Below are 72,089 nucleotides of genomic sequence, written 5' to 3'. Positions count from 1 at the left end.
GTAAACAAACATGGCGCGCCCGGTTCCCGGCTGCGTCCGTATCTGTTAAGACCCCGAAGTATTCCGGTAAGGCGGATTGGGAAGCTTTTCATGCTCAGTTTGAACTGTTAGCTCATTTTAGGGGGTGGTCAAATGAAGATAGGGCACTGCAGTTGGCTTTATGCCTCACGAATGATGCTCTGGCCTGTTTGATATTGAATAGCCCCGAGGACAGACGTGATTATGGTGCTTTAGTGGGAGCACTGAGGAGGCACTATGGACAGTGTGTACAGCCCGGGCTACTGCGCTCCGAACTGAGTAATAGACGCAGGCAGCCTGGAGATTCTCTACGGGTGCTAGCTAATGACATTGAGAGCCTCTCTCGGCGGGCATATGCTCACATGCCCCCCTCCGTGCAGAGCGAGCTAGCACGGGACCAGTTCATACAGGCGCTCTCTCCTACGGAGCTGCGCATACAGACCCAGCTGGCTCATCCTGAGTCATTGCAGATAGCCTTGGAGATGGCTTTGGAGAGGGAGCTGGTGTGGGCTGGGACTTCAGCTGGGACTTTGGTGGGGGTGCAGGGAGACAAACCCTCCGTGCGAGCTGGGGGGCAGAGCAGCCCGGAGCCGTAAAAGCCTGCATGGGTGGCTGAAATGACAAAACTCATTCGTGCTGTGTCGCTACAGGTGGCACGAAACACACGCCCTGGTCCCAGGGTCTGCTGAGGTTGTGGCCAGCCAGGCCATCTGCGCCGAGGTTGCCCCATGTCCCCCAGAGCTCAGGGAAACGGCTCGGGGTCGCATAGTGTTAGGGTTGCGTCAATTCAATCTGGTATAAGGACAAGTATGACAATGAGTCACTAATTGTATGCTATGTACTTTTTATTAACTAAGTAATAATTGGCAAATGCAACTTCCGTATATACGGGCTCACTGTATCACCACGCAGGGCATACAGAGAAACTGGGCAACACCCCAAAGCCCCTCCCTTATATACTCTAACAGTTGTTAGTTCCTGCTTCAGAGCAGGCCTGTCAGAGTAGAGACTGGGCGTGGTTTAGACTCACCCAGCCTATCGCCGGCGTTCAGGCTAGTCCCAGCCTCTTTGCGCTCTTTGGTGTCCCGGCGCTGTTGCTGTGTAGATTACGCTCCCTCACCCCAAAGGCTGAGGTCAGACAGCTCTGCAACATTGTCTGCGCTATTTGCACCTGCATACAAAAGCACACTGTTCTCGCTCAAGGCTAACCACAGCTTCCCAGCACACTTATCTGGGGCTACCTGTTACTTCCAGCACACACACAGACACCCAGGCGCCCAGGCCAACAGTTGGTAATATTCAATCACAATGAATATTCAATCACAATCACATATAGTATTGGGTTGTAGTGCATAACTCAGAACCTCACAATAGACCAGGTAGTGCGGACCCCTGGCTTTCTATCCCAAACACCATCTTCTTCCGGAGGAGCCCACCGGCACAGACGGGGAAGCAAGCCTCCACTTCCCCCAGAAGCAGACGAGGGCAAGCGGATGGAGCCTGTTGTTGTGGTGGGCCGGACCTGTGTTGGGGACTTTTGTCATGTCCCTGTCACTGTGGAGGGGATGCCCTGCTCCGCCCTGGTGGACACTGGGTCCACAGTAACCCTGGTGAGGCCAGATATTGTGCCAGGTCGGACTCAGTGTGAGCCCACAACTGTGCAGCTCCGCACAGTCACAGGTGAGCTGGCACCCATGAAAAGGAAGGGAATAATGACCCTGACAGTAGGGGGCAGGACTGTGCGTCATCCTGTGTGGGTGGCGGCTGTGCAGGACCCTTGTATCCTGGGGTTGGACTTTCTCAGGAGCACAGGCTGCCAGTTAGACCTAAATGGGGGCACACTGAGCTTCCAGGGCGGCAGTCACCATGGCCCCCCCTAATGTTACATTCACTCAACCCAACAAACCCTTTACTCCAACAGTTAAAGCAGCAGAGACTCATGGCTGCCCCCCCTCCCCCACAGCTGTGTGTGACTTTTCCCCAGCCCCCCTGTCACCTACGGCGGTGTGTTACATTCCCCCAGCTACCTCCACAACGCAGCCCTCTGTGAGCCCGGGCCGCGCCCCCCCAGCCCAGCTACCCCAGATGGGAGAGGAGAGGACACTGTCTGCAGTGAGGGAGATATGGGGGAGGAACTGTGTTGGTCTTGACCCCGAGCAGCAGGAACGGTTGTGGCAGTTGCTGTTTGAATTCAGAGACAGCTTTGCGCTGATTGAGGAAGAGGTGGGTCAGAATCATCTGGTGCAGCATGAGATCGACACAGGTGATGCTCGACCCATCAAGATGTGTCCCCGCCGTATCCCGCTGGCACGCCAGGTGGCGGCAGACAAGGCTTTGTTGGAGATGCAGCGGGCAGACTTCATTGAGACCTCAGACAGCCCCTGGACGGCACCAGTCGTCATGGTTCCGAGGAAGGGGGGCAAGCTGAGGTTCTGTGCAGACTACAGGCGGCTGAATGAGGTAACCAGGAAGGACTCATACCCCATACCATGTATCGAGTCGCTGGACCTGGTTAGGGGGGTCCTCCTGGTTGTCCTCACTAGACCTCCGCAGTGGCTACTGGCAGGTGCCCCTCTCCCCAGAGGCCAGAGCCAAAACTGCATTCGCCACTAACAGAGGACACTGGCAGTTCAAAGTCCTGTGCTTTGGCCTGTGCAATGCTCCAGCTACTTTTGAGCGTTTGATGGACAGGGTGCTGGATGGCATCCCCCGACAGCAGTGTCTGGTATACCTCGATGACATCCTGGCCCATGGCAGCTCCTTCCAGTCAGCCCTGGGGGCGCTACGGCGTGTGCTGGAGAGGGTGGCTGCCACAGGTCTGAAGCTCCACCCCGAGAAGTGCCACTTCATGAGGAGAGAGGTGTCCTTCTTGGGCCACCGAGTGGGGAAGGAGGGGATCAGCACCATGGAGGACAAGGTAGGGGCTGTCAGAGACTGGCCCACCCCCACCGACCAGCGTCAGCTGAAGAGCTTCCTGCGCCTGGCCTCGTACTACAGGAGGTTTGTACGGGGCTTCTCAAGCGTCGCTGCTCCCCTGAACCGCCTGCTGCCGGAGGACAAGGCTCTCACTTGGACAGTGGAGTGTGAGGAGGCATTCAACACCCTCAAACGTGCACTGATCGAGGCCCCCGTGCTCGCCCCCCCTGACCTCACCTTGCCCTTTATGGGATGGGGATGTTCAGCAGGTTTGGAGCTGCAGAGTCCATCCACAGCGACCAAGGCAGAAACTTTGAGTCCCGTGTGTTCGCCACCATGTGTGAGAGACTGGGTATGTACAAGACCCGCACTACTCCTCTCCATCTCTCCAAGTGATGGCCTTGTGGAGCGCTTCAACAAAATGCTTGGACAGCAGCTGGCCATCGTCTCTTCCAAACACCAGCGTGACTGGGACAAGCACCTGCCTATGGTCCTCATGGCATGCCGCTCCGCTGTCCAAGACTCCACCTCCTGCACGCCTGCCCTCCTCATGCTGGGGAGAGAGATCCGCACCCCTGCGGAGATGGCGTTTGGTCGGCCCCTGGATAGTCCTCATGTTCCCCCGGGGCCGGAGTATGCCCGGAGACTCCAGGACCGCCTGGAGACAGCCCACATCTTCGCCAGAGAGCAGCTGGTGAATGCAGGTGTGAGACAGAAGAGGAACTATGACGTGCACACCCGGGGAAGGCACTTTGTTGCTGGGGAGCTGGTCTGGGTCTACAGCCCCCTAAGGAAAAAAGGCAGATGCCCCAAGTTGGACAGTCACTGGGTGGGACCTTGCAGTGTCCTGGAGAGGGTAGGGGAGGTTGTTTACCGGGTGCAGCTTCCTCCCAGGGGGAGAAAGGTGACACTGCACCGGGACAGGTTAGCCCCATACAGAGGGGCCTCTTCTCCCCAAACCCCAGGGACCCCCACAATTCCCCTCTCTGGCAATGACATTCTCCAGGCACCCACCCTCAGGTGCCGCAGACAAGGCTCCAGACAGCCCACTCCCCCTGTCTCCCTCCCTGTGTCACCGCGTGGTTCCCAAGAGCCACGGACTGTAATACCCGTTCCCGCATCCTTGTCCCCCATATCCCTGCCTTCATCCCCTGGTTCCCAGAGGGGCACTCTGCGACCATCACGGCCACGCAGGCAAAGGAGACCTCCGGGTTGCTTCAGAGACTTTGTGGTGGGGGGGCTGTGTAGCGACCCGCACAGACAGCTGTGTGTTATGTGTTAGGCTAGTAGGTGGTTGTGTTGTACTTACCAGTACCCAGTGTTCGCGGGGTCCGACATGCCAATCAACCTGCTATCTGCCAATCACGGGAATGCCTGGAATGTTCTGATGCCGGGCATCCTGACGGTTGGCGGAGTGGCGTGGAGGGGGGTTGGGCAGGGGGATGGAGCATTGGAAGTTAAGACCAGGTTTAGCCATTGTTCTCTCTCTTACGTCTGGGCTTCACAAGAGAAGGTCACGGTTGGCTTGTGGTTATCTTTCATTTATTTGGCGTGGGCTACGGCCAAACAGTAGCCTGTGTAAAGTGGGGTTAATAAACCGTCAATTCGTAAACTCATTCCTCTGTCTGGACAATTGTTCCTTTATGATCTAGTAATAGCCGGGCAATGGCACACATTATAACAAACACATTTTGGGTCTAAATTAAAGGAGCTACAATTATAATTTTATTACATGTTTTAAATAAAATGTCCATAATATCTGCATTAATAGTGGAATGATCGTGTTTCACAATATTCCTTCACATTTTTATTATTTTGTGTCAAAATCTCTTTCTGTTTGACAGCAAAAGCCAGACTGGCTTCTGTTGTCAAGATGGGAAAACCCTCCCTCTCTGCCATCGGTGTCACTAAAAGCCTTCTCGATCACAACGAACAATGGCAGACTGGGGCAAGCAGCCAATGTAGAAATCTTCACTCTTCAAACAATATCAGTTTATGTGAGAAAACAACTACTGAATAGTGTAGGGAATCATTGTACCATCTAAATCGGTGTGAAATATATTTTCAATAAAAAAACTTTGAAGTTGGTGGACGAAACTGAAAGTAAAATAGTCTCCACTATAGTCCGTGCTATCCGGGATCCTTCAGACGTCCCTACCCCACTGACCTCTCCACCATGTTACAGGGAAGTGTGATGGGGGAGTTTGGAATGCGACCTAGTTGTTGCAGTTCACCATGTTACAGGGAAATGTGATGGGGGAGTTTGGAATGCGGCCTAGTTGTTGCAGTTCACCTTGTTACAGGGAAGTGTGATGGGGGAGTTTGGAATGCGACCTACCGGTAGTTGTTGCATTTCACCATGTTACAGGGAGGTGTGATGGGGGGAGTTTGGAATGCAGGCTAGTTGCTGCAGTTCACCTAAGTTCCACATGGGGGAGACATTGTACATGTAGCACCTTTAGTGCTGAATGAAATTGAGGTTCCAGGTACATTTACCACATATGAAACATATACTAGTTGGCTGCTGCTACAGGCTTCCTTGTGCTGATGGGAAATATCTTGATGGAATCTGTCAAATGTTGGATAAAGTATCTGATGAAAACAGGGAAATTTATTTTTGGTGTGATTTGAATTTTGACTAGTTTACCACCAACTGTCCACTGAGGAAAAAGCTTCTTTCTGTGGCCAATGGTTGTAACATTACCCAAGGTGACACTACCAACCAGAATGTTCACTAAGTCTGATACCACATCATCAATCTGTATTGATCATATTTTTACCAACATGGCTGAACATTACTCTAAAGCTGTAGCAGTGGTGATCAGAACTTGGTGACACTCAAGAGAAAAACACAAATACCAAAGACTGATCCTAAAGTAACCTACCCAAGGCCCTACAAGAGGTTCAGTCAGGACTCATGCCAAAGACTGATCCTAAAGTAACCTACCCAAGGCCCTACAGGAGGTTCAGCCAGGACTCATGCCAAAGACTGACCCTAAAGTAATCCAACCAAGGCCATACAAGAGGTTCAGTCAGGACTCATTTGTGGATGAGATTCAGAATGTGTGATGGCTGGAAGTGTGTAGTGAGGATGATCCTGAAAGGTGTAGGAGTACAATTACACACATGGATAACATAGAAATATAAAAGATAGCTGAACATTGGAGTAACGAGCCACATGTTGACATAGATCATGAGACCGTGGTAATGGAAATCTACTGGGGGACGTTCTGACCCTCTGACCCTTGTAGATTCTCCATTGTGTTGACAGATTGCCCAGACATGTTGATGCCAGGGTGCTTTGACACACTAGATTTATAGTCTATTCATTCCACTAAAGAAAAACATACATACCAGAGAAATATGCCTATAAGCAATTGGATACCCTAGGGATAGCGGGGACAGAACAAAGAGTGCATTGATTTAGTGGTGAGGGGAAGGACACAGAGTATGTTGACACTAAGATAGAGGGTCTGACCACTATTATAATTTAACTGAAAGCAGATGATGAGCGTTAGTATGTGTGAACAAGCAGGAAGCCTGAACTAAAAAGATAATGATGGCAGGAAGGATAGGGGAAGTATGTTTATTTGCATATGGGGTGGACTCATATGCTATTTGGGTATAAAGAGCGAACTAGTGCTCTGGGAGTGGGGGTGTTCGGTGGGACATTCGAGATGGTTATACTATTGTAAATAAAAGCATGTTTTGATTTCACAAGTTCTGATAAAGCGTTATATTTCTGAGATGATTTTCCACGACATATTTGGCGAGCTGAGCCAGGAGGGACAGGGACTGAGGAATGGCGTCCAGGGCTGGAGATAGTTTCTTTGGACAATCTTGCAAACACTATGGCCACAACTATAAAAAGGTAAGCTTGTTCTTACATAGTTGAAATGTTTGTATGGATTGCTTCAGAGATCCTGTCTCAGCGAGAGGGGCGCCATGTAAGTCTCTCTTTCAAATTTCCTAAAAAGAAACCAGTAAAAACGAAAGAACTTTTGAATTCAAATAAATGTGCATGTATGTGTAATTTGGGGAATTGTATTAAATATAAATGCATGTGCATGTATAGAGAATGAGTGAATAGGCGATGTGAACTTTGCTTGTGTTAGGTGTTTAGTGGAGCATGCGCTCGTTCTGATTAGACCGTTCGAAAGTGTAGCTTAAATGATGTGCTTGTTTGCGCCATCTGGCTGAGATGGCTGGCTATAATGTGGGACAGCTCATACGGTAAAAACAGATAATGTAGGTAGAAAATCCTGTGATACCTCTTCAATAAAATTAGTAGAAGGAATGCTTGGACAGGTTACTTATGAGTAATGGCTCTAAAGATAACAGAGAACTGCATAAATAAGTAGTTAGAAAGCCACCGCTCTTTAAAAAAGGAACATTTTTAAAGAGGTCTGATTGGGTGGATATTTAGTAAATAAATACTTCATGGATACCGCCCCATAACGGGGGACTGAACGGATGAATATTTAGAAGGCAGGAAAAACGTTAGCCCGATTGTGCGGCGTTCAACTGCAAAAGTAGCTTATAAATATTAGGTTGTAGGAAAAACGTTTGCCCGATTGTGCGGCGTTCAACTGCAAAAGTAGTTTATACGGTCGAAACATAAATCAGTAGTTAAATAAATATTTCATGGTTAACGCTCTGAAAGGAGGACTGTACGGATGAATATTTAGAACGTTTGCCCGATTGTGCGGCGTTCAAATGCAAAAGAAATCCTGCGAATAAAAAACCGCTCTGTCTAGCTAACACGGTTTTGTAATTCAGTAGGTCACGCCACAATACTACTCTAATAAAAGAAGAAAAGATCAGTATTGGGGGGTGGGTAGGATATGAAGACAAGCTGATCCGATTAGACAGTAGTCTCGCGTCATATCGTAGAAATCCTATTAGCCTAGGCTTATGTTGAACAAAGGGATTAAGTAAATAAAGAAAGAACTGAGTTGTTTTGAGGTAAAAACAAAGGGATTGAATGAACGGATGAAACATAAAAGGATGAATGATAATGTTGTAAGAAATGAGTAGATCTGTGTAGAGATAGAACATTAGGAAGAAAGAAAGGACAGGTTGGGTTGTGTGTGTGTCTGTGACCAACTGCTGGTAGGAAGAGGCATGCGCAAGCCTCTCTGATAGTTAACTGAGTGTAATTTGAGAAGGAGAGTGCAGTTAACTGCTATTAGGCAGATGGAATGAAATTAAGGAACATCGAAGTAAAATAAGTTATAATCAAGGATAAAAACACTGATGTGATAAAGTAAATAAGCGACCATAGTAGAATACTAAAAAAGGTGTTAAAATAAATAACCATAAAGATAATAAAAGAGGATTAAACCAAATAGTGTGTAACAAGACAGAAAGTAGAATCGTCGATAAATTGAAATTATACTATAAAGTTAAAAACGAATCTAGGTTAGTTAAGATAAATAGTGATAAATAGTGAAATTCAGGACAGATTAAGGATTCACGAACGGTGTAACAAAGGAAGAGGAAAAAAAAAAACAGGCCGTCGATCACTCTGTACCCACAGAGACTGCGGTCTAAAAATAGCCTGAAGGACAGAGACCAGAATATGAGAGGTTTGTTTCACTAAAACCGTGAATCGGGAATTAAACAGTAAAATGGGATAAAAGACAATGAAATATTAGGAATTTAGAGAAGAGGTAAGATAGTATAGACAAAATAAATTAATAAAGGTAAACGTAAGACGTTAGATAGAGATCTTAAAGGAGCGGGCAGTGGACTGGTGTGACTCAGTTGGTAGAGCATGGTGCTTGCAACGCCAGGGTTGAGGGTTAAATTCCCATGGGGGACCAGGATGAATATGTATGAACTTTCCAATTTGTAAGTCGCTCTGGATAAGAGCATTTGCTAAATGACTTAAATGTAATGTAAATGTAATCATAAAATTGATTAGAATTATAAAAGGAATAAATAATGATATCTGTAAAGGGGAAAACAGTGATATTTGAAGTATTGTACTAGAATAAGACATTAAGTCATCTGTAGTATTCAGAAATAATGTCTGTACTATATAGAGCGTGGTTTGAGAAGAGAAATTAAGTGATGTGACAAATGCATTTTTAATTGGAAAGGGGATTCGCTCTACCTTGGAAAAATAGTAAATAAAAGGTGTATAATACATGGGAGTATTTAGGAAAAATAAATAAATAATTAGTGGCATGACAACAAAATGACTGTTTCCATAGAATAGGGAGAGAAGGACACTATTACCTGATAAACAGGATAAATAGGACAAGGGAATTAAACAGTCACATGGGACCAAAATGTGAAGCTCGATTTGCAGGCGTTCTGATGTCAACATTATATGATCAGAAAATACATTGCGATGAGGTTGTGTGTGTGGTTCCTCTAGTCCTCGCAGACGTGCGGGTGATTGGCAGAACTATTGACAGATCTAAGAACCAATAAGAAAATAGCTCTCTGTTCTGGATATAGGTATATCGGGTATGGGAAAATTAGTGTAATGTGACATTAGAACTTAGTGCGGTAGCAGGAAATGCCGCTATACAAGAGTTTATATCCTTGTCAAAATAACAGACAACTAATTGGTTTGAGGTTAGTGAGAATGGAATTTTTTACTTGTCGGTGTATAGTTTCTGAGCGAACAATGAGTGTTTCATAGAGATTACAGTTTATATGTGGTCAAGAAGAAGTATTAGATCACGTTTGACTTGACATCTAGTAAGAGTAACGATGGAATTTTAATTGTTAGACATTCTATACCACAATTCTCTGGAACTGTTAAAGACGCTTTAGAATAAAATCTATGGATAAGTAAAATTATTGGTTTGCTGACATAAAGGTAACGTTGTGAATATTAACGATATGTACACTTTCTTTTCCAGAAAGAATAAGGGGGAAAAAAAAAAGGGGTTTTCAATCTTCTCTGGTCAACAATGTCATTGGAGACTAGTTAACTGCTTTCCACAGTAATGCAAAGTCAGCCGCTTTAAAAATAAAAATATCTGGATAAGGCTAAAACATGGAGTTCTGGATGAGTGAGTCCAGTTCGTTTGCTATTATTAGCTTATGGTTCACTAGTGAGTACACCATGTACTGGGAATGAATATGCATTAGTAGATATAGTGGAAGGGTTTTTTCCAATTCAGTTTCAAATTGGGTATGCAAAAGGATGAACATGTTTTTGAAAAATGTATTTAAGTTGCTCCTAAAGAAAGGGGGAGTGGAAACATATTAATGGTGTCAAAATGCCCTGAATCCTAGGAATTTCCTGTGAAAGACTGATCACCTTTTACTAAAAATTGTTGGAACAGGTGGGATTTACTTATAAAATGTTTAAGACACCAGACTCTATTCAAACTGTATAATTACTTTGAAAATCTATTATGTCTCTGGGAAAATTATGAAGAGTTGTACCCTTAAATTGAATAAGTTATTCGAATAGGTTTATTTTAATTTTAATTTTTGATATAACATGGGTTCATAGGTAAAACTATCAGTTCCTTGGGGTTATGGTCTTTGGGTAAATACACAAATGTGTTTTGTTCATTATGCATATAAAAAGTGTTGAAAGTTATTCCAACGGGTTTATTGGAGTGTGGGTTTGTGAGGGTTTTTGTTGATAAAAACATCATCTGTAATTCATCTGAGAGAACACTGGTGAAATAAGGGAGTTATCATAAGAAGGTGACGTCAGAATGCTTTAAGGCATGGGAGAGAATATTACCACAAGTGGGTGTGGAGATCAAACCCACCCTAACCGACTGAACAGTGAGGGACAACTGTGTCTGATGACCTGTGAACTGTATCTAAAAAAAAGACATGCTGAAATGATATGGGCCAGGGAGAGTAATGACTTAAAGGATTGGGGTACTGATCTTTTTATTATCAGGCCACAAATGAGAGAAAAACTGAGACAACGGGGCTATTGGAAAATAGATAATACTAGTATTTAAAGTGTTTAGTATAAATGTTAATTATTAAAGGGATGTTGTGTATTGAATAGATAAGGTCAAATTTGAGTTAAAGTAAACACTAAGGACTGTTATCCTGAATATTGGGTTGGAAAATGTATTTAAGAAATAACTGTTTAGTTATTTAGATATAGCTGTTTAAATTTAATAGGCCTAGGGAAGTTCTGGAAACTAATCCTGAGACAAGGTGGTTGACAAAACTTACAGAATATTAGATTAAAGTTATTTTTTTTTTTTTTTTTTTTTTTTTTTTTATAATGTCATTGGAATTGGAATGATAAAATCTAATGTTTAATTGAATAAAAAGATAGTATGTTGTGCGATGATACCCAAGAATGAAGAAGAAAGAGACCAATAATAACATGGGCATAGAATGAAACAGATGGACGTTTTCTCCAGGTTTAATTACATTACGAATAGTGGAAATTTATTGCAAATGTGTAATTATTATATATATATATATTTTTTTTTTTTTTTTTCTCTTTTTCTCGTTTGGTCATTTTATTTTTGTTTTGAGGAACATAAGGTTGTGTATATGTTCCTGAGGAGGGATTGATACTGATATCAATGATATATAAATTGACTTAAGGATGTTTTAAGTATGTATCAAACAATGGCTGTTATGGGTTAGAAAAAAACTGTGACTACATTGGCCATATGAGGGGGCTCATAAATGAAGGTAATGGTAGTGAAGGGGTGTTATTTCTAGAAACTATGTATAATAATAGAGATAATTCACAGAAAAGGAAAGACAGCTGACTGTGTAAAATATAGGGAAAATTCTAAAGTAAATAGAACAATTCACATATCTAAAGATATGGTAAAAAGAATAAGTGGTGGCATTTTGAACACTAGAGCAAAAGTTTAAGAAACTTATTACTTAGTTTTGATAGGATTGGATATTAATCCAACTGGAAGACATTTGACTGATTACATGTTAGTGTACAGCAGTTGATGTAGGGAACATCATTTGACTATCATTGAATATTTCTGTGGCAGGAGGCCAGGTATTTGAGGCAGAATGGTTACATAGGGCTGTTATTAAAAATTAAGATTTAGTGATCTTGCTAATGTTGTCAGGAAATAACCCATGTGTTAGTGTGTATGTCCTCAGGAAAAAAACAGCCAGAAATGGAAGGGCTTGGGCTGCATTCTGGAGACTGAGTGTACATCAAGATACACCAGGCTGGTGGTATACTTCTTACAACACTGCAGTGGTAAAGTTCTTCTTGTCTCTCTTTGGTGGGTGCATAAGTCTCACGAGAAGTAAGGTCCAGCTGAATAATGGGTGAGCTTGAAAACACCATGACAGAGGATGTGGAATCAGAGAGAGAAAGAGAGAGAGATTAGATTCCACTATAGACATACTGGGTTGAGTTTGGAGGCTACTTGTTTTATTTTTAATACATCATGTGAAAGAGAATGGATGATAGGATATTATACTCTAAACAAACATGTTAAATGGATTGATATGAAAGCATATACAGTGTTGAATTAATTCAAGAAGAGAGAATGTTAATTGTAGGTTATGCACATGATTATCAGTTGAAATGGAGTAGATGGGAAACTAAGTAAAAATGACATGATTTGGGAACACCTCTCAGAACCTGTGGCCGAAAGGGGAAGACTGGGTGGAAGCATGAGGAAGCTTTTTAGGGCTTTTATTTTTGTGGAGTCCAGCAGAAAAGTATCCTGGAGGCATAGAGTCAGGTAAAGAGAGAGTGGGAATTGTCATGGTCTCAGATTTCAGTTTGCATGAATATATTTATGCATAACACATAACATTGTCAATGCTGTTATGTTTTGTCTGTTGTTTTCCAAGTCTTATGTTTAGGAAACCAGAAGGAGAGGGGTTCGCCAGCTTCAGCTGGAATGTCTGTTTGTTGTGTGATGAGTAATGGAAGTAAGAGGATGTATGGTGCAATCATAGAACAGAGGCCATAAGTCTCTAAGTATGAATGCTTCACAGAAAGTAGGCAGAAACCTGAACCAGGATGAGAGGTTCTGCGTCTGATGATCCAAGGGGACCAGAAGGACCTCTCCCAGTGATACCAGGAGATCTAGTCCACGTTGGAGGGATCCGGAGGAAGTGGGATCAACCGAGGAGAGATGGACCCTATGAGGTGGCCAAAGCAACAAGAATGGCCGTCCAAGTGAAAAGAAGCCAGACGTGGTACCATCTGAACCACTGCAGCTGAGTCCCAACAGAGAGAAGGATACAACCACATAGAGATGAGGACACAGAGGATGCTGATTCACCAGGAGGGAGCCTGGAGGGAGCAGGAGCAGCAGAAACGATTGAGACGCCAGGGAGGAGCCAAGAAAACAGTAAATCAAGTGAAAGCCAAAATATGACACGTGCACCGACTAATGCACCCAGAAGAGGAGGAGAGGCCTCACAAGGAACAGAATAAGAACGTTTCTTCCCTAAAATTGAAACTCTTCCAGATGGAAGCTAAGTCCGGCCTGAGGAGGGAGCCTCAGGTGAAGAAAGAGGAGGAAAAGTCCCGCAAGCTGAAGAAAATGGGGATTACCCCACAATTGACTTTTAAACTTTTGAATGGCCTCTTTTACAGACAATTGATGTTAGAACAACAAAAGAATAATGACATTGACATAACAGAAGTAACAGTGAATGCTAGTATAGAAACAACAGACTAATGCACAATCAAGATGTATGGTGGGAGCAGGAAGAGAAGAATGGAATCAGCCGAACAATCCAAAAAGACTGACAAGGTTAGAATCTATGTTCCACCTCAATTTATAACAGAAGCAGGAGAACTGAAGTCTATCTCAATCATAAGGATCAAACCCTTATCGGAGATTGCACTCTGTGGATGGACATATCACCAAACAAAGGGACAAGTCGTTTGGGATCCGAAAGGATGTGACCTGACATTAATCAAAGAAAAAGACGAGAGGGTGCTCATCATGAATCAGATTGAACCAGTTGAAGGTGAAGAATTAATAGTTGAAATAACAAGAACAACAGTGACCGAAGGGAGTAGCACCACTGTCATTAAGATTGATCCTACCCCTGCATCTGAACAGGAAGAACCTGTGACAACAACAAGGGTGGCGGCTGCTGTGACGACCACAGTAGCTACCACTAGATGACATCGACTGCCCTTACCAAGCAGACCACCGTGCCAACAAAGCAACCTGAGACATCAGTGAGGAGAGTTTTTACTGATATTTGAAACTTTCTGATAAACTCTAATGATCTACCTCAAGATAAGAACATTGAAAAAGCAACAGAATTAGATATATCAGAATCAGAACCACTCAAGGACACTACATGAGAAGAAGTAGTGAAGAAGGAGTGATACGAATGGGCTAAGTATATGGCAAACAGACACAGAATGGACAATTGTATTTTGTGAAGAAAATCACCTTTGTCTGATCTTTTAATAGTTTCTGAACCAGCATCATTTAAAACCTGTGTAAGTTGGAAAAATGACTATTGTACCAATAGAAAGTATTCTATTCCCTTGTGTGACAAAATGTAGGATTGCTCTGGGTAAGCACTAGGGGTAAAACTATGTTGAATGAGACCATGATGGGAGACAATGATTGTGTTGCCTATAATATTAGAACTGAATTAAATGTACCTCAATTAGACAGAGGTACCGTGGTTAAATTAAAATATGAATGTATTTACAGACACCACACTGAAGGAATTGATGTAGGAAACACCACTGTAGAATGTGATACTATTTGGGTGTTAGAGAATGCGGGAGTTCGTAAAAGTAATGATAAAGGGTTGATTATGAATAGAAAAGGGTTGTGTAGTTACATAACTCAGGTTGCGCCATCTCTTACTATGTTGAAAAATCAAGACAGAGTTATTGCTGATAGTTTATGGATGTGTGGAAAACACTAACTGTTGAATGTATTGTCTGATGGATGGATTGGTCCTTGTGCCTTAGAGCAATTAAATAGGATACAATTATTAAATCACCCCATGATGACTATGTAAAACCTAGAGTTAAAAGGGCTTATGAGAAGGATCCTGAGGTATACCTTAATGCAATTGGACTGCTTAGAGGTCTACCTAGGGATTTCAAGGCCAGAGATGAGGTTAAATCAGGATTTGAATCTATATTTTTGTGGATAACACCAAATTAGAACTTAGAGTGGATTAATTTTATTGGCTATAACCAACAGGGATTCATTAACTATACTTAATTGGCTCTTAGTGGAGAAGGGTGGAGTTTGTGTCATGTTTGGGGATGACTGTTGCACCTTTATTCACAATATTGCTATGGCCAAACTCAAAGGATTATGAGCAGAAGTAAAGGCTAATGCTGATGAAAATGTAATGAAAATGTTTAGACTCTCATGTATGAATTTGGTTGGATCTAGCGTTAAGAAAGTGGGAAGTCCAGGCAATTATACCAATAAGTATGGAAAGCCTTGCAATGCGGTTGGAGGACCTCTTGACTGCCCCTTTGGTAACCATAACTGTCTCTATGAAGTGATTGGGGGTGGGGGAGGGGGGGTCATGCGTGTCATGGTTTCCATGTATATGTTCAATTACCCAGTTCAGATTAATGTTTACTCATACATGTCCACAAAAAGTGTAATTTGCGTCACAATTGCAAGTGGTGTACAAAAATTCATGAGGATGGTCATTATTATCACCTAGAACCTTTTTTCTGTGCCAAGTGTCAAAAAGGAGATTGTTTTATTTGTAAGGATGAGGACTGTGCTCCTAGATAATGGGGTTTAGCATTTTTATTTTGCATAATGCTTTGTGTTCTTTGTATGTTTCTTTGAATTTTTATATATATATCGATGAACATATATTTTTTCTTTTAATTAAAGTTAGTTTTGCCTTCTAAAAAAAGGATCATTTTACAAAAACATGTTAGGTGACAGAGGGTATTCCGGTTACAAGTGTCTATGGACCATGTATTAAATCATCTAACAAAGGTTGGTAGGTGTCTGCACGGGGGGATAATGTTGAAATGTTTTGTCTAGTTAGGTTTTTATTAATGTTTCTAATTGGATCTTTTACTCCTATTTTAGTTTTAATCATTTGGAGATGTTTGGTCTAGTTGGTTTATGTGCTTTATTCTGTTTTTGTATTTTCTTGTATATCGTAGGTATTCTCATTTACTATCCCAAAGTCATGTTTGTATAATTTATGTGGCTAATTAGCCCCAGAGGTGGGATTGTAGGAGTACAATTACACACATGGATAACATAGAAATATAAAAGATAGCTGAACATTGGAGTAACGAGCCACATGTTGACATAGATCATGAGACCGTGGTAATGGAAATCTACTGGGGGACGTTCTGACCCTCTGACCCTTGTAGATTCTCCATTGTGTTGACAGATTGCCCAGACATGTTGATGCCAGGGTGCTTTGACACACTAGATTTATAGTCTATTCATTCCACTAAAGAAAAACATACATACCAGAGAAATATGCCTATAAGCAATTGGATACCCTAGGGATAGCGGGGACAGAACAAAGAGTGCATTGATTTAGTGGTGAGGGGAAGGACACAGAGTATGTTGACACTAAGATAGAGGGTCTGACCACTATTATAATTTAACTGAAAGCAGATGATGAGCGTTAGTATGTGTGAACAAGCAGGAAGCCTGAACTAAAAAGATAATGATGGCAGGAAGGATAGGGGAAGTATGTTTATTTGCATATGGGGTGGACTCATATGCTATTTGGGTATAAAGAGCGAACTAGTGCTCTGGGAGTGGGGGTGTTCGGTGGGACATTCGAGATGGTTATACTATTGTAAATAAAAGCATGTTTTGATTTCACAAGTTCTGATAAAGCGTTATATTTCTGAGATGATTTTCCACGACAAAGGGCACTGAGTGTGTTTATGAAATGATTTATGAGTATTGTTGATAAGCATGGCCCCATTAAGAAAACAGACTAAGGTCAAACGATGCCCCAGGGATGGATGAGCTGAGAAATGTAACGGTTCAACGTAATGATACCAAAAAGGTAGTGGACAGATGTCCGATGAGCAAAGTTATTGTAAATGAATACATCTAGTGACCAAGCTAGACCAGTTATTGTAAATTAATATATCTAGTGACCAAGCTAGACCAGTTATTGTAAATGAATATATCTAGTGACCAAGCTAGAACAGTTATTGTAGATAAATACATCTAGTGACCAAGCTAGACCAGTTATTGTAAATGAATACATATAGTGAACAAGCTATACCAGTTATTGTAGATGAATACATCTAGTGACCATGCTAGACCAATTATTGTAGATGAATACATCTAGTGACCAAGCTAGACCAGTTATTGTAAATGAATACATCTAGTGACCGAGCTAGACCAGTTATTGTAAATGAATATATCTAGTGACCGAGCTAGACCAGTTATTGGAGATGAATACATCTAGTGACCAAGCTAGACCAGTTATTGTTGATGAATACATTTAGTGACCAAGCTAGACCAGTTATTGTTGATGAATACATCTAGTGACCAAGCTAGACCAGTTATTGTAAATGAATACATCTAGTGACCAAGCTAGACCAGTTATTGTAAATGAATACATCTAGTGACCAAGCTAGACAAGTTATTGTAGATGAATACATCTAGTGACCAAGCTAGACCAGTTATTGTAGATGAATACATCTAGTGACCAAGCTAGACCAGTTATTGTAGATGAATACATCTAGTGACCAAGCTAGACCAGTTATTGTAGATGAATACATCTAGTGACCAAGCTAGACAAGTTATTGTAGATGAATACATTTAGTGACCAAGCTAGACCAGTTATTGTAAATGAATACATATAGTGAACAAGCTATACCAGTTATTGTAGATGAATACATCTAGTGACCAAGCTAGACCAGTTATTGTAGATGAATACATCTAGTGACCAAGCTAGACCAGTTATTGTTGATGAATACATTTAGTGACCAAGCTAGACCAGTTATTGTTGATGAATACATCTAGTGACCAAGCTAGACCAGTTATTGTAAATGAATACATCTAGTGACCAAGCTAGACCAGTTATTGTAAATGAATACATCTAGTGACCAAGCTAGACAAGTTATTGTAGATGAATACATCTAGTGACCAAGCTAGACCAGTTATTGTAGATGAATACATCTAGTGACCAAGCTAGACCAGTTATTGTAGATGAATACATCTAGTGACCAAGCTAGACCAGTTATTGTAGATGAATACATCTAGTGACCAAGCTAGACAAGTTATTGTAGATGAATACATTTAGTGGCCAAGCTAGACCAGTTATTGTAAATGAATACATCTAGTGACCAAGCTAGACCATGTAACGGTCGTTCTCCTCCTCTTCGTCCGAAGATTGGACCAAGGCGCAGCGGGTTGTGAATACATAATGAATATTTATTAAAGTAAGACGAAACACGAAAACACTTTAACAGACTACAAAACAAATAAACGATGTAGACAGACCTGACTTGAGAACTTACAAACTACGAAGAACGCACGAACAGGAACAGACTACATACACGAACGACAAACGAAACAGTCCCGTGTAGTAGACATACAGACACGGAAGACAACCACCCCCAACAAACAATGTGAAACAACCTACCTATATATGGTTCTCAATCAGAGGAAAACGTAAACCACCTGCCTTTGATTGAGAGCCATACAAGGTCAATTAACACTGACACTTAACATAGAACAAACAACACAGACTGCCCACCCAGCTCACGTCCTGACCCACTAAACACAACTATACAAAAGGAAAACAAGGTCAGGAACGTGACATTACCCCCCCCCCCCCAAGATGCGGACTCCGGCCGCAAAACTCAACCTCAAGGGGAGGGTTTGGGTGGGCATCTGTCCACGGTGGCGGCTCCGGCTCCGGACGCTGTCCCCACACCACCATAGTCACTCCCTGCTTCCGTATCCCCCTCTCAATGACCACCCTCCAAATAAACCCACCTAAATTAAGGGGCATCACCGGGATAAGGAGCAGCACCGGGATAAGGGGCAGCTCCGGACTGAAGGACGGCAGCTCCGGACTAAGGGACGGCAGCTCCGGACTTAGGGACGGCAGCTCCGGACTGGATGGCGGATCCTGACTGGCTGGCTCTGGCGGATCCTGGCTGGCTGGCTATGGCGGATCCTGGCTGGCTGGCTCTGGCGGATCCTGGCTGGATGACGGCTCTGGCGGATCCTGGCTGGATGACGGCTCTGGCGGATCCTGGCTGGATGACGGCTCTGGCGGATCCTGGCTGGATGACGGCTCTGGCGGATCCTGGCTGGATGACGGCTCTGGCGGATCCTGGCTGGATGACGGCTCTGGCTGGTCATGGCTGGCTGGCGGCTCTGGCTGGTCATGGCTGGCTGACGGCTCTGGCTGGTCATGGCTGGCTGACGGCTCTGGCTGGTCATGGCTGGCTGAGGGCTCTGGATGGTCATGGCTGGCTGACGGCTCTGGCTGGTCATGGCTGGCTGACGGCTCTGGCTGGTCATGGCTGGCTGACGGCTCTGGCTGGTCATGGCAGGCGGACGGCTCTAGCTGATCCTGTCTGGCGGGAGGCTCTGGCTGATCCTGTCTGGCGTAAGGCTCTGGCTGATCCTGTCTGGCGGAAGGCTCTGGTTGATCCTGTCTGGCGTAAGGCTCTGGCTGATCCTGTCTGGCAGAAGGCTCTTGCTGATCCTGTCTGGCGGAAGGCTCTGGCTGCTCCTGTCTGGCGGACGGCTCTAGCGGCTCCTGTCTGGCGGACGGCTCTGAAGGCTCATGGCAGACGGGCGGCTTTGCAGGCTCAGTACAGACGGGCGGCTTTGAAGGCTCAGTACAGACGGGCAGTTCATGCGGCGCTTGGCAGACGGACAGTTCAGACGGCGTTGGGCAGACGGGCAGTTCAGGCGCCGTAGTTCAGGCGCCGTTGGGCAGACGGGCAGTTCAGGCGCCGTTGGGCAGACGGGCAGTTCAGGCGCCGCTGGGCAGACGGGCAGTTCAGGCGCCGCTGGGCAGACGGGCAGTTCAGGCGCCGCTGGGCAGACGGGCAGTTTAGGCGACGCTGGGCAGACGGCAGCCTCTGGCCGGCTGAGACGCACTGTAGGCCTGGTGCGTGGTGCCGGAACTGGAGGTACCGGGCTAAGGACACGCACCTTCAGGCTAGTGCGGGGAACAACAACAGGGCACACTGGACTCTCAAGGCGTACTATAGGCCTGGTGCGTGGTGCCGGAACTGGTGGTACCGGGCTGGGGACACGCATCTCAGGGCTAGTGCGGGGAGTAGCAACAGGACGCACAGGACTCTGGAGACGCACAGGAAGCTTGGTGCGTGGTGCCGGAACTGGTGGTACCGGGCTGAAGACACGCACCATAGGGCGAGTGGGTGGAGGAGGAACAGGGCTCTGGAGACACACTGGAAGCTTGGTGCGGGGTGCCGGTACTGGTGGTAATGGCCTGGAGACACGCACTATAGGGGTAGTGCGATGAGGAGGAACAGGGCTCTGGAGAAGCACAGGAAGCCTGGTGCGTGGTGTAGGCACTGGTGGTACTGGGCTGGGGCGGGGAGGTGGCGCCGGAAATACCGGACCGTGCAGGCGTACTGGCTCCCTTGAGCACTGAGCCTGCCCAACCTTACCTGGTTGTATGCTCGCCGTCGCCCGACCAGTGCGGGGAGGTGGAATAACCCGCATAGGGCTATGTAGGCGAACTGGGGACACCATGCGTAAGGCTGGTGCCATGTAAGCCGGCCCGAGGAGACGCACTGGTGGCCAGATGTGTAGAGCCGGCTTCATGGCACTTGGCTCAATCTGGCCCGGCCGATACGAGGAGCTGGTATGTACCGCACCGGGCTATGCACACGTACAGGAGACACCATGCGCTCTACTGCGTAACACGGTGTCTGCCCGTACTCTCGCGCTCCACGGTAAGTACAGGGAGTAGGCGCAGGTCTCCTACCTGACTTCGCCACACTCCCTTTATTTCGGGTTTCCAGCCACGTCTCCTTGCTGCCTCCTCATACCACCAATCCTGGGCTTTCGCTGACTCCATCGCCTCCCAAGAGCGGCGATTCTCTCCCACCTTAGCCCAGGGTCCTTCTCCGTTCAATATTTCCTCCCAAGTCCACGAGTCCTGTTTTTTTGGCCGCTGCTGCTGGTTCCTCTCACGCTGCTTCATCCTTGTGTGGTGGGTGGTTCTGTAACGGTCGTTCTCCTCCTCTTCGTCCGAAGAGGAGGAGTAGGGATTGGACCAAGGCGCAGCGGGTTATGAATACATAATGAATATTTATTAAAGTAAGACGAAACACGAAAACACTTTAACAGACTACAAAACAAATAAACGATGTAGACAGACCTGACTTGAGAACTTACAAACTACGAAGAACGCACGAACAGGAACAGACTACATACACGAACGACAAACGAAACAGTCCCGTGTAGTAGACATACAGACACGGAAGACAACCACCCCCAACAAACAATGTGAAACAACCTACCTATATATGGTTCTCAATCAGAGGAAAACGTAAACCACCTGCCTCTGATTGAGAGCCATACAAGGTCAATTAACACTGACACTTAACATAGAACAAACAACACAGACTGCCCACCCAGCTCACGTCCTGACCCACTAAACACAACTATACAAAAGGAAAACAAGGTCAGGAACGTGACAGACCAGTTATTGTAGATGAATAGATCTAGAGACCAAGCTAGACCAGTTATTGTAGATGAATACATCTAGAGACCTAGCTAGACCAGTTATTGTTGATGAATACATCTAGAGACGTAGCTAGACCAGTTATTGTAGATGAATACATCTAGTGACCAAGCTAGACCAGTTATTGTAAATGAATACATCTAGTGACCAAGCTAGACCAGTTATTGTAGAAGAATACATCTAGTGACCAAGCTAGACCAGTTATTGTAGATGAATACATCTAGTGACCAAGCTAGACCAGTTATTGTAGATGAATAGATCTAGAGACCAAGCTAGACCAGCTATTGTAGATGAATACATCTAGTGACCAAGCTAGACCAGTTATTGTAGATGAATACATCTAGAGACCTAGCTAAACCAGTTATTGTAGATGAATACATCTAGAGACGTAGCTAGACCAGTTATTGTAGATGAATACATCTAGTGACCAAGCTAGACCAGTTATTGTAAATGAATACATCTAGTGACCAAGCTAGACCAATTATTGTAGAATAATACATTTAGTGACCAAGCTAGACAAGTTATTGTAGATGAATACATCTAGTGACCAAGCTAGACCAAATATTGTAAATGAATACATCTAGTGATCAAGGTCAAAAGAAAGAATATTATCAGGACTAAAATCAAGGCTGATGGAAAACATCTATGGACAACTTTGATTCAACACAAGTGGCAGACATGTTTGAATTCCTACCCATTGTAACATTCATTACCAAAACCACCTGACATTGCAAATTACTTGAATTACTATTTGACGGGTCAGATGGACACATTGAGGAATGAGTCCAATTGACGGCTCCCTGAAGCGGACCACAGAGTCTAGGAAAAGCAGCCAACAAGTGCTCAGCATATGTGGGAACTCCTTCAAGACTGTTGGAAAAGCATTCCAGGTTAAGAGAATGCCAAGAGTGTGCAAAGCTGTCAATAAGGCAAAGCGTGGCTATTTGAAGAATCTCAAATATAAACATATATTTTGATTTAACACTTTTTTGGTTACTACAAGATTCCATATGTGTTATTTCATAGTTTTAATGTCTTCACTATTATTCTACAATTTAGAAACGAGTAAAATAAAGAAAAACCCTTGAATGAGTAAGTATTCTAAAACTTTTGACCAGTAGTGTATATTATGTTATATAATAAATATGTAATAACGCAAAATCATAACTGTTTGTGCTTATAGGTAACCAGATCTTCAATACAACTAGGTTACTAAGTCTTTAACCACACTGTGTTGTTACACTGGTAAGTAAAAACTCATGCTTCCAAAACTTTAACTTTTCGTCTGAAAATGTAAATATACATTTTACTCAACTGCGTTACCCACTCCAGTCAGCAAATGGAAGTGTGGGAATTTAAGGCAATGCTGCTAGTGTGACGTATAATCTAGTGGACGGGTCGCTTCTTTCAACAGCAGCAAGTTAGTCAGCCACCTCGGTAGCTTGCTAGCCCAAATAGCCGAACCAATAAATCTCTTTAGACCCTTTCGTGTTTACTAGCCACTGTGTTTTAAACCCACTTCGGTCGTCTAGTTTGTTATCCGATTTAATTAAATATTTACGGTGTTGTTGTTATTAGTCAGCTAGCGGACTGGTTAAGTTAGCATTAGCCTAGCTAGCTAACATCTCCGACCATGAGGTCACTTAACTAGGTTCCTCAACTGGGTTGCCCACTCCAGTCAGCAGATGGCGATGTGCGTATTTTAGGTCTAAGCGATGCTGCCAGTGTGACGTTTAATCTAGTGGACGGGACGCTTCTTCAACAACAACAGCTAGTCAGACACCTCCGTAGCTTTCTAGAAAACATAGCTACAACATTCACGATCTTTACACTGTTTTGGTGTATATTAGTCGCTGTGTATTAAGCACACTTCTGTCGTATTTACTTGTTGGCCCATTCAATTATATATTTACGTTGTTTGTCAGCTAGCTGGTTTGCTAAGTTAGCATTAGCCTAGCTAGCTAACATCCCCGACAATGAGCTCACTAAGCTACTCTCCTCCTGGTAAAGAAGAGGTCTGCTGGATGGAGAAAGAAGCTCTCGTGAAAGAGGAGACGGAAGAGGAGTCTGTTACAATAAAACAAGTAGAGGGTGAGACTGTTATAGTGAAAGAAGAAGAGAAAGAAGTTGCAGTGAAAGAAGAGGAAGACGCGTTCAGAGTGAAAGATGAGGGGGATGTTACAGTAAAAGAAGAGGAGGAAGAGGAGGATGCAGTTTTTGGAGAGAAAGAGGAGGAGGAGATGACTATCACATCCAGAAAGGAGGAGGAAACTGAATTTCTGGTACCGGTTTCCCAAATGAATCTTAAGGCATCTTATGGTTCTAAGCATGAACTTAGCCGTAATATGGTTTTGGGAAACAGGGCCCTGATTAACACTAGTAAGTACTGTCTTAAATACAGAGGCACCAACTCTGCAGTTGTTGAACTGATGTGTGGTGTTAAAGCAGAAATATGCAATTGCTACATCCATATTTGGACTTTTAAATTATTAATTTATAGCCATTGATTCTTGAAGAATATAACACATGCCTCATGAGCTTAGTTCAACTGTTGTACCCCATCAGATTTACTCTAATGTTTAGAAACAATGTAAACCAACACTGTATAGCCTCAACATGGTTAAAACTATAATGTTGATATCATGGATGGTCAGTCCTTGCCTCCATCGGTCTGTCGATTGATTTGAGAGTACTTACATTTCTCCAGCCCCATCCATCATCGTATTACCAAAACAGTGGTGGAATGACAGCTTTGTTATTGTTTGAACTGCAGATTGGTTAACCTGTGTGGCTTTTTTAAAGGGGCAACCTAGTTTTTAAACAGCAACAACATGGCTGCCCAGAGACTTATTTTGGTTAACAGCTGAAGGATGGGGGCTGGAGAAATGTAACTACTCTCAAATTCATAGAGAAAGCTATTGTAGCAACCGTAACCCAACACCCAGCTACCTCTTCAAGAAGTTCGGCCATCTTGGCGTAACAGTTATAAGGTGTTGGCTTGACAGTCGCTGGACCCAGGTTTGAGTTCAGCTCAGGGCTACCCCCTGAATTCACTACACTCTGAATACATCGACTGGCCATCCATGAGGTCATAATGATAGTTTAACCAGGTTTCTAGACTATATAGTATATTCTAGAATTAATCCATGATGTCATAATGATAGTTCAACCAGGTTTCTAGGCTATATAGTATTTTCTAGAATTCATCCATGATGTCATAATGATAGTTCAACCAGGTTTCTAGGCTATATAGTATTTTCTAGAATTCATCCATGATGTCATAATGATAGTTCAACCAGGTTTCTAGGCTATATAGTATTTTCTAGAATTCATCCATGATGTCATAATCGATAGTTTAACCAGGTTTCTAGGCTACATAGTATATTCTAGAACTGCCCGTGTAGATTTACATTTACATTTAAGTCATTTAGCAGACGCTCTTATCCAGAGCGACTTACAAATTGGTGCATTCACCTTATGATATCCAGTGGAACAATCACTTTACAATAGTGCATCTAAATCATTTAAGGGGGGGGTGGGGGTTAGAAGGATTACTTTATCCTATCCTAGGTATTCCTTAAAGAGGTGGGGTTTCAGGTGTCTCCGGAAGGTGGTGATTGACTCTGCTGACTTGGCGTCGTGAGGGAGTTTGTTCCACCATTGGGGTGCCAGAGCAGCGAACAGTTTTGACTGGGCTGAGCGGGAACTGTACTTCCTCAGAGGTAGGGAGGCGAGCAGGCCAGAGGTGGATGAACGCAGTGCCCTTGTTTGGGTGTAGGGCCTGATCAGAGCCTGAAGGTACGGAGGTGCCGTTCCCCTCACAGCTCCGTAGGCAAGCACCATGATCTTGTAGCGGATGCGATCTTCAACTGGAAGCCAGTGGAGAGAGCGGAGGAACGGGGTGACGTGAGAGAACTTGGGAAGGTTGAACACCAGACGGGCTGCGGCGTTCTGGATGAGTTGTAGGGGTTTAATGGCACAGGCAGGGAGCCCAGCCAACAGCGAGTTGCAGTAATCCAGACGGGAGATGACAAGTGCCTGGATTAGGACCTGCGCCGCTTCCTGTGTGAGGCAGGGTCGTACTCTGCGAATGTTGTAGAGCATGAACCTACAGGAACGGGTCACCGCCTTGATGTTAGTTGAGAACGACAGGGTGTTGTCCAGGATCACGCCAAGGTTCTTAGCACTCTGGGAGGAGGACACAATGGAGTTGTCAACCGTGATGGCGAGATCATGGAACGGGCAGTCCTTCCCCGGGAGGAAGAGCAGCTCCGTCTTGCCGAGGTTCAGCTTGAGGTGGTGATCCGTCATCCACACTGATATGTCTGCCAGACATGCAGAGATGCGATTCGCCAGATGCGATTCGATTTCCTGTGGGGGTCAAATTGTAGAGCTGTTGATAAGTCGTATAATTTTCAGCATATTTTTTTTCATGCCATTACATCAATACAGCCCAACCAGAAGAGAAGAAACTCTTCCCGAACCACCTCCTCTTGCTGGCCTTCATAAATTCTGACGTTGCTGGTAATAGGCTTCACAAGCAGTCGGCAACTTACATTTGGAGTGCAAATTTATCTTACCTTTTCTACCAATTTGCGTGCCAGTTATGTTTTAATATGCACATTTTCATGAAACAGTTTAGTTTAATTGATAATAGTATCTCAAAACCATTGTCTGTGAATAATCTACATTCTATCTAAATCTAAAGGAAAATTATACAAATCTAAAAGTAACTTTTATTGCCATTGCCAACTATGTAAAAAAATAGCCTACATAAAGCCAACAAATAAGAACATTGCAAATAAATATCCTATAAATCACACGGCCTGTCTACAACGAACTTGAAACATTGTATAAAATATTCTGGGCTCTCAGTTTCCCTCGCCAGTGAGTTTGGGACAGATACAGGTGTCGGCTATTTGTGAAAGGGATAAGAAGTAATCAGGTATTTTGACATTTCCACAGGATCAGCGCATTACATTTTTCCCTTTCGTGCCGAGTGGTTATCGAAAGGGTGAGAGCTGGAAATATTCTTTGAATACTTTAAGGAACTATTCTCATTTGCAATTGATTTTGATTAGACTTTGTTTACTTGCTGTTTGAGGTGAAGAGAGAAATTATTTGAGAAGCTCCACAGCTCATTAGTGGTGCAGCGTTTGGACAATCATAAATACTATCAGACATCCCCAAATGGGCACATTTATAGGCCAACATTTGTGCAGGCCAGATAGATTAATCCTACTTCTATATGGGTAAGCAGGTGTGCGTCCTTACTCAACATTGACAGGAGTGTTTCAAACAAAAGACAATGAATACATTGACAAAACTGACGTATCTTTTGGGTTCAGGTCTGCGTGGTCTGCCAAGGGCCGTTTAACTTAGTATCCGTTTGGGTCGGCGTGGGGAGGGATTGTATTTCCCAATGGTATGTTGTACTGAAGTTGACCGACTGAAAGGGAGTGTAATATAAGGAGCCACTAACTACATTTACATTTAAATCATTTAGCAGACGCTCTTATCCAGAGCGACTTACAAATTGGAAAGTTCATACATATTCATCCTGGTCCCCCCGTGGGAATTGAACCCTGGTCCCCCCGTGGGAATTGAACCCACAACCCTGGCGTTGCAAGCGCCATGCTCTACCAACTGAGCCACACGGGACCGTGCAGACCGGAACTACTGTTCCCTGAAGGAGGGAAACAAGATAAAACACCTGTTTGGCGCCGTACCTTTCTGTGTAGATGAGTGGTATTAAATTGAAGGAATAAGTCCAAGCCACACGCTCATCCACCTGTGGAAGGCGTGGATTTAATTGTATGTTGTACCTCGTTTCACTCCTTCAGGGAACAGTATTTAGTGGCTCCTTGTATTACGCTGGGAAAACAGTTTTCATGGGCACAGATCCTAAATCATTTCAGAGTTTGCTAAATCCAATGATTCTAACCGAGAGTCACCTTAATTTTATTGACAACACCCAAATCGATGCTGTCATTAACGCGGTTCTTCACTAATGACACATTATACTTAATACTGTAGCAATTTAGTTACAGTCACATGTTCAACTATCATCAGCTGATCCAGGACATCATTTTCTGAATGACAGTCACATGACAAACATCACAACATGCAACAACAACCAAAGTGCTTCTTCATTCATTACTCTGGTAAAGACAGTTATGCCGTGCTCCACGTTGGATCCAACATCCCAAACAAATTGATGTTTATAATGTGTTATTGTCTACTTCATTTACAGTAGTGTCTCGTTACTCTGTTTGCGCACAGAGATACTTAGCTCATAATGTGTAGAGAACTGTTCCTTGATGGATAGGCTATTGTACAACACACAGAGCTATTTTCCTTTATTCAGGACATTTAGATTGACAACACATTACAGGGTAGCTTAGTGGGATTATTCACAAAATTATCTGGTGATCAGGTTATGAAATGCCATGACAAAGACATTTTAGTTTCAATGTTTCACCTGAAATATTAAATGATTTATAGTCCTAGGTCTGTTGTTGTTAGGTGAAGTTATGGGTCCTACAGTAGGTCTGTGTTGTTAGGTGAAGTTATGGGTCCAATTTGGCAAACACTTAGTGGACAAACACTCATTGTCAAGCTGATAGTAAAGCTAGCCAAATAGAATTTTAAGTGTTTTTTTAAGTACGAAGCAGTTGATTTGCAACAATAACACAAACATTATATTCAGCAGGACATTCAAACGAGCATTACAATTGTAATCCAAAAGATATGTGAAATGTACTCATATTCAACCTGTAAATGGAGACTATTTTTGCTGTCAGCCTATCAGAACTCCCCTGAGTTTTCCACCACGGTGGTGAATTAGTGAATAGACACACAAACTTAATGTAAGTTTCCTTGAGTAGCACTCCTGATCTTGCGCTGATAGTGAGCTGTAATTTTCAGAATACATTGTGAAACCTAAAATCTCGCTTACCATTTTTGCTCTAGGCAGATATACTACATCCATAACTAGCGGTTTCCTCATTAGCAGGGAGGCGTTTCTGCAATCAAATTGTGTGCGCATCGGCCTCGTGCAGCAATTTTAGCAAACACAGAAAGGGGCCAATATTGGAGACCAAAAGCCGTCTGGCACACTGCTTAGGATTTCAACAACTTTACTAACGTATTTCTAGTTACCACTAATGTGAAAACAAGACAAAATGACTTGTTGCTAACTTGACTGTCTTAATTGTCAAATAATTTAACAGAGGTCAATTGTTGTACAACTTCATGGGTATGCTCTGGGCATCACCTTTTACTTCAAATAAACAGTGGATTTATGTTGTTTGTGGGCCTTTAACCATCTGTTTAACTTTGTTGTTCACACAGGAGAGAGATGTGACTATCGTGGATCCTCTGGGGAGTCTCAACAACATCATGAAGCTGACGAGGCAGAGAAGAGTCTCTCCAGATCAGAACACCTCAAGAAACACCAGCAGACACCCACAGGGAAGAAGTCTCACTGCTGCTCTGACTGTGGGAAGAGATTCAACTCTTCAGGAGACCTTAAAATACATCAAAGAATTCACACGGGAGAGAAATATTTTGGCTGTGATCAATGTGGGAAGAGATTTACTGAGTCAAGCAGCCTGAAATCACACCAGAGAACACACACAGGAGAGAAACTTTATAGCTGTTATCAATGTGGGAAAAGTTATACTACATCTAGCCATCTAATTGTACACCAGAGAACACACACAGGAGAGAAACCTTTTAGCTGTGATCAATGTGGGAAGAAATTTACTGTCTCAAACTCCTTGATAGTGCACCGGAGAATACACACAGGAGAGAAACCTTATAGCTGTAGTCAATGTGGAAAGAGTTTTACTCAACCAGAAAGCCTGATAGTGCACCAGAGAATACACACAGGAGAGAAACCTTATAGCTGTTATCAATGTGGGAAAAGTTGTACTACATCTAGCCATCTAATTGTACACCAGAGAACACACACAGGAGAGAAACCTTTTAGCTGTGATCAATGTGGGAAGAGTTTTGGTACATCTAGCCATCTAATTGTACACCAACGAACACACACAGGAGAAAAACCTTATAGCTGTCGTCAATGTGGGAAGAGTTTTGGTCAATCTAGCGATCTGACAGTGCACCAGAGAACACACACAGGAGAGAAACCTTATAGCTGTGGTCAATGTGGGAAGAGTTTTGTTCAATCTGGCCATCTGACAGTGCACCAGAGAACACACACAGGAGAGAAACCGTATAGCTGTGGTCAATGTGGGAAGGCTTTTAGTACATCTGGCTATCTGACTATACACCAGAGAACACACACGGGAGAAATTTTGTAGCTCTGATAAATCTGACAAGCGATGCTCTGAGAAAAGACATCTGATCAAACATCAGAAAATACATACATGAAGGAATTGTTTCATGAAATCAATGAAATATCCCACCTAGGAAAATGTAATTGAAAAGACGTTGAAAAGAAGAAGATGCCCGATGTCCAATATACGTTCGGTTTTAATTGAAAGTTAAAAATATGTATTTTCGTTCGTTTTTTTCAATGACTTGAAAACAACTTAATTTCAACGTAAGCCTAGACACATTTCAACGCAGCCTAGACACATGGACGCAATATAATGATTTGGTCTATAATCATTTTGACTAACAAGCTTACATCACTCCAGTATTTATTGACAACATTCAAATGCAAATTGTCTTTACTACTGAAGAAGCATGACTCAAATCACCTATTCATATTTCAAACATCCAGCCTGACAAAATATATTTGTTTTATTATTCCATGCCTCACCATTAAGTTAATTATTGCCAATACATATTAACAAAGGAGTGTACATTTGGTTTTCATATTTCATATTTACAATTCATTTAACATTTAGTAATCATAATTATTTATGCAACCAACTGACAATTTTTGGAACAATTATATTGACATTGTTGCCCTGCTTTTAAAATATCAGGGTTCATTCTCAGATATGCCAACCCAAATGTACTAGAGCATGACATTGTGGACTGGGTCCCGATCCAACAACATGCCTATTGAGTGAACCCTGAAAAGAGAGAAGCTCCGCAGTGAGGTGGAAAGTTACTACGGATATTAAGGAGCTAATTCTAGAAGCTAGTGAGTTTTGGGAAGACGAGAGTTCCAGAAGCTAGTGAGTTTTAGGATTCTATAGAAAGAAAAATGAGAAAACATACGATTGAATATTATTATTTAGAAGTACGTGTTTTTTCTTGTTTTTAATTGTTGACAGCCAGTAGACACCATGTTTATATTGTAGAAGGTGAAGCATTGTAGTTGATTGTAATGTGAAATGTAAGTTTTTTCCTGTTGGTGGTGAGCAAGCGTGTCCAACAAAAATATAGGATATATTTTTTGTCTTAAAAGGGAAGGTGTTGGAGTCAGGTTTTTCCATTAATGCTTTTAGGTTGGTCTTTAGCACGTATAGCTCGTTAGCACGTAGTACATACCTGTGCTGGTTTGTCCATCTCGTTAGTGGGAAAGTGTTTCACCTGAGCTGGCCCAGGTTCTATTTAAGAGTGTCTGGCCCAGTATTCTAGTTGTCTTGATAGATGTGGAGAGTCAACACCTTTAGTTGCTCCACTTCCTGTCTTTTGTTTGCCTCTTCTTGGGCAGATTTAGTGGGTCTCATAGTGGGTATCTTTTAGGTCCCAGTTATTGTTACTAGTCAACTTTCAGTGGACACCCTCATAGTGTCTTTCAGAGCCCTTCTAAAACCTGTTTAGTTGTGGTTGTTGTCAATGACTCTTTGTTAGTTCCCTCTTCTGTTTGAGCAACATTTCTGGTTTTCCTGCTGGCGAATATAACAACAAACAATGGAGTAAAACAAGCTTATATTTTGGGTTGGATATTTCATCCAATTGTTCATATTTTAATCAATTGCATTTCCTTAAAATGCTCATTAGTCTTTCAGTTGTTTATCTTCAGTTTTTTATCCTCTTATTTTCATTTTTTTCTGTGAAACAATTGTGTTGCATCAATGTCTGAAATGTGCTGTATAAATAAAGCTTGATTTGAACATATTGTAAAACAAATTCACCCAATGACTGACCAATCAACACTCTTGCAAACCAATGAACAAATATGTGCAAAATCAACACCTAACTTAGTATGAAAAACAGTAAACATTCAGTATATCTTCCACTATGTCAAAATAGTGCATGGTATGTAGATTTAGTATCACTTTTCAACCAACCCAGTACATTTGCTGAAAATGATAAATGCCCCTGCAACACAGAAACACATTTAGTCATATTCTATAAAACACTCAAAGTAATGGATATGGAGCTTCTACACCTAAAGTCACCTAAATGTGACTTCCGTCATCCGATCACTCCAAGCTGCATTACGTTCAGATCTATCAGGATGGGCCTTTGACATAGTCTGGACGCAGTCAGGCCACTGAATATGCATACGCAATGTAAAGAGATGGGATGAACGAGTGGGGAAAAGTACATTCTACACAAATTACCTTCATAATAACAAAGAACAAATGTGTGTGCCTGAGGGGAAAGTAACTTTCATACAGCCAAAATGGGTGAGAAATTACACCAATATCAGTGGACAATTTGCTCTGCTCCTGAAAAACATCTCCACAGTATGATGTTGCCACCACCATCTTCACCGTAGGTATGGTGCGAATTTTCCTCCAGACATGACACTTGGCATTCAGGCCAAAGAGTTCAATCTTGGTTTAATCAAAACAGAAAATCTTGTTTCTCATGGTCTGAGAGTCCTTCAATGCCTTTTGGCAAACTCCAAGCGGGCTGCCATGTACCTTTTACTGAGGAGTGGCTTCCGTCTGGCCGCTCTACCATAAAGGCCTTATTGGTGGAGTGCTGCAGAGATTGTTGTCCTTCTGGAAGGTCCTCCCATCTCCATAGAGGAACTCTGGAGCTCTGTCAGAGTGACCATCGGGTTCTTGGTCACCTCTTTAACCAAGGCCCTTCTCCCCTGATTGCTCAGTTTGGCCAGGCGGACAGCTCTAAGATGAGTATTGGTGGTTCCAAACGTCTTCCATTTAAGAATGATGGAGGCTACTGTGTTCTTGGGGACCTTCAATGCTGCAGACATTTTGTCGTACCTTTTTGGTACCTGTGCCTCGACACAAAAAGTCTCAGAGCTCTATGGACAATTCCTTTGACCTCGTGGCTTGGTTTTTGCTCTGACATGCACTGTGAACTGTGGGACCTTATATAGAGAGGTGTGTGCCTTTCCAAATCATGTACAATCAATTGAATTTACCACATGTGGACTCCAAGTTGTAGAAACATCTCAAGGATAATTAGTGGAATCAGGATGCATCTGAGCTCAATTTTGAGTCTCATAGCAAAGGTTCTGAATAGTTAAGTAAATACATTTGTAAAAATGTCTAAAAACCTGTTTTGGGTTTGTCATTGTAGGGTTTTGTGTGCTGATTGATGAGGAAAAATTATTCACATTTTTTCTATTTAATCCATTTTAGAATAAGGCTGTAACGTAACAAAATGTGGAAAAGGTGAAGGGGTCTGAATACTTTACGAATGCACTGTATACCGCTGGCAGAGTTTTCTACCATTGGCAGTTTTGTACACAGTCACGTGATCCGTGGTAAAGAAAACCCAATCTTAGGATAGTACATGGAAGGCACTATACTGTGTGTCTGCCGGTGTCTATCGGGTCAAAACCACTGATACAGGTGCCCCTCCACCCTCTGGTGGGATGGATAATGTCTACAGAGAAACCTAGATTCAAATACTTAGATTTATGTGTATTGGGTATATGTTGTGAAATTGTTAGATATCACTTGTTAGCTATTACTGCACTGTCGGAGCTAGAAACACAAGCATTTCGCTACACCCGCAATAACATCTGCTAAACATGTATGTGACAAATATAATGTGATTTTGATTTCAAATAAATGTCCTATTCATCACAGGTGCTTTGGCTGGGGTCAAAATGACTCCAAATGATTTTAATTTGTTAAAAGTCCATTTTGATACAGAAACACTAAACCATGATTCATATTTATTAAGAACCAGTTGATTGACAAATTCATAAAAAATTGGAAGAATTGAATTAACCACATTTTGGCTATGATAAAAGATATGCCTCGGGTCAAAATTATCCATGTCAGAAGTATGGTTCAATGCAAATGTGTAGTGGGTGTAAAGTTTGTTTTAAATTCTCACTCATTAAACACGAATCAATCAACACATTCTTCTCTTTGAACGACTTAATATAATATTAAACTTTTATGAAATAAATGAAAAATGAACTTTTGGTTCCTCAACTGCGTTGCCCACTCGTGTCAGCAGATTGCGACGTGAGTCTTTTAGGTCAGGCGATGCTGCCAGTGTGACGTATAATCTAGTGGACGGGACGCTCCTTCAACAACAACAGCTAGTCAGACACCTCGGTAGCTTTCTAGCAAACATAGCTACAACATTCACGCTCTTTACACTGTTTTGGTGTATATTAGTCGCTGTGTATTAAACACACTTCTGTCGTATGTACTTGTTGGCCCATTTAATTATATATTTACGTTGTTTCTCAGCTAGCTGGTTTGCTAGGTTAGCTTAGATCGAGGAAGTCGCTAATGCTAACTAGCTAACATCCCCGACCATGAGTTCACTAAGCGACTCTCCTCCAGTTAAAGAGGGTGTCTGCTGGACGGAGAAAGAAGCTCTCGTCAAAGAGGAGGAGGCTGTTACAATACAACAAGTAGAGGGTGAGGCTGTTAGAGTGAAAGAAGAAGATAAAGACGTTTCACAAAAAAAAGTATGAATGTATGTACTTGTAAGTCGCTCTGGATAAGAGCGTCTGCTAAATGACTTAAATGTAAATGTTTCAGTGGAAGAAGAAGAAGACGCGTTTTGAGTGAAAGAGGAGGAGATGACTGTCACATTGGAGGAAGAAGAGGAGGTTGGAGATCTGTTTAACACCAGTAAGTACCGTCTCTGCAGTCGTTGAACCAATATGCAGTAAAGGGGTTCTACACTTTAATGTTGTTCTGTAGGAATGGCTGAAGCTACACTGTAACGTGTAGAACATCAAGAGTGGACCATCAACAAAACGTTAACAATTGATCAAATACATCCAATGACAATGCCTGAAATACTGTAGTCCTCAATATCCCCTATTAGCTTAGCCCAATATGTAGTCTTAAAGGGGCAATCAGCAGTTGTTACATCCATTTTGGGACTTAAACATGAATTATATGTACTCATTGTTTCTTGTAGAAATCACTTATAAATGCCTCATGAGCTTAGTTCAACTGTTGTACCCCATCAGAACCCAAAATATAAGCTTTTTTACACCAATGTTTGTCAGTAAATATAAACAAACACTGTATGTCCTCAAAATATGGTTAAAACTAGAATGTTGATATCATGGATGGTTACATTTCTCCAGCCCCATCCCTCAGCTTTTTACCGAAACGGGCAGGGAGAACCCTTTGTTATTGTTTCTACTACTGATTGCTGCCCCCGTTACTCCTCAAGGTCCAAGAGGTAGACTGGCTTTCAGAGGTAGACTGGCTCTGGCAGCTAAAATAGTCAAATATTCCATCTAAATGTGAATCGATTCTCAATTGCGACACGTTTCTAGAAACATAAATCGCTGTACTTTCATATCACATCAAAATAATTTCACACAATACTGAAATATCACATCAAAATCATTTCACATAATACTTTCACATCACATCAAAATCATTTCAAATAATACTTTCATATCACATCAAAATCATGTCACACAATACTTTCATATCATATCAAAATAAGTAACCAGTCTCGACGCCCCAAACGGTAAAGCAAATTGGTTTCTCGTCATTTCACCTTCCTTCGGGCTTCTTTTTCTTCTTTGGACTTTATATGGAGGTTGGCAACCAACTTTAAGGTGCATTACCACCATCAACTAGACTGCAGTGTGGACATCAGTTAATCTTTTAATCACCCACGTGGGTATATACCAAGACAGTCATGAAGAGGGCACAACAAAACCTTTTCCTCCTCAGGAGACTGAAAATATTTGGCATGGGTCCCCAGATCCTCAAAAGGTAATACAACTGCACCATCGAGAGCATCCTGACCGGTTGCATCACCGCCTGTTATGGAAACTGCTCGGCATCTGACCGTAAGGCGCGACAGAGGGTAGTGCGAATGGCCCAGTACATCGCTGTGGCAAGCTTCCTGCTATCCAGAACCTATATAATAGGCGGTGTCAGAGGAAAGCCCACAAAATTGTCAGAGACTCCAGTCACCCAAGTCATAGACTGTTTTCTCTGCTACCGCAGCGCCAAGTCTAGGACCAAAAGCCTCCTCAACAGCTTCTACCCCCAAGCCATAAGACTGCTGAACAATTCATAAAATCGCCACCGGACAATTTACATTGAGCCCCCCCCCCCCCTCATTTTTCTGCACTGCTGCTACTCGCTGGTTGTTTGTTACCTATGCATAGCCACTACGCACCTACCTTCATGTACAGATTACCTCAACTAGCCTGTACCCCCGCACACTGATTCGGTGCCCCCTGTATATAGCCTCGTTATTTTTATTCTCATTGTGTTACTTTTTATTATTACTTTTTATTTTAGTCTACTTGGTTAACGTTTTCTTCTTCTTGAACTGCACTGTTGGTTAAGGGCTTGTAAGTAAAGCATCTCACTGTAAAGTCTAAGTTGGTGTCTTGACAGATTTGTAAAAAACGATTTGTCTTAAAACACTATATATATTTTATTTTAAATGTTGCTGACACCCCTCCCCAGAGGTGTCTCATTATTGGGATTCATTGCTGATTCCTACCTGTAGCTCACTATGAGGTGTCTAGTGATACAGGTTAAGGGCCCTGTTGGAGATTGGTGGTTGGTAGCGGAGTCGAGGGAAAAAGCAGGGTTGGACACGGCCACGTTATTATCCCACACACAGTCTCTGTGGTTCATATGAACCCCATTCCTGGGAATTTGATTTGATTTCAAATCGCCCCACAGAAGGGTTCCATTCCCAGCTAGGTTATGAGGCGCTTTGTCACCAGTACCTATGACTGGTTGATAGGGGAAACCTCCATACCTATTATAGAAAAAATATTAGGGGAAAAATATTTAGAAAACTTAAATAAAATAACAAACTGTTAAAGGAATTTTGATTCCTGTTTATTAACCAATTCAATTAAAACACTCTGCCCATAAATAAGAATTTGTAAGATAATTATCAGCATAAAATGGACAGATACCAGTCTTAAAATCAATCAATTAATAGCGTTTATTCTCGAGAGTACTGAATCATAGTACAACTTACATCGGGTTATATAATAAAGATGATGTCATAGGTTTTAATGTCCAACCTCCTCTCGGATACAATGGCAGTACAGTTCGAGTTCTCATTACTGTCTGCCACCTGTTAAACTATCTACAACCAACTCAAGGTCTTTCCCCTCCCTGGGTAGAGACATCATTCTAGCCTGTCTGAAGATAAAACCCATTCTTTCTAAACAAGGAACACATAACATTCAACATTTATGAGTTATAATTCTAAGTCAAATGTATACATATTTTAGTCATTAAACACAAAAATCCCGTAACACAAACCTGTTTGAAAACTATTCCAAAACAATCTTTGACTCCAAAACTAAAATAGCCTAAAATAATAACCAGCATGAATTATGTTCAGTTTTAATAATTTATATCTTGACTTTGGGCAAAAATAGAATTGGGTTTTAAATATTTTTTTTGTGGTTTTAAAGCTTCTGAATCTGGTGGCTGCTAAATGCTGCCATGGGATGGAAATGTTTCAAATAGACCTAGCTTGTGTATCACTATCACCAGGAACTTTTCTGGTTGTTTTTTCAGTGACTTGAAAACAACTTAATTTCAGTGTACTTGCAGCCAGAACACATGGACGCAGTATAATAAATTGGTCTATAATCAATTTTATTAACAATCTTACGTCACTCCAGTATTTCTTGACCACATTCAAATGCTAATTTCTTTTTTTCTTTCCTTCATAATAACAAAGAACAAATGTGTGTGCCTGAGGGGAAATTAACTTTCATACAGCCAAAAGGGGTGAGAAATTACACCAATATTAGTGGATAATTTGCACTAATGTCAATAAACATAGATGATGGAACATATTCCCTTTTGCTGACGTGATGAACCACTAAGGGGACATTTACCATCTAAACCATGTGTGACCTCTCACCTCTCTGGCTGTAGAAGTGTTCTTCCTAACCAGTCCCTCAACAGCTCTCTGACTGAGCTCCACCCTCACTGGGTCTTCAGAGGAGAGGAAGGCTGAGGGATGAATGGATCAGTCAGTCAATAAAGTGTAGAGCTGCTGTCTGACAAAATCACTATTTTAGTAGTTCTTTAAAGTAAATTAGGCTTAATGACTGCTGAATACCAACTATCAATCACTTAGATCATGTATTTTCAGGTAGAGATACATCCTTGGGACGTCCCTAGCCCATTGAAGTTGACATTTAAAATGGCTAAGGTAGGGGTTAAGGTTAGGGTTTAGGGTAGAGATGTCCCAAGGATTCCAGATAGCATTGACCAATGTTTATTATTCTGTCTCTTTTACATAGCAGGTGTAAATAGCAGCAGACAAGACAAGTAGGTGCGCAAGTCATTATGGTCATTGTAGTTTAAGAAATAGCATCTAATTATGCCAATCTGTATGTGGGGTTGTTAGAGAAGAATGTGATTGTCAGCCCTAACAACCCATTCTAGCACCTCATCAGGCTCTGTAAAAATCTTCATTGATAACGTGTTCCATCTATTCCAGGGCACAGCAGAGGAACTTCATCGATTCCACTCCTTCATCAAGCTGTAAACATCTGAAATTCAACCTCACCTTTGATGCGCATGAAACAAGTTATCTGGACATTTTGATTAAGAGGGAGGTGGGTGGCTTTAGCACAGACCTATACAGGAAGCCGACTGACAGGAATTCCCTCTTACGCGGAGACAGCTTCCACCCTACACCCCTAAAAAAACAATTGTAATACTTGAGTAAAGAAAACATTTAAAATGTAAATTTGTAATTTTAATTTAGTTAATTTAAAACAAAAACATAACTGTTTGTACTTATAGGTCGTGGACCAGATCGTGGATACAACTCATTTACTAAGTCTTTAACCACACTGTGTTGTTACACTGGTGAGTAAAAACTCATGCTTCCTACCCTTTAACTTTTTGTCTGAAAATAAAATATAAATTTTACTCAACTGCGTCCAGCCAGCAGATGGACTAGATGCCGCCCGTTGTGACTCCGTCAAGAATTCAGCAGAGCAGGTTTGTATGAAGGTCTGGTTATTAAATGGGTTCATAGTTCAATAGTAATATCCTCTAAAACGCTCTGGTGACAAACTTTGCTGCCCTGTTTCCAATTGTCCACATGGCTGGGAGAACCTATTCAAGTAAGTAAGTAAGTAAATAGATTTTGAAAATGTAAAAAAAAACGATGTATTATTAGCTAACTAGCTACAGTGCAGACTAACTCAAATGAGCTCCTAAATGAGCTATCTAGACAACTTCGAATACTGTATAGATAAATAACAAGCTATGTGAATTAAATATCACCTGATACCTATCTTGATGTATTTATCACTGTAAAAAACAAATTCCAAATGCATTTGTAGGTAGCTAGCTAACAGCCACGGAGGAGGGTGAAAGGATAGCAGCCCCAACTGTCAATGAGAGAGTAGGCAATTCTGGATAGGGCAGGTACATTTGTGTAGTTCCTGTCCCTAGAAGTGAGAACGGAGATAATAGTAACATAATATTCAGTGTGGTGTAATTTGACTATAATGAAGTCTGTTTCTTGTGAGGTTTTCTGTCCTCAGATAAAGAGCGCTATGAAAGCCAGTCTACATATGAAGAGGTCCCAATGAAGAGCAGTGGTTCTCAGTCCTGGGGACTCAGAGGTGCACATTATTGTTTTTGCCCCAGCACTGCACAGCTGATTCAAATGATCAACTCATCATCAAGCTTAGAGTGGTATTTATGTATTCATTTGTGATGCCATCCTTGATATGATTGTGTTATTGTCACATGCTACACATGCATATATGTGTGGCCATGAATCTATCAATCCAATGTTATCATGATTTGTTATCAGGGATATTATACTTTAGTAATCCACAATGACCTGGTGATGTAACAGTCTAATAATTACATTGTCTTCCATATTCTTATAGATACCTTGTAACTGGAGATTCCTTCAAAATGATTGCCTACAGTTACCGTGTAGGGCACTGCAAGGTTGGGTGACCAGGGTCATCTGGGACTGCCTCCTGGAGGAATTCAGGTGTGTGAAGGCTACCTGTGTCCTGCGTAACTTCATGAGGATGGACACGAGGACCAGGAGGGGATCTGCAGCTCGCCGCCGCGTGCCAGAGGAGAAGTCTGCTGCTCTGCAGGATGTTTCAAGGATGGGGTCCAACAACGCAGCAAGAGAGGCAATCCGTGTGCAGGAGATCTTCACCTCCTACTTCTTCAAAGAGGGTGCTGTTCCCTGGCAACACCGTAGACTACACTATGCACAACCAAATGCTCTTTTAAGAGCCATTCTCTCCCCTTCTCCCTAAATCCTCTAAGTTATATCATCTGTGTCAGTGAACCCCTCCTGCATCTGAACTGGCTACATAGAGGGCACAGCATGATCAGATGTGAGAGGTCACTTGGTCAGGTCAACAGGAAGTATTATTAAAGAGATGCTTTACATTGAAATACAGATAGTGTCACGATCGTTATGAGAGACGGACCAAGGCGCATCGTGTGTAGAGTTCCACATCTTTATTTTGGTGAAACTTCAAAACAAAAACAGTAAACCAACAACGAAACGTGAAAGTAGTGGTGCACAAACACAAAACAATATCCCACAAAGACAGGTGGGGAAAAATGGCTACCTATATAAGATCCCCAATTAGAGGCAACGATTACCAGCTGCCTCTAATTGGGAACCATACAAAACACCAACATAGAAATATTGAACTAGAACACCCCCTAGTCACGCCCTGACCTACTACACCATAGAGAACCAAGGGCTCTCCATTGTCAGGGAGTGACAGATAGATGCAGTAGTCCCAGAGTTAATGATCCAAGGTCAGTTTGTCATCAATCAGGAGGTGAAATGCAAATGTTAGAATAAAAACACAAGGCTTAAACATGCTCTCTCTCTCCATCTGTTTCTCGTCTGCAGGTATGTTTTGATGTGAGAGGATGCCAACCCCCAGTCCCATCATCGCCACCTCACCTGCTTTTGAGATAACCTTTGGGCCGACAAGAGACACTATTTTGTAATTGTGATGAACTGAGAGAATATTTAAGTAGCACTCTGATTCATTAATCATGTGCTGCCTTCCCTGCTCCTATGTGCTTACCTCTTTCCGTTTCTGTCTTTTACACCTCTCCCGCCGCCACCTCTTTCTTCCTGTTTTTATAATGCACAACAGATGTGCATTGAAGTACAGATTGAACTTGTATTTATAACACTTGGATAATGAGCTTTTCAATAAAGCGTTTCACATTCTCTACTGGTTGAAATGAAGTGTAATGTGATGAAATACTCCACCTATCCTGTGTTTACCAGATCAATGCAGATGAAGGGCATTAGATATTGAGATGAACCGGTGTTAGAGTATTTACATGGTGCATAGGAAGTGTAGTGTAATGTTTTTTAACATTATATTTCTGTATATATGAATTAACTAGTTAAATCCTGTTTATAGTCTATTAGTTACAATGTGTAACCATTGATGTCCCATTACCAAGATTGGTAAACACTGTTGAAGTGTATAATTGTAATACATACATGCAGACACAGCATCATTCAAAGACTGGAATTTGATACTCCTGGTATTGGATATGACAAAAATAATCTCAAAGACATTCATACCTAAACTGCACCTTCATTTGCCAAGGTAGAGTACATGATCAGTGAATATATTAAATGTACAGGCTACAATGTGGGGATCTCATGCATGGTAATAACTACTTGCATCCTTGGCACAACATGATATTATATTCTACTCAATCCACAGGCTTCATTAATGTCACTTAGGCTGTTTTGAAGTTGATACAACTGGCTATGATAGCTGAGGTTCATAGCTAGGTTCTGAACTAATATGTATACCAAATGTTTGGGTCCACACACAGATCAGCTAGATAGCTAGCTACACATCCATAGGCATACAGGTATTTAAATCATCCACTGCACAATAAGCAAGAACATATCTAGCTACGTTATTTCATCTATCTGCATAGCAAATATCAGCAAGACAAGCTTACACAATTGTACATTCAATTTGCAGTAAATTCTTCAGCTAGCTAGGTTCTATACATCCACTGCTTCACAAAACGACAGCTTGGTTTGCTGGTTGTTTCAGGAGTCCCTAAAACAACAAGTAGGACAATTTCATACTCATGTCACAACACCCATAAAGCTAACCAGCTAGCTGGCTAATGTCAGCTAGTGAGCTAGCTTGCTAAATCGCAATTTTAATAAATTAACTTTAAGATAAAAAAAAAAAGCATAATCGTTTGTCTCTACATTAACTAACATTCCTGTCAACTGTACATGTTTGTTGCATGATTCGTTATGACGTTATAATCCCTTACATTTTGCTTCCATCCTAGTATTTCTGTTCGCCATCTTATGATCCGGTTCAGTTCTGTGTAGGGGTATTCCTCTCTCCTAGTATTTCTGTCCGCCATCTTTGATCCGGTTCAGTTCTGTGTAGGGGTACCCCTCTCTCCAAGTATTTCTGTCCGCCATCTTTGCTGAAGAAAATCTAAGTCACTAGTGCAGCAGCAACCTCCCCCGGTCCTAGTGCGGGTGCTGTAAGATGTTTCCAGAATTTAAGGTAATACTGATAGTGTGACGTATAATCTAGTGGACGGAACGCTTCTTTCAACAGCAGCAACAGTTAGTCAGATACCTCGGTAGCTTGCTAGCGAAAATAGCCGAACCAATATAGCTCTTTAGACGCTTTAGTGTATATTAGCCACTGTGTTTTAATCCCACTTCTGTCGTCTAGTTAGTTATCCGATTTAATTTCATATTTACGGTGTTGTTACTATTCAGCTAGCGGTCTGGTTAAGTTAGCATTAGCCTAGCTAGCTAACATCCGACCATTAAGTCACTAAGGTACTCACCTCCTGCTAAAAAGATGTGTTCTGCTGGACGGAGAAAGAGGAGGATATCACAGTAACACAAGAAGTAGAGCGTGAGGCCGTTACTGTGAAAGAAGAAAAAGACACGTTCAGAGTGAAAGAGGAGGAGGATGTTACAGTAAAAGGAGAGCGGGATGCAGTTTATTGAGTGAAAGAGGAGGAGGGGAGGATGACTGTTACATCGAAAAAGGAGGAGGAAGAAGAGGAGGAACTGGATATCTGGGCCTGGTTTCCCAAACGCATCTTAAGGCATCCAATGGTTCTAACGGTGAACTTAGCCGTAAGATGGTTTTGAGAAACCGTTCCCTGATTAACACTAGTAAGTACTGTCTTAAATACAGAGGCACAAACTCTACAGTTGTTGAACTGATGTGTGGTGTTAAAGCAGAAATCTGCTATTGCTACATCCATATTGTGACTTTTAAATTATTTATTTATAGCCATTGATTCTTGAAGAATATAACACATGCCTCGTGAGCTTAGTTCAACTTTTGTACCCCATCAGAACCCCGAATAAGCTTTTTTTACTCCAATGTTTAGAAACAATGTAAATCAACACTGTATAGCCTCAACATGGTTAAAACTATAATGTTGATATCATGAATGGTCAGTCCTTGCTTCCATAGGTCTGTCTATGAATTTTAAAAGTAGTTACTTTTCTCCAACCCCATCATCATCTTATTACCAAAACAGTGGTGGAATGACAGATTTGTTATTGTTTGAACTGCAGATTGGTTGGTTGTGTGTTTTTTTTAAACAGCAACAAAATGGCTGCCCAGAGGCTTGGTTTGGTCAACAGCTGAGGAAAGGAGAAGTGTAACCACTGAAGTTCATAGAGAAAGCTGTTGTAGCAACCGTTACCCAACACCTAGCAACCTTGTCAAGAAGTTCAGACATGTTGGCGTAACAGTTATAAGGTGTTGGACCCAGGTTTGAGTCCAGCTCAGGGCTACCCCCTGAATTCACTACACTCTGAATACAAGGACTGGCCATCCATGATGTCATAATGATAGTTTAACCAGGTTTCTAGGCTATATAGTATATTCTAGAATTCATCCATGATGTCATAATGATAGTTTAACCAGGTTTCTAGGATATATAGTATATTCTAGAATTTATCCATGATGTCATAATGATAGTTTAACCAGGTTTCTAGGATATATAGTATATTCTAGAATTTATCCATGATGTCATAATGATAGTTTGACCAGGTTTCTAGGCTATATACACTGCTCAAAAAAATAAAGGGAACACTTAAACAACACAATGTAACTCCAAGTCAATCACACTTCTGTGAAATCAAACTGTCCACTTAGGAAGCAACACTGATTGACAATACATTTCACATGCTGTTGTGCAAATGGAATAGACAAAAGGTGGAAATTATAGGCAATTAGCAAGACACCCCCCAAAACAGGAGTGATTCTGCAGGTGGTGACCACAGACCACTTCTCAGTTCCTATGCTTCCTGGCTGATGTTTTGGTCACTTTTGAATGCTGGCGGTGCTCTCACTCTAGTGGTAGCATGAGACAGAGTCTACAACCCACACAAGTGGCTCAGGTAGTGCAGCTCATCCAGGATGGCACATCAATGCGAACTGTGGCAAAAAGGTTTGCTGTGTCTGTCAGCGTAGTGTACAGAGCATGCAGGCGCTACCAGGAGACAGGCCAGTACATCAGGAGACGTGGAGGAGGCCGTAGGAGGGCAACAACCCAGCAGCAGGACCGCTACCTCCGCCTTTGTGCAAGGAGGTGCACTGCCAGCACCCTGCAAAATGACCTCCAGCAGGCCACAAATGTGCATGTGTCTGCTCAAACGGTCAGAAACAGACTCCATGAGGGTGGTATGAGGGCCCGACGTCCACAGGTGGGGGTTGTGCTTACAGCCCAACACCGTGCAGGACGTTTGGCATTTGCCAGAGAACACCAAGATTGGCCAATTCGCCACTGGCGCCCTGTGCTCTTCACAGATGAAAGCATGTTCACACTGAGCACATGTGACAGACGTGACAGAGTCTGGAGACGCCATGGAGAACGTTCTGCTGCCTGCAACATCCTCCAGCATGACCGGTTTGGCGATGGGTCAGTCATGGTGTGGGGTGGCATTTCTTTGTGGGGCCGCACAGCCCTCCATGTGCTCGCCAGAGGTAGCCTGACTGCCATTAGGTACCGAGATGAGATCCTCAGACCCCTTGTGAGACCATATGCTGACACGTGCACATTTGTGGCCTGCTGGAGGTCATTTTGCAGGGCGCTGGCAGTGCACCTCCTTGCACAAAGGCGGAGGTAGCGGTCCTGCTGCTGGGTTGTTGCCCTCCTACGGCCTCCTCCACGTCTCCTGATGTACTGGCCTGTCTCCTGGTAGCGCCTGCATGCTCTGGACACTACGCTGACAGACACAGCAAACCTTTTTGCCACAGTTCGCATTGATGTGCCATCCTGGATGAACGGCACTACCTGAGCCACTTGTGTGGGTTGTAGACTCCGTCTCATGCTACCACTAGAGTGAGAGCACCGCCAGCATTCAAAAGTGACCAAAACATCAGCCAGGAAGCATAGGAACTGAGAAGTGGTCTGTGGTCACCACCTGCAGAATCACTCCTGTTTTGGGGGGTGTCTTGCTAATTGCCTATAATTTCCACCTTTTGTCTATTCCATTTGCACAACAGCATGTGAAATTTATTGTCAATCAGTGTTGCTTCCTAAGTGGACAGTTTGATTTCACAGAAGTGTGATTGACTTGGAGTTACATTGTGTTATTTAAGTGTTCCTTTTATTTTTTTGAGCAGTGTAATATATTTTAGAATTGCCAGTGTAGATTTCCTGTGGAGGTGAAATTGTTACAGCTGTTGATAAGTAATTGTAAAATATTCAGCCATTTATTTTTTCATGCCAATACATTAAAGGCGAAACATACCTTCATGAATTGGTTTGAAACCTTTGTTTTAAAACCTTCTCAAAGTTGGTCCCTTGACAGATTTGTAGAAAATGGTTTATCATAAAACAATAATTTTGATTGTTTTAAATGTAAGCTTTAATTCACAAGGCAAGTCAGTTAAGAACAAATTCTTATTTACAAGGACTGCCTACCCCGGATGATGCTGGGCCAATTGTGCGCCACCCTATGGGACTCCCAATCACGGCCGGTTGTGATACAGCCTAGATTTGAACCAGGGTGTCTAGTGACGCCTCAAGCACTGAGATGCAGTGTCTTAGATTTCTGCGCCACTCTGGAGCACCAAAATCATGTTCTAGTGCTGTCCCCAACTAAAATAAATTTTGGTCAACCAAGAGTCATCTGTTCTTTCTACCAATCACCCCATGTTTTAATAAAATCAACTATATGTGCGTAACTTGTCTGATGCTTTTAGCACGCTGTTTGTTTAAATAATTACAGATACACAAATTACTCAAGGGAGCCAGTCATCAATATAACCTAACCAGAAGGAGAAAAACTCTTCCCTCCTCCTCCCGCTGCTGCTGGACTTCGTAAATTCTGCCGTTATGCTCCTGAAGTTTTCAGTAATTGACTACACCAGCGGAGTGCCAATTTATCTTACCATTTCTACCAATCTGAGTGCAAGTTATGATTTTCATATGCTCATTTTTTTTGAACAGATTCATTTAATTTATAATAGTATCTCAAAATCATTGTCTGTGATTAATCTACATTCTATCTAAATCTAAATGAAAAATATACAAATCTAAAAGTAACTTTTATTGCCATTGCCAACTATGTAAAAATAACCAACATAAAGCCAACAAATAAAAACATTGCAGCCTGCAGGTAGAAAATATCATGATAAAAATAAATATCCTATAAATCACATTGGCTGCACATGACGTGTCTTCAACGAACTTTATACATTGTATCAACTATCAACTGGGTTGGCCCGAAACTCGTGATAGCAAGCGCAACATTGTATAAAATATTCTGGGCCCTCAGAGTTTCCCGGCCAGTGAGTTTGGGACAGACACAGCTGTCGGCTATTTGTGTAAAGGAGAAGAAGTAGTCAGGTATTTTATGACATTTCCACTGGATCAGGCATGACATTTTTACCTTTTATGCTGAGTGGTTATCGAAAGGGTGAGAGCTGGAAGTATTTTATGAAAATACTTTGAGGAACTATTGTCATTCGCAATTGATTTTGATTAGACTTTGTTTACTTGCTGTTTGAGGTGAAGAAGAAAAATGCTTTGAGAAGCTCCATCTCATTAGTGGGGGTGCATTAAGACAATCAGAAATACTATCAGACATCCCCAAATGTAACTTTGACTATAATTACTCTTCCCTGAAGGAGGGAAATGAGGTACAACACCTGTTTGAACCCGCCCTTTCCTGGGTCGGTGAAGAGCGGTATTAAATGAAAGGAATAAATCCGAGCCTCAGGCTCATCACCTGTGGAAGGCGGGGCTTCCAACAAGGCGTGGATTTAATGGTATGTTGTACCTAGTTTCCTTCCTTCAGGGAACATTAGTTATAGTCATAACGTTAAGCTTGTCATATGATGAACTTCAACTTAAATACTGGATCTTGCTTGACAGTTTTTTGTATTCAGATCTCTGAAATGCTCTCTAACTACGTAACATTTAGTATCTCCTTATGTTACGCTGGGAAAACAGTTTATGGGCACAGAAATCCTAAATCATTTCAGAGTTTGCTAAATCCAATGGTTCTAACACGAGAGTCACCTTAACTTTATTGACAACACCCAAATGGAGACTGTCATTTACGTCTTTCTTCAATAATTACATATATTTCTTAATACTGTAGTTACAGTCACATGTTCAACTATCATCAGCTGATCCAGGAAATCATTTTCTGAATGCCAGTCACATGACAAACATCACGACATGCAACAACAACCAAAGTGCTTCTTCATTCATTACTCTGGTAAAGACAGTTATGCTGTGCTCCACGTTGGATCCAACATTCCTAACAAATTGATGTTTATAGTGTGTTATTGTCTGCTTGATTTACAGTAGGGTCTCGTTAGTCTGTTTGCACACAGAGATACTTAGCTCATAAGGTGTAGAGAATTTTTCCTTGATGGATAGGCTATTGTACAACATACAGAACTATTTTCCTTTATTCAGGACATTTACAATGACAACACATTATAGAGTAGCCTAGTGGGATTATTGACTAAATTATCTGGTGATCAGGTTATGAAATGTCATGACAAAGACATTTTAGATTCCATGTTTCACCTGAAATATTAAATGATTTATAGTCCTAGGTCTATGTTGTTGTTAGGTGAAGTTATTGGTAGGTCTATGTTATTGTTAGGTGAAGTTATGGGCAAATTTGGCAAACACTTAGTGTACAAACCCTCGTTGTCAGGCTGATGGAAAATCTAGCAAAAAAGAGCGTTTTACTGGTTGAAGTGTTTTTTAAATACAAAGCGATTGATTTGTGATGATGACACACATTATTTTAAGCAGAACATTCAAACGAGCCTTACAATTAGAATCCAAAGTAGTGTGAAATGTACTCATAAGCAACCTGGAAATGGAGGTTACTCCCCTGAGTTTTCCCCATTCACATTCAGAAAATATTGTGAAAAACTAAAATCTTTGCTCAACATTTTTGCTCCAGGCAGATATACTGCATACATAGCTATCGGTTTCCTTATTAGCAGGGAGGAGTTTCTACAACCAAATTGCGTGTGCATCGCCCTTGTGCCGCAATTTTAGCAAACACAGAAAGGGTCCTATATTGGAGACCAAAAGCCGTCTGGCACACTGCTTAGGATTTCAACAACTTTAATAACTGATGTCTAGCCTACAATCATCAGTTACTACTAATGTTAAAACAATACAAAATATGACTATTCTTGCTCATTTTGTGGGCCTTTAATCATCTGCCTGACTTTGTTGTTCACGCAGGAGAGAGAAGTGACTATCGTGGATCCTCTGGGTAGCCTCAACAAACTCGTGATTATTATTTTAATAATTTTAATAATGTATTTTAATAAGTATTTTAATAATGTCACAATGTAGAACCCTAAATGTTTGCCCCCCTGTTCTATTGATTTCAGCGTGATATGGATATTAGCCTCAGGGGAAAAATCAAGGCTCTGAATTGAAAGAGTATTATTTATGTGATTTAACAAAAAGTGACTAACAAAAAAAGAGTTGGGTTACACTTACCACGTTGGTGACCCACTTGATTCAAAATGCAACACTTCAAAATGTAGCGAGCTGTTTACCACTCATGCAACACTTCAAAATGTTTAGGTTTTCAATATATCACAAACTGTTTCTGCATATTGGTTATTGATTTTTACACATTAAAACTGTTTTTTGACATTGCGCTATTCCCATTTAGCAGAATGTCATTCAAAAGACTTTGAAAATAAGACTATGCCCGACGTCCAATACACTTTTGGTTTTAGTCTTTTCGGGTCGTTTTTTCAATGACTTGAAAACAACTTAATTTCAACGTACTTGCAGCCTATACACATGGACGCAGTATAATAAAATTGGTCTATAATCTATTTTATTAACAATCCTACGTCACTCCAGTATATCTTGACAACATTCAAGTGCTAATTGTCTTTATTCCACTACTGAAGAAGCATGACTCAAATCACCTCATATTTCAAACATTCAGCCTGACAAAAGATACATGTTTTATTATTCCATGCCTCACCATTAAGTTAATTATTGCCACTACATATTAACAAAGGGGTGTACATTTGGTTTTGATATTTCATATTTACAATTATGTAACATTTAGTAATCATATTTATTCATGCCACCAACTGACCAGTTTTGGGTACAATTATATTGACATTGTTGCCCTGCTTTTAAAATATCAGAGTTCATTCTCAGATGTGCCAACCCAAATGTACTAGAGCATGACATTGTGGACTGGGTCCCGATCCAACAACATGCCTATCGAGTGAACCCAGAAAAGAGAGAAGCTCCGCAGTGAGGTGGAAAGTTACTACGGATATTGCAAGAGTTGGTTGCTGATTGTCTCAAGGGAGGGCAGTCAACAAGTTTTGGGTTTAGCCAGTGCGTTGCCATTGATCACAATTTATTTTGACTGCATGTTTTTCCGTATTGTAGGCGAGTTTTGTTTGGGCTCGTTTCAAGGGGACGAGAGTTCTAGAAGCTAGTGAGTTTTAGGAAGACGAGAGTTCTAGAAGCTAGTGAGTTTTAGGAAGACGAGAGTTCTAGAAGCTAGTGAGTTTTAGGATTCTATAGAAAGAAAAAGGAGAAAAGATACGATTGTATATTATTATTTAGAAATATGTTTTTTTTTCTTCTTGTTTTTAATTGTTGACAGCCAGTAGACACCATGTTTATATTGTAGTTGATTATAATGAGAAATGGAAGTTGTTTTCTGTTTTGTGGTGAGCAAACTTGTCCAACAAAAATATAGGATATATTTGTTGTCTTAAAGGGGAAGGTGTTACAGGCTTTGGTTTTTCCATTTATGTTTTGAGGTTGGACTTTAGCACAAATAGCTCGTTAGCACGTATAGCTCGCTAGCACATAGGGCTCACTGATTAGTGTCACCTCGTTAGTCAGTATGTGTTACACCTGTGCTGGCTTGACCATCTCGTTATGGTTGAATATTGCATCCAATTGTTAATATTTTAATCAATGGATTTTCCTTAGGATGCTCATTAGTCTTTCAGTTGTTAATCTTCTGTTTTTTTATCCTCTTATGTTTGTTGTGTACTAAATATTTCTGTTTATTTTCATTTGTTTTTTCCTGGGAAGCCATTGTTGCATCCATGTCTGAAATATGCTGTATAAATAAAGCTTGATTTGAACATATTGCAGAACAAAGTAACCTCTTTTTATTTTATTTAACCTTTATTTAACTAGGCAAGTCAGTTAATAACAAATTCTTATTTACAATGATTGCCTACCAGGGAACAGTGGGTTAACTGCCTTGTTCAGGGGCAGAACAACATATTTTTACCTTGTCAGCTCTAACCACTAGGCTACCTGCCGCCCTCTTGCAAAACCAATGAGCACATATCGTTGTCCATCTTAGTATGAAAAACAGTATAAATTCAGTATATCTACCTCTATGTCAAAATAGTGCCTGGTATGTAAGTTTAGTATCACTTTACAACCAACCCAGTGCATTTGTTGAAACTGAAAAGTTCTGAAATCAACAATTTCTTAAAGGATTCGACAACTGAAAACTGAAAGAAACAATTGGATTAAACAGATCAATCCCATTGGACATTAGGTTTGATTCAGACCCTGCAGGGCTTAGATTAAACTAGGACATTTAAGTAGCTTTCCTGAACGTGGCTTAAATTTGGCTTAGTTAGTCGGAGACTGGAGTCTTGGAGTCAGGTAAGTAAGCCTCAATGATAACACATGGGTTAATCCTGATTAGGTTCTGTATGTACATCTGGGTTAATTATGATTAGGTTCAGTATGAACACCTGGGTTAAGCCTGATTAGGTTCAGTATGAACACCTGGGTTAATCCTGATTAGGTTCAGTATGAACACCTGGGTTAATCCTGATTAGGTTCAGTATGAACACCTGGGTTAAGCCTGATTAGGTTCAGTATGAACACCTGGGTTAATCCTGATTAGGTTCAGTATGAACACATGCTGTTGGTCTAATGGTGCTCATTAAAACCCAGAATAGAAAACACCAATACTGGTGTGAATCTTGAGACGAAACAATGACAGAAGCTAAAATAATTTGTTCAAAAAACTTTAGTCTGTATGAAAAAACGCTCCAAAACAAATGTCAAACCATCCAGTTATTGAAGGTAAAACCACACTGCTGCTACTGAGCAGTAGAACAAGCGGGTTGGGCTGCAATTTGCTGTGAATGCAATGGAAATGTGACCACAAGAAGAGTACAACAACTAGAGGTGCGATATCTGCATTATTATCAGGATTACAAGAATAAACAACAACTAGAAGTGAGATATCTGCATTATTATCAGTATTTCTCATATTCATATTTTTGTGACATCACTTCTATTATTAAATGATATCTGCCTTTTATAGACTCTGTGGAACAGGGATTCCAACCCTCCTTTTGAAGCTTCCAGTCTGTTATTCAAACTCAATCAGCATGACAAAGTGATCTCCAGCCTTGTCCTTGTCAACACTCACACCTATGTTAACGAGAGAATCACTGACATGATGTCAGCTGGTCCTTTTGTGGCAGGGCTGAAATGCAGTGGAAATGTTTTTGGGGGATTCAGTTCATTTGCATGGCAAAGAGGGGCTTTGCAATTAATTGCAATTCATCTGATCACTCTTCATAACATTCTGGTTCCCTCCACATCTGCTATAACATCCCTGAGAGAAGATGCTGCCACCACCTTTCAGTAGAAAACAAAGATGACCATGCATGAAACGTTAACCAGATAATTTCATGAGCATAAAATGAAATATCTGAAGGAAGAACATGAAATGAGAATTCTACAGGTTGAATTGGATATGAAGTTGGAAGAGAGAGGTATGATCCAACAAAGAGACAGTAATGAGACAATAGTGATTACCAGCCATGGTGAACAATATGATATATAAAAAAAAAAAAATGTTTTGTCATTTGGATATTCATGAGAGAGAGTATTTTCTACATATGAAACCAGCCTTGGTTTAGTCACTCATTTAATTTTGTTGCATACTATTTGAATTTTGTACAGAACAAACATTATCAGATCAAAAATAAGCCATAATGAACACATTCCATATGTAAATGCATCTCATCTAGTTGAAGTGCTGCAATGTGAAGCAACTCCTTGTGCAAGTCCTCGTTGGTCATTGACTCCCTCAGCCATGGACACATCTGCCTCCGCCACGGGCACATCTGCCTCCGCCACGGACACATCTGCCTCCGCCACGGGCACACCTGCCTCAGTCACGGGCACACCTGCCTCAGTCACGGGCACACCTGCCTCAGCCACGGGCACATCTGCCTCAGCCACGGGTACATCTGCCTCAGTCATGGGCACATCTGCCTCAGCCATGGTCTGCATGGCATCTGCTTGATGCTGATCATGGGAGGATCAAGACAGTCATGGGTACATCTGCTTGATGCTGATCATGGGAGGATCAGGACAGCCATGGGTACATCTGCTTGATGCTGATCATGGGAGGATCAGGACAGACATGGGTACATCTGCTTGATGCTGATCATGGGAGTATCAGGACAGCCATGGGTACATCAGCTTGATGCTGATCATGGGAGGATCAGGACAGACATGGGTACATCTGCTTGATGCTGATCATGGGAGGATCAGGACAGCCATGGGTACATCTGCTTGATGCTGATCATGGGAGGATCAGGACAGACATGGGTACATCTGCTTGATGCTGATCATGGGAGGATCAGGACAGCCATGGGTACATCTGCTTGATGCTGATCATGGGAGGATCAGGACAGACATGGGTACATCTGCTTGATACTGATCATGGGAGGATCAGGACAGCCATGGGTACATCTGCTTGATGCTGATCATGGGAGGATCAGGACAGTCATGGGTACATCTGCTTGATGCTGATCATGGGAGGATCAGGACAGCCATGGGTACATCTGCTTGATGCTGATCATGGGAGGATCAGGACAGACATGGGTACATCTGCTTGATACTGATCATGGGAGGATCAGGACAGCCATGCTGCTTCAGGTAGTTGTGCATCACAGCTGTAGCAATGATCACCTTGCAGCATCTTCTTGGCTTGACACCAAGTGTATTGTGAAAACACTGGAATCAATTTTTCCATACTCCAAACATACGCTCGACCATCCCTCTCGTGTGGATATGAGCTCTGTTGTATCTTTGCTGCTCAGCTGTTGTGGGATTTATGTCTGGAGTGAATGAAAAGTTACTTTGACCATATTACTATGTAGTAATTATTAGTAGACCATGTTACTATGTAGTAACTATTAGTTTACCATGTTAGTATGTAGTAACTATTAGTAGACCCTGTTACTATGTAGTACCTATTAGTAGACCCTGTTACTATGTAGTACCTATTAGTAGACCCTGTTACTATGTAGTACCTATTAGTAGACCATGTTACTATGTAGTACCTATTAGTAGACCATGTTACTATGTAGTAACTATTAGTAGACCATGTTACTATGTAGTACCTATTAGTAGACCATGTTACTATGTAGTAACTATTAGTAGACCATGTTACTATGTAGTAACTATTAGTAGACCATGTTACTATGTAGTAACTATTAGTAGACCATGTTACTATGTAGTAACTATTAGTAGACCATGTTACTATGTAGTAACTATTAGTAGACCATGTTACTATGTAGTACCTATTAGTAGACCATGTTAGTATGTAGTACCTATTAGTAGACCATGTTAGTATGTAATACCTATTAGTAGACCATGTTACTATGTAGAAACTATTAGTAGACCATGTTACTATGTAGTAACTATTAGTAGACCATGTTACAATGTAGTAACTATTAGTAGACCATGTTACAATGTAGTAACTATTAGTAGACCATGTTACAATGTAGTAACTATTAGTAGACCATGTTAGTATGTAGTACCTATTAGTAGACCATGTTACTATGTAGTAACTATTAGTAGACCATGTTACTATGTAGTAACTATTAGTAGACCATGTTACTATGTAGTACCTATTAGTAGACCATGTTAGTATGTAGTAACTATTAGTAGACCATGTTACTATGTAGTAACTATTAGTAGACCATGTTACTATGTAGTAACTATTAGTAGACCATGTTACTATGTAGTAACTATTAGTAGACCATGTTACAATGTAGTAACTATTAGTAGACCATGTTACTATGTAGTAACTATTAGTAGACCATGTTACTATGTAGTAACTATTAGTAGACCATGTTACAATGTAGTAACTATTAGTAGACCATGTTACAATGTAGTAACTATTAGTAGACCATGTTAGTATGTAGTACCTATTAGTAGACCATGTTACTATGTAGTAACTATTAGTAGACCATGTTACTATGTAGTAACTATTAGTAGACCATGTTACTATGTAGTACCTATTAGTAGACCATGTTAGTATGTAGTAACTATTAGTAGACCATGTTACTATGTAGTAACTATTAGTAGACCATGTTACTATGTAGTAACTATTAGTAGACCATGTTACTATGTAGTAACTATTAGTAGACCATGTTACAATGTAGTAACTATTAGTAGACCATGTTACTATGTAGTAACTATTAGTAGACCATGTTACTATGTAGTAACTATTAGTAGACCATGTTTCTCACCCGAATATCCTCTGACCATATTATTATGAATTAACTATTAGTAGACTATGTTTCTTACCCTAATATCCACTGTCACCAAGTAGTTGTCCACTATGTTGTCCTCTCTGAAACTGAGGCCAGTGAAGAGTTGAGGGAAATCCTTCAGTCCTGAGTTGCATCTTTCCAACAGGCAACAATGTTTGAGAACTCTAAATGAGGACTGCATCCACCCTGAACATTGATGGACACCCAGTTGTTATGGTTCTGGTACTCCTCAGCATCAGGAGTTGATGGTAAACCAGTTATGTTTACCGTACTCCTCAGCATCAGGAGTTGATGGTAAACCAGTTGTTATGGTTACGGTACTCCTCAGCATCAGGAGTTGATGGTAAACCAGTTGTTACGGTACTCCTCAGCATCAGGAGTTGATGGAAAACCAGTTGTTACGGTACTCCTCAAAGTGATCAGAACTTGGAGAGAATTAGGTGAAGGCATTCCTCTGTGAGACCGAGAGGAAAGTCTAGGCTCAAGCAAAGATATTATCTCCAATGCATTTTCTTTGTACATATGAAAGTGGTCTCAACGTAATTTAATGGATTACTCCTATCCACAAGTACTGGTCTGGCTTCTGTAATGCATGTTGGTCTTCATTTAGACATTCCAAATAGTCCATGCTCCCTCACAAACAGCACGAAGCAGAAGTTAAACCTGCCTCTGAAAGATTCATTTAAGCTTCCATTTAGTCTTACAGTAGCTCTAATCCTCCCTCTTGCAATCGGCTTTGTTTAGTCCAGAACAGGCTAAATATACAACTATTTTAAGATAAGTCTGTGCAAGTCGCTTTGAGTTAAGACAGCTCAAAAAAGCATTTTAGTCTGGGACTAAGCTTAAGCCTTCAATGTGAAACCGGCCCTGAGTGTTTTATATAAAATTACTAAATGTGTTTCTTTCTGTGTTGCAGGGGCAGTCAAGGAATGGAACAGCAAGGCCACAGAACATGACATAAGCAGAGCTGTGGGAGACCACCTCAAGCCCCTGGTAGAGCCGGGGGTGGTGTTTACCACTCCACCACGCCTTCAGCAGGCTGGAAAAGCGGGATTGATCTGTTTGATCCATTTGTTTCAGTTTTCAGTAGTTGAATCCTTTGACGTATTGTTGATTGCAACATTTTTCATCTTCAACAAATTAACTGGGTTGGTTAAAAGGTGATACCAAAATTACATACCAAGCACTATTTTGAAATAGTGGAAGATATACTGAATTTATACTAAGATGGACCAAGATATGTGTTGCGTTTGCACATATTTGTTCATTGGTTTTGCAAGAGTGTTGGTCAGTCAGTGTTCATATGTTCAAATCAAATCAAGCTTTATTTATACAGCACATTTCAGACATGGATGCCACGCAATGGCTTCACAGGAAAAAACATGAAATATTTAATAGACAAACATAAAATAAAAAAAACTGAATAACTGAAAAACTAATGAGCATTCTAAGTAAATTTCATCGATGAAAATATTAACAATTCACTGCAATATCCAACCCAAAATATCTTGTCTTACTCCATTGTTTTATGATATGTTCTCCAGCAAGAAAACCAAAAATGTCCCTCAAACAGAAGAGAGAACTAACAACAACAACCAACAAAACAGGTGTGGTTTTAGGAGGGGCTCTGAAAGACACTATGAGGGTGTCCACTGAAAGTTGACTAGTAACAACAACTGGGACATAAGACACCCACTAAATCTGCCCAAGAAGAGGCAAACAAAAGAAAAACCCACACCAAACTTAAAGACAGGAAGTAAACCAAAAAGGTGGAGCAACTAAAAGGTGTTGACTCTCCACATCTATCAAGACAACTGGAGCACTGGGCCAGACACTCTTAAATAAAACCTGGACCAGCTCAGGTGAAACCCCTTCCCACTAACGAGATGGAAAAGCCAGCACAGGTGTAACACATACTGACTAACAAGGTGACACCAATCAGTGCGCCCTACGTACTAACGAGCTATACGTGCTAAAATCCAAACCTCAAAACATAAATGGAAAAACCAAAGACTGTAACACCTTAAGAGAATGTTTACCAACAGAAAACAACTTCCAATTCACATTATAAATCAACTACAATGCTTCACCTTCACCAATATAAACATGGTGTCCACTGGCTGTCAACAATTAAAAACAATATTTTAAAATATTTTTTCCCCACTAGCTTCTAGAACTCTCGTCCCCTTGGAACGAGCCCAAACAAAACTCATCTCCAATACGGAAAACCATGCAGTCAAAATAAATTGTGATCCATGGCAATGCACTGGTTAAATGCAAAACACAAAACTTTTTAACTGCCCACCCTTGAGACAATCAGCAACCAAGTTGTCTTTACCACAGACATGTCTGATTTCAAGAGGAAACTCCTGCAATACCCGTAGTAACCAGGGTTCACTAGATAGGCATGTTGTTGGATCGGGGCCCAGTTCGCAATGTTATGCTCTAGTAAACTTGGGTTGGCACATGTGAGAATTAACCCTGATATTCTAAAAGCAGGGCAACAATGTCAATATAATTCTACCAAAAAATTGTCAGTTGGTTGCATAAATAAATATCATTACTAAACGTTACATGAAATGAAAATATGAAATAGCACCAATGTCAAAAAACAGTTTTAAAGTGTCCAAATCAATAACCAATATGCAGAAACAGTTTGGGATAAATTGAAAACCTAAACATAAAATGTGCTATATAGACAAACATCTGCCACTATAATTATATTACTTGTATTTTTTTTAAACAAGCACTTTATAAATTGCACACGCACCAAAAACGCTGTTGTTTTGACGAGTAGCAATAAATAACTGATATCGATTAGGGGGAAATCAGGTTGTACGTGCTGTTGTAACTAACACAACTAAACAAAAACACATGGAAATGGGAGATATCTTTTACCTCACTGATTAGAGGACAACCTGCAGAAGACAGTCAGCTACATTTTGGAGTGATGCCTTTAAATGTAGGGGTTGCTAAACAAAGGAACTCAACACTTATTTGTCATCACTCATCGATATCATGCTAAAATCATTTGTGCGAGAGGAGGGAGATGAGGTTGCACGTCCTGTTTAAACTAACAGCTCAAAAACCACACGGAATCTGGGAATAATGTGTACATCACTGGTTAGAGGACAATTTGTAGAAAACAGCTAGCTACATTTTGAAGTGTTGCATTTTGATTCAAGTGGGTCACCAACGTGGTAAGTGTAACACAACTCTTTTTTTGTTAGTCACTTTTTGTTAAATCACATTAATAGTACTCTTCCATTTCAGAGCCTGGATTTCCCCCTGAGGCTAATATCCATATAATGTTGAAATCAATTGATAAGGTGGAAAACGTTTAGGGTTCTACATTGTGACATTATTAAAATACTCCTACTGCAATGTTAAAAAATTCTTCATTGTGACATTAATTCATTGATATCATGAAACAACTCCTTCATGTATGTATTTTCTAATATTTGATCAGAGATCTATTATCAGATTATCTCTGGTCAAAGCTATGAGATTTCTCTCCTGTGTGTGTTCTCTGGTGTATTGTCAGATGGCCAGATCGAACAAAACTCTTCCCACATTGATCACAGCCATAAGATTTATTTCCTGTGTGTGATCTATGGTGTATTGTCAGATGGCCAGATCGAACAAAACTCTTCCCACATTGATCACAGCTAAAAGGTTTCTCTCCTGTGTGTATTCTCTGGTGTCGAGTCAGACTGCCAGAGTCAGTAAAACTCTTCCCACATTGACCACAGCTATAAGGTTTCTCTCCTGTGTGTGTTCTCTGGTGTATTGTCAGATGGCCAGATCGAACAAAACTCTTCCCACATTGATCACAGCCATAATATTTCTTTCCTGTGTGTGATCTCTGGTGATTGGTCAGACTGCTAGACTCAGTAAAACTCTTCCCACATTGATCACAGCTATAAGGTTTCTCTCCTGTGTGTGTTTTCTTGTGTCGAGTCAGATTGTTAGATGTAATAAAACTCTTCCCACATTGATCACAGCTATAGGGTTTCTCTCCTGTGTGGATTCTCTGATGAATTTTAATGCCTAATGAGGTGAATCTCTTCCCACAGTCAGAGCAGCAGTGAGTTCTCTTCCCTGTGGATCTCTGCAGGTGTTTCTTGAGGTGTTCTGATCTGGAGAGACTCTTCTCTGCCTCGTCAGCATCATGAGGTTGTTGAGGTTCCCCGGAGGATCCACGACTGTCCCACCTCTCTCCTATGTGAATGACAAAGTCAGACAGACGGTTAAAGGCCCACAACAGGAGAAATCCATTGTTTATTTGAGGTGATGCCCAGATGATAAGGAAATTATATGTTTTTATGGTAATGACTAAAATATTCCATCCTGTCACTGTATAATTGAGTGAAATGTATCAGAATCATAAGACTAGAATTCTCTGTGTGTTCATAGGACAAGTTAAGACCTTATTATTTAGCAATGTAGGCGAGACAGTGTGTGCATAGGAAAAGAGGAACTGTCAACGGACAACTTGTGACAGGAAACTTGTGACCACTGTGAAACTGATAACAGGAAGGAGGTCTCCCCACACAGGGAGGGGAGAAACCGTTAGGCTAGCAGTAGATTGTGTAATTAACACGTTGCAGGATATGATAAGCAATGTATGTGTTGGAGAAGACTTGTAAATAGCATTGACAGTGTTAGAGAAGGGGGACATTTATAAGGGGTATGGTATATGGTATGACCAAATGTGAGGAATATAAGGCTATGTGCATTGTATGATTTTCAGAGCTCGCTGAATAAAGAACTAACCTTTTGCAGACTTCTGGGACTTTGTCAAATTCTTCTATTAACCGGGGACTTACAACCCCTGAGGAATTGGTCAAAGTATACAGTGAGTTTTGAGTTAATATCAGTGGAACTAGAAATTCTCGTGACACTAGATCATACCCAGGAAGTTGTACAACAATTGACGTCTGTTAAATTATTTGACAATTAATACAGTCAACTTAGCAACAATCATATTTAGTCTTGTTTTCACATTAGTAGTAACTAGAAATAAGTTATTCAAGTTGTTGAAATCCTAAGCAGTGTGCCTGACGATTTTTGGTCTCCAATATAGGCCCCTTTTTGTGTTAGCTAAAATTGCAGAACGAGGGCAATGCGCACACAATTTGATTGCATAAAACCCCTCCCTGCTAATGAGGAAACCGCTAGTTATGGATGTAGCAAAAAATGGTGAGCAAAGATTTTAGTTTGTATTCTGAATATTACAACGCAAGATCAGGAGTGCTACTCAAGGAAACTCACACTCACAATTTACTAATTCACCACCGTGGGTGAAAACTCAGGGGAGTTCGCATAGGCTGACAGCAAAAATAGCCTCCATTTACAGGTTGCTTATAAGTGCATTTCACTTTAAATATGGATTATAATTGTAGGGCTCGCTTGAATCACCTGCTTAATATGTTTGTGTTATTGTCGCAAATCAACTGATTTATAGTTAAACACTTCAACTAGAAAAATGCTATTTGGCTAGCTTTGCCATCAGCCTGACAACATAGACCTACTGTAGGACCCACAACTTCACCTAGCAATAACACAGACGTACTGTATAACCCATAACTTCATCAAACAACATGAACCTACTGTAGGACCCATAACTTCATCAAACAACATACACCAACTGTAGGACCCATAACTTCACCTAACAACAACAACATAAACCTACTGTAGGACATATAACTTCACCTAACAACAACATAGACCTACTGTAGGACCCATAACAACAATGAACAACAAAATAGACCTAGTGTAGGACCCATAACATCACCGAACAACATAGGACCAATAACTTCACCTAACAACATAGACCTACTCTAGGACCAATAACTTCACCTAACAACAAAATAGACCGACTCTAGGACCCATAACTTCACCTAATAACAACATAGACATACTGTAGGACCCATAACTTCCCATAAACACAATATAGACCTAATGTAGGACCCATACCGTAGCCTAGCAATAACACAGACTTACTGTATGACCCATAACTTCACCCAACAACATAAACGTACTGTAGGACCCATAACTTCACCTAACAACATAAATCTACTGTAGGACCCATAACTTCACCTAACATAGGACCACTAACTTCACCTAACAACAACATAGACCTACTCTAGGACCAATAACTTCACCTAACAACAACATAGACCTACTCTAGGACCAATAACTTCACCTAACAACAAAATAGACCGACTCTAGGACCCATAACTTCACCTAATAACAACATAGACATACTGTAGGACCCATAACTTCCCCTAAACACAATATAGACCTACTGTAGGACCCATAACTTAGCCTAGCAAGAACACAGACTTACTGTATGACCCATAACTTCACCCAACAACATAAACGTACTGTAGGACCCCTAACTTCACCTAACAACATAAATCTACTGTAGGACCCATAACTTCACCTAACAACATAGACCTACTGTAGGAGCCATAACTTCACCTAGCAATAACACAGAACTACTGTATGATCCATAACTTCACCCAACAACATAGACCTACTGTTGGGCCCATAACTTCACCTAACAAACACATAGACCTACTGTAGGACCCAAGACTTCACCTAAGAATAACATAGACCTACTGTAGAACCCATAACAACACCGAACAACAACATAGACCTACTGTAGGACCCATAACATCACTGAACAACAACGTATACCTACTGTAGGACCCATAACTTCACCTAACAACAACATAGACCTACTGTAGGACCCATAACATCACCGAACAACAACATAGACCTACTGTAGGACCCATAACATCACTGAACAACAACGTATACCTACTGTAGGACCAATAACGTCACCTAACAAACACATAGACCTACTGTAGGACCCATAACTTCACCTAACATATACTTACTGTAGGACCCATAAATTCACCTAACAACAACATAGACCTACTGTAGGACCCATAACTTCACCTAACAACAACATAGACCTACTGTAAGACCCATAACTTCACATAACAACAACATAGACCTACTGTAGGACCCAAAACTTCACCAAACATAGACCTACTGTAGGACCCATAACTTCACCTAACATATACTTACTGTAGGACCACTAACTTTACCTAACAACAACATAGACATACTGTAGGACCCATAACTTCACCTAACAACAACATAGACCTACTGTAGGACCCATAACTTCCCCTAAACACAATATAGACCTACTGTAGGACCCATAACGTAGCCTAGCAATAACACAGACTTACTGTAAACCCATAACTTCACCCAACAACAACATAGACCTAATGTAGGACCCATAACTTCACCTAGCAATAACACAGACCTACTGTATGACCCATAACTTCACCCAACAACATACATCTACTGTAGGACCCATAACTTTACCTAACAATAACATAGACCTACTGTAAGACCCATAACCTCACCTAACAATAACATAGACCTACTGTAGGAACCATAACTTCACCTAACAATAACATAGACCTAGGACTATATATAATTTAATATTTCAGGTGAAACATGGAAACTAAAATGTCTTTGTCATGACATTTCATAACCTGATCACCAGATAATTTTGTGAATAATCCAACTAGGCTACTCTATAATATGTTGTCATTCTAAATGTCCTGAATAAAGGCAAATAGCTCTGTATGTTCTACAATAGCCTATCCATCAAGGAATAGTTCTCTACACATTATGAGCTAAGTATCTCTGTGCGCAAAGAGTAACGAGACGCTACTGTAAATCAAGCAGACAATAACACATTATAAACATCAATTTGTTAGGGATGTTGGATCCAACGTGGAGCACGGCATAACTGTCTTTACCAGAGTAATGAATGAAGAAGCACTTTAGTTGTTTTTGCATGTCGTGATGTTTGTCATTTGACTGTCATTCAGAAAATTATTTCCTAGATCAGTTGATGATAGTTGAACATGTGACTGTAACTGAACAGCTACAGTATTAAGAATTATGTGTAATTATTGAAGAACCACGTTAATGACGGTATCCATTTGGGTGTTGTCTGTAAAGTTAAGGTGACTCTCGCTTAGAACCATTGGATTTAGCAAACTGAAATTATTTAGGATTTCTGTGCCCACGAAAACTGTTTTCCCAGCGTAATATAAGGAGACACTAAGTGTTACGTAGTTAGAGTGCATTTCAGAGATCTGAAAACAAAAAAACTGTCCAACAGCAAGATCCAGTATTTAAGTTGAAGTTCATCATATGACAAGCTTAACGTTATGACTATAACTACTGTTCCCTGAAGGAGCGAAACTAGGTACAACATACTATTAAATCCACACCTCACTGGAAGCCCCGCCTTCCACAGCTGGTGAGGCTCGGATTCATGATTCATGGAAGCCCACGGATTCATGGAAGCCCCGCCTTCCACAGGTGATGAGCCTCGGATTCATGCATAAAATTTTATACCGCCCTTTACCAACCCAGGAAGGGGCGATGCCAAACAGGTGTTGTACCTATTGATGACTGGCTCCCTCAAGAAATTTGTGTGTCACCCTGGTTCAAGTAGCCCTGGTTCGAGTCCAGACTGTATCACAGCTGGCCATGATTGGGAGTCCCATAGGGCGTCGTCCCGGTTTGGACGGGGTAGGCCATCATTGTAAAAAATAATTTGTTCTTAGCTGAGTTAAATAAAGGTTTAATTAAAACAAATTTAAATAGTGCTTTAAGATAAACCGTTTTTACTAATCCGCCAAGACACCAACTTTGAGAAGGGTTTTAAAAAAAGATTTCAAACCAATTCATCAATGTAATTTAATCTAGGTAAGATGTCTGAACTTCTTGACGAGGTCCCTAGGTTTTGGGTTACGGTTGCTACAATAGGAATTTGAGAGTGGTTACACTTCTCCAGCCCCCATCCCTCAGCTGTTTACCAAACCGAGTCTCTGGGCAGCCATTTTGTTGCTGTTTAAAACCTAGGTTGTCCCTTTAAAAAAGCCACATCAATCAATCTGCAGTTGAAACATTAACAAAGCTGTCTTGAGGCTATACAGTGCTGATTTACATTGTTTCTAAACATTGGAATAAAAAAAACGTATTTGGGGTTCTGATGGTGTACAACAGTTGAACTAAGCTCATGAGGCATGTGTTATATTTTTCAAATATCAATGGCTATAAATAAATCATTTAAAAGTCTAAATCTGGATGTAGCTATTTCAGATTTCCCCTTGAACACCAAACATCAGTTATACAACTGAAGAGTTTGTGCCTCTGTTTTTAAGACAGTACTTACTAGTGTTAATCAGGGAACGGTTTCTCAAAACCATCTTATGGCTAAATTCACCGTTAGAACCATTGGATGCTTTAAGATGCCTTTGGGAAACCGGGCCCAGATATCCAGTTTCCTCCGCTTCTTCCTCCTCCTTTTTTGATGTGGCAGTCATCTCCCCCTCCTCCTCTTTCACTCCATAAACTGCATCCTCCTCTTCTTTTACAGTAACAGCCTCCTCCTCTTTCACTCTGAACGAGTCTTCCTCTTCTTTCACTGAAACGTCTTTCTCTTCTTCTTTCACGGTAACAGCCTCACCCTCTACTTGTTTTTGTATTGTAACAGCCTCCTCTTCCTCCACGACAGTTATCTCTCCCTCCTTCACTCCAAAAACAGCAGCCTCCTCTTTCTCTTCCTCTGCTTTTACTGTAACAGCCTCCTCTTTCACTCTGAACGCATCTCCCGCTTCTTTCACCGAAACGTCTTTCTCTTCTTCTTTCACTGTAACATCCTCCTCTTTCACAAGAGCTTCTTTCTCCGTCCAGCAGACCCCCTCTTCTTTAGCAGGAGGAGAGTAGTTTAGTGAACTCATGGTCGGGGATGTTAGCTAGTTAGCATTAGCGACTAGCCTAGTTCTAAGCTAACTTAGCAAACCAGCTAGCTGACAAACAACGTAAATATATCATTAAATGGGCCAACAAGTACATACGACAGAAGTGTGTTTAATACACATCGACTAATATACACCAAAACAGTGTAGAGAGCGTGAATGTTGTAGCTATGTTTGCTAGAAAGCTACCGAGGTGTCTGACTAGCCGTTGTTGTTGAAGGAGCGTCCCGTCCACTAGATAATACGTCACACTGGCAGCATCGCCTGACCTAAAAGACGCACATCACCATCTGCTGACTGGAGTGGGCAACGCAGTTGAGGAACCAAACGTTTATTTTTCATTTATTTCATAAAAGTTTAATATTATATTAAGTCGTTCAAAGAGAAGCTTGTGTTGATTGATTCGTGTTTAATGACTGAAAAATTAAAACAAACTTTACACCCACTACATATTTTCATTGAACCATGCTTATGCCTCTGGGGTCAAAATGATCCATGTCAGATCTTTTATCATAGCCAAAAATGTGGTTTACTCAATTCTATTCAATTTTTCATGACTTTGTCAATCAACTTGTCGTTAGTAAATCTAAATCACGGTTTAGTGTTTCTGTATCAAAATTGACTTTTAACAAATTCAAATCCTTTGGAGTAATTTTGACCCCAGCCAACAGCACCTTTGATAAATAGGACGTTTATTTCAAATCAAATCACATTTTATTGGTCACATACACAAGTTTAGAAGATATTGCGGGTGTAGCGAAATGCTTGTGTTTCTAGCTTCGACAGTGCAGTAATATCTAACAAGTAATATCTAACAATTTCACAACATATACCCAATACACACAAATCTAAGTATTTGAACATAGGTTTCTCTGTAGACATGATCCATCCCACCAGAGGGTGGAGGGACACCTGGATCAGTGGCTTTGACCAGATAGACACTTGCAGACACACAGTATAGTGCCTCCCATGTACTCTCCTAAGATTGGACTTCTCTATACCACGTGACTGTGTATAAACTTTGATTTGATCCTGTACATAACTGCAGTAGAAAAGTAAAGTATTCAGACCCTTTCACATTTTGTTACTTTACAGCCTTTTGATTTTTTTCCCCCTCATCCTTCTACACACAATACCCATAGTGACAAAGTGAAAACAGGTTTTTAGAGAGTTTTGCAAATGTATTTACTTAGGTATTCCGACCTTTTGATATGAGACTCAAAATTGAGCTCCTGATTCCATTGATCATCCTTGAGATGTTTCTAAAACTTGATTGGAGTCCACTTGTGGTAAATTCAATTGATTGGAAATTATTTGGAAAGGCCCACACCTGTCTATATAAGGTCCCACAGTTGACAGTGCATGTCAGAGCAAAAACCAAGCCATGAGGTCCCAAAGAATTGTCCGTAGAGCTCAGAGACAGGATTGTGTTCCCCAGAAGAATAACAACTGAAAGACTAATGAGCATTGTAAGGAAATGCCATTGATTAAAATATTAACAATATGATGCAATATCCAACCCAAAATACAAGCTTGTTTTTTTAGGAGGGGCTCTGAAAGACTATGGAGGCATCGACTGAAAGTTGACTAGTAACAACAGGGACCTAAAAGACACCCACCATGAGACCCACTAAATCTGCCCAAGAAAAGGCAAACAAAAGAAAACCGACCACAAAACTTAGAGAGGAAGTAAACCAAAAGGGTAGAGCAACTAAAGGTGTTGACTCTCCACATCTATCAAGACAACTGGAGCACTGGGCCAGACACTCTTAAATAGAACCTGGACCAGCTCAGGTGAAACACCTTCCCACTAACGACATGGACAAGCCAGCACAGGTGTAACACATACTGACTAATGAGCTGACGCCAATCGGTGTGCCCAAGACGTTTCAGTTGAACAACTGACATTTCACATAATCAACTACAATGCTTCACCTTCTATAATATAAACATGGTGTCTACTGGCTGTCAACAATTTAAAAAAGAAAAACACGTATTTATAAATAATAAACAATCATAATTCTCCTTCTTCGTTCTATAGAATCCTAAAACTCACTAGCTTCTAGAACTCTCGTTCCCTTGGAACGAGCCCAAACAAAACTCTAATTGTATTAGTCACATGCGCTGAATACATGTATAGACCTAACAGTGAAATGCTTTCTTACGAGCCCCTACCCAACAGTGCAGTTTAAAAAATACGGATAAGAATTAGAGCTAAAACTCTAATTCAGAATGAATCCTGATATTCTGAAAGCAGGGCAACAATGTCAATATAGTTGTACCCAAAAATTGTCAGTTGGTTACATAAATAATTACTCAATATTACATGAAATGTAAATATGAAATATTTGGTTGCATAGTCTTATTTTCAAAGTATTTACAATTACATTTTGCTAGGTGGGATAGCCCAATGTTAACAGTTTTAACGTGTACAAACAATAACCAATATGCAGAAACAGAAACAATAACCAATATGCAGAAACATGTGCTACATACAAACATCTGCCACAATAATCAGTTTACTTGTATTTTTTAAAACAAGCTTCTTATAAACTGCACAAGCACCAGAAATGCTGTTTTGACAAGTAGAAATTACATTTACGTCATTTAGCAGACGCTCTTATCCAGAGCGACTTACAAATTGGAAAGTTCATACATATTCATCCTGGTCCCCCCATGGGAATTGAACCCACAACCCTGGCGTTTGCAAGCGCCATGCTCTACCAACTGAGCCACACGGGACCGGCTCAGTTGGTAGATATCGATTAGGGGGAAATCAGGTTGTTCGTTATAACGGTTTTGACTTGAGGTTATTTGTTTATAGGGGTGCCAGGTAGGTTGTGCCTACCAGAGAAAACATTGGTTTCTCCTTTTGGTTTGGGAGGGAATGAGTCCCATCTGGTCCATCAAGTCTACACCAATACAAAGGACTTATGTAAAAGTCAGGATGGAAATACACTTTTCATAATCCCTTAAAACATTGGAAAGAACTTCAAAAATACTGTACTATTTTGTGTGGGTTGTATTACCAACATAACTTATCACACATAACAATATAACAAATAATGAGCTATGGTTCCTCCAAAAATGTCCTGTACCTCGGGCCTAAAAAGAGTCCAGCCCGGTAAAGAACTTCAGGGAACTCAAGTGACCTTTGTCACGCAATGTTTGTCCGTTTAGTCAAGTGTATCGTAAACCCAGTATTAATCATACAATCAAAATAACAATTATTTTAACACACAACTATAAAGCGTATCAAACACTAATACGTCCTCACTTACAACTACATAAATCATCACGGTATATAATCACCCCAAAACAAATGAAATACCATGTACAAAAAGGTTCTAGTCAGTCAGACAATCCAATCCGTCAACAGATCTCCAGCGGAGAAAGGCCACGACCGCAAAGAGTGGATCCAATCCTGGGCAAACTTGCTATTAGGCTACAAAACAAACGGAATAGAGCCGCTTCGGAACTGAGTGTTGCCCACATCCTCATTCACGTCTCCGTCACAACCCCACTTTTGCACAGCTGATGCTGGCTATTTAATTGAAAATTAAAGGGGAAGCGCCCTATTAGAAGGAGCAGCACTGACACCGTTCAGAAAAATTCAGGGCCGTCACAACGTGCTGTTGAAACTAACACAACTAAAAAAACACATGGAAATGGGAGATATCTTTTACCTCACTGATTAGAGGACAACCTGCAGAAGACAGTCAGCTACATTTTGGAGTGATGCATTTAAATTTAGGGGTCGCTAAACAAAGGAACACAACACTTATTTGTCATAACTCATTGTTAAAATAATTTGTGCGAGAGTAGGGAGATGAGGTTGCACGTCCTGTTAAAACGAACAGCTCAAAAACCACATGGAATCTGGGAATAATGTGTACATCACTGGTTAGAGGACAATTTGTAGAAAACAGCTAGCTACATTTTGAAGTGTTGCATATTGATTCAAGTGGGTCACCAACGTGGTAACTGTAACAACTCTTTTTTTGTTAGTCAATTTTTGCTAAATCACATAAATAGTAACTCTTTCATTTCAGAGTCTGTATTTTTTCCGTGAGGCTAATATCCCTATCAAGTTGAAATCAATAGAACAGGGGCAAACGTTTAGAGTTCTACATTGTGACATTATTAAAATACTCCTACTACAATGTTAAAACATTCTACATTTTGACATAATTAAAATACTCTTCCTACAATGTTAAAACATTCTACATTGTGACATTAATTCATTGATATCATGAAACAACTCCCTCGTGTATGTATTTTCTGATGTTTGATCAGAGGTATTTTAGCAGATTATCTCTGGTCACACTGATCACAGCTGAGGTTTCTCTCCTGTATGTGTTATATGGTTTGTAGTACGCTTGCTAGACGTAGTAAAACTCTTCCCACATTGAGCACAGCTATAAAATTTCTCTTCTGTGTGTGTTCTACGGTGTGATTTCAGGCTGGTTGAATGAGTAAAACTCTTCCCACATTGAGCAGAGCAATAAGATTTCTCTCCTGTGTGTGTTCTACGGAGTGATTTCAGGCTGGTTGACTGAGTAAACCTCTTCCCACATTGATTACAGCTAAAAGGCTTCTCTCCTGTGTGTGTTCTCTGGTGTTTAGTCAGACAGCTAGACTCAATAAAGCTCTTCCCACATTGAGCACAGGTATAAGATTTCTCTCCTGTGTGTGTTCTCCGGTGTTTAGTCAGACTGTTAGATGAAACAAATCTCTTCCCACACTGAGCACAGTTATGAGGTTTCTCTCCTGTGTGGATTCTCTGATGAATTTTAATGCCCGCTGATGAGGTGAATTTCTTCCCACAATCAGAGCAGTAGTGAGTTCTCTTCCCTGTGGGTCTCTGCTGGTGTTTCTTGAGGTGTTCTAATGTGGAGAGACTTCTCTGCCTTGACAGCTTCATGAGGTTGTTGAGGCTCCCCAGAGGATCCACGATAGTCACTTCTCTATCCTGCCTGAACAACAAAGTCAAACAGATGGTTAAAGGCCCACAAAATGAGCAAGAATAGTCATATTTTGTCTTGTTTTCACATTAGTAGTAACATCGATGATTGAGTTATTCAAGTTATTAAAGTTGTTGAAACCCTAAGCAATATGCCAGACGACTTTTGGTCTCCAATATAGGACAATTTCTGTGTTTGCTAAAATTGCGGCACAAGGGCGATGCACAAGCAATTTGGTTGTAGAAACTCCTCCCTGCTAATGAGGAAAGCGATAGTTATGGATGTAGTATATCTGCCTGGAGCAAAAATGGTGAGCAAAGATTTTAGTTTTTCACAATGTATTCTGAATGTGAATGGGGGAAAACTCAGGGGAGTAACCTCTATTTCCAGGTTGCTTATGAGTACATTTCACACTACTTTGGATTATAATTGTAAGGCTTGTTTGAATGTCCTGCTTAATATAATGTTTGTGTCACCATAGCAAATCAACCGCTTTGAACTTAAAAAAACACCTCAACCAGTAAAATGCTCTTTGGCTAGCTTTTCCATCAACCTGACAATGAGGGTTTGTACACTGTTTGCCAAATTGCCCATAACTTCACCTAAAAATAAATATAACTATGTTGTTATGTTTGTAATTTGACTGGCATTCAGAAAATGATTTCCTGGTTCAGTTGATGATAGTTGAACATGTGACTAACAGCTACAGTATTAAGAATTATGTGTAATTATTGAAGAACCGCGTTAATAACAGTATCCATTTGGGTGTTGTCAATAAAGTTACGATTGTTTTAATTTCACTTTTTTATTTCACCTTTATTTAACCAGGTAGGCCAGTTGAGAACAAGTTCTCATTCACCACTGCGACCTGGCCAAGATAAAGCAAAGCAGTGCTACAAAAAAACAACACAGAGTTACACGTGGGATAAACAAACGTACAGTCAATAACGCAATAGAAAAATCTATATACAGTGTGTGCAAATGGAGAACGGAGGTAAGGCAACAAATATGCCATAGTAGCGAAGTAATTACAATTTAACAAATTAACACTGGAGTGATAGATGTGCAGATGATGTGCAAGTAGAAATACTGGTGTGCAAAAGAGCAAAAAAAAGTAAATAAAAACATGGGGATGAGGTAGGCAGTTGGATGGGCTATTACCAGATGGGCTGTGTACAGCTGCAGCGATCGGTAAGCTGCTCAGATAGCTGATGCTTAAAGTTAGTGAGGGAGATATAAGTCTCCAACTTCAGCGATTTTTGCAATTCATTCCAGTCATTGGCAGCAGAGAACTGGAAGGAAATGCGATCAAAGTAGGTGTTGGCTTTGGGGATGACCAGTGAGATATACCTCCTGGAGCGTGTGCTATGGGTGGGTGTTGCTATGGTGACCAGTGAGCTGAGTGAAGGCGACCTAGCAAAGACTTGTAGATGACCTGGAGCCAGTGTGTTTGGCGACGAATATGTAGCGAGGGCCAGCCGTTGAGAGCATACAGGTCCTAGTGGTGGGTGGTATATGGGGCTTTGGTGACAAAACAGATGGTACTGTGATAGACTGCATCCAGTTTGCCGAGTAGAGTGTTGGAGGCTATTTTGAAAATGACATCGCCGAAGTCAAGGATCGGTAGGATAGTCAGTTTTACGAGGGTATGTTTGGCAGCGTGAGTGAAGGAGGCTTTGTTGTGAAATAGGAAGCCGATTCTAGATTTAATTTTGGATTGGAAATGCTTAATATTAGTCTGGAAGTAGAGTTTACAGTCTAGCCAGACACCTAGGTATTTATAGTTGTCCACATATTCTAAGTTAGAACCGTCCAGAGTAGTGATGCTGGACGGGCGGGTGCAGGCAGCGATCGGTTGAAGAGCATGCATTTAGTTTTGCTAGCGTTTAAGAGCAGTTGGAGGCCACGGATGGAGTGTTGTATGGCATTGAAGCTCATTTGGAGGTTTGTTAACACAGTGTCCAAAGAAGGGCCAGATGTATACAGAATGGTGTCGTCTGTGTAGAGGTGGATCAAGGAATCACCCGCAGCAAGAGCAACATCGTTGGTATATACAGAGAAAAGAGTCGGTCCGAGAATTGAACCCTGTGGTACCTCCATAGAGACTGCCAGTGGTCCGGACAACAGGCCCTCCGATTTTACACACTGAACTCTGTCTGAGAAGAAGTTCGGGAACCAGGCGAGTCAATCATTTGAGAAACGAAGGCTGTTGAGTCTGCCGATAAGAATATGGTGATTGACAAAGTCGAAAGCCTTGGC

The 72,089-nt window shown here is 41.2% G+C and overlaps 2 protein-coding genes and 3 long non-coding RNA genes across 9 annotated transcripts; 3 read left to right on the top strand and 2 right to left on the bottom strand.

Annotated features, from left to right (window-relative positions):
- Window positions 1-22,973: 22,973 nt before the first annotated feature.
- LOC129821439 (zinc finger protein ZFP2-like) lies at window positions 22,974-31,614 on the top strand. The gene is made up of 2 exons (XM_055879116.1): window positions 22,974-23,949; window positions 28,924-31,614. Exons 1-2 carry the CDS (start codon window positions 23,547-23,549, stop codon window positions 29,895-29,897), a joined length of 1,377 nt encoding a protein of 458 aa, XP_055735091.1. The 5' UTR covers window positions 22,974-23,546; the 3' UTR covers window positions 29,898-31,614.
- A 2,314-nt stretch (window positions 31,615-33,928) lies between these two features.
- On the top strand, window positions 33,929-41,105 carry LOC129821445 (uncharacterized). Of its 5 annotated transcripts, none has more exons than XR_008754331.1 (8): window positions 33,929-34,301; window positions 34,425-34,517; window positions 38,356-38,473; window positions 38,664-38,729; window positions 38,808-38,864; window positions 39,401-39,496; window positions 39,770-40,076; window positions 40,774-41,105. It is a non-coding gene; the product is annotated as an uncharacterized LOC129821445 (long non-coding RNA). The 5 variants fall into 5 exon arrangements; XR_008754330.1 differs by adding an exon at window positions 38,156-38,187 and having other exon boundaries at window positions 38,808-39,496; XR_008754328.1 differs by having other exon boundaries at window positions 38,808-39,569.
- A 100-nt stretch (window positions 41,106-41,205) lies between these two features.
- On the bottom strand, window positions 41,206-42,819 carry LOC129821446 (uncharacterized). Its single transcript, XR_008754332.1, has 3 exons — window positions 42,729-42,819; window positions 42,192-42,411; window positions 41,206-41,965 (listed from the first exon to the last, which is right to left on the bottom strand). It is a non-coding gene; the product is annotated as an uncharacterized LOC129821446 (long non-coding RNA).
- Window positions 42,820-42,975: 156 nt separating this feature from the next.
- LOC129821447 (uncharacterized) lies at window positions 42,976-59,789 on the top strand. The gene is made up of 2 exons (XR_008754333.1): window positions 42,976-43,065; window positions 55,920-59,789. It is a non-coding gene; the product is annotated as an uncharacterized LOC129821447 (long non-coding RNA).
- Window positions 56,302-65,124, bottom strand: LOC129821440 (zinc finger protein 391-like). The gene is made up of 2 exons (XM_055879117.1): window positions 64,281-65,124; window positions 56,302-59,224 (listed from the first exon to the last, which is right to left on the bottom strand). The coding sequence occupies exons 1-2, from the start codon at window positions 64,846-64,848 to the stop codon at window positions 58,488-58,490; spliced, it is 1,305 nt and encodes a 434-aa protein (XP_055735092.1). The 5' UTR covers window positions 64,849-65,124; the 3' UTR covers window positions 56,302-58,487.
- Between the last annotated feature and the right edge of the window lie 6,965 nt (window positions 65,125-72,089).

Source organism: Salvelinus fontinalis, chromosome 23, assembly GCF_029448725.1.
Source record: "Salvelinus fontinalis isolate EN_2023a chromosome 23, ASM2944872v1, whole genome shotgun sequence".
In the NCBI taxonomy this organism is placed as follows: Eukaryota; Metazoa; Chordata; class Actinopteri; order Salmoniformes; family Salmonidae; genus Salvelinus; species Salvelinus fontinalis.
The sequence above is the reverse complement of the archived record's forward strand: the minus strand, read 5'-3'. Positions and strand labels throughout refer to the sequence as shown.

Coding starts and splice junctions, on each gene's coding strand:
- LOC129821439 (XM_055879116.1), top strand. CDS start 23,547: ATGAGCTCACTAAGCTACTCTCCTCCTGGTAAAGAAGAGGTCTGCTGG. Junction 23,950..28,923: donor CAGGGCCCTGATTAACACTA/GTAAGTACTGTC, acceptor TTGTTCACACAG/GAGAGAGATGTGACTATCGT.
- LOC129821440 (XM_055879117.1), bottom strand. CDS start 64,848: ATGAGTTCACTAAACTACTCTCCTCCTGCTAAAGAAGAGGGGGTCTGC. Junction 59,225..64,280: donor CCGTTCCCTGATTAACACTA/GTAAGTACTGTC, acceptor TCATTCACATAG/GAGAGAGGTGGGACAGTCGT.